Source organism: Salmo salar, chromosome 20, assembly GCF_965601325.2.
Source record: "Salmo salar chromosome 20, fSalSal1, whole genome shotgun sequence".
NCBI lineage: Eukaryota > Metazoa > Chordata > Actinopteri > Salmoniformes > Salmonidae > Salmo > Salmo salar.
In genome coordinates, this window is record NC_138310.1 from 25,055,888 (window position 1) to 25,115,475 (window position 59,588).

Consider the following 59,588-nt stretch of genomic DNA (forward strand, 5'->3'; position numbering starts at 1 on the left):
CATAGAAATATTAATAGATTTAGCAGCAAGGGAACAAGGCATTTTTAACATCCGTGGCCCAGTATATCACATTAAAACCATGTTATAACTACAGTGCCTTGCAAAAGTATTCATTCCCCTTGGCACTTTTCCTATTTTGTTGCATTACAACCTGTAATTTAAATATATTTGTATTTGGGTTTCATGTAATGGACATACACAAAATAGTCCAAATTGGTGAAGTGAAAAAAATGACTTGTTTCAAAAAACTTAAAACGGAAAAGTGGTACGTGCATATGTATTCACCCCCTTTGCTATGAAGCCCCTAAATAAGATCTGGTGAAACCAATTACCTTCAGAAGAAGATTGCACACTATTTAACTAATTATCTAAGTGTCACATGATCTCACACACACTCACCTTTTCTGAAAGGCGAGTCTGCAACACCACTAAGCAAGGGGCAACTCCAAGCAAGCGACAATATGAAGACCAAGGAGCTCTCCAAACAGGTCAGGGACAAAGTTGTGGAGAAGTACAGATCAGGGTTGGGTTATAAAAAAATCTCTAACTTTAAACATCCCACGGAGCACCATTAAATCCATTATAGAAAAATGGAAAGAATATGGCACCACAACAAACCTGCCAAGAGAGGGCCGCCCACCAAAACTCAGACCAGGCAAGGAGGGCATTAATCAGATTGTCAACAAAGAGACCAAAGATAACCCTGAAGGAGCTGCAAAGCTCCACAGTGGAGATTGGAGTATCTGTCCATAGGACTACTTTAAGCTGTATACTCCACAGAGCTGGGCTTTACAGAAGAGTGGCCAGAAAAAAGACATTGCTTAAAGAAAAAAATAAGCCAACACGTTTGGTGTTCGCCAAAAGGCATGTGGGAGACTCCCCAAACATATGGAAGAAGGTACTCTAGTTAGATGAGACTAAAATTGAGCTTTTTGGCCATCAAGGAAAGCACCATGTCTGGCGCAAACCCAACACCTCTCATCACCCCGAGAACGCCATCCCCGCAGTGAAGCATGGTGGTGGCAGCATCATGCTGTGGGGATGTTTTTCCATTGGCAGGAACTGGGAAACTGGTCAGAATTGAAGGAATGTTGGATGGTGCTAAATACAGGGACATTTTTGAGGGAAACCTGTTTGTCTTCCAGAGATTTGAGACTGGGACGGAGGTTCGCCTTCCAGCAGGACAATGACCCTAAGCATACTGCTAAAGCAACCCTTGAGTGGTTTAAGGGGAAACTTTTAAATGTCTTGGAGTGGCCTAGTCAAAGCCCAGACCTCAATCCAATTAAGAATCTGTGGTTTGACTTAAAGATTGCTGTACACCAGCGGAACCCATCCAACTTGAAGGAGCTGGAGCAGTTTTGCCTTGAAGAATGGGCAAAAATCCCAGTGGCTAGATGTGCCAAGCTTATAGATGCATACCCCAAGAGACTTGCAGCTGTAATTGCTGCAAAAGTTGGCTCTACAAAGTATTGACTTTGGTGGGGGTGAATAGTTATGCATGCTCAAGTTCTGTTTTTGTCTTATTTCTTGTTTGTTTCACCAAAAATATTTTGCATCTTCAAAGTGGAAGGTTGGGTAAATGAAATGATACAACCCCCCCAATTTTGTTTTTAATTCCAGGTTGTAAGGCAACAAAATAGGAAAAATGACAAGGGGGTGAATACTTTTGCAAGCCACTGTAAGTAAGTAAAAGCACACAATGCTGCTTAAACGACAGCTATTGTGAGGTGGCAGACAGCTCAGAAATAAGCGTCATGGTCGATTAGGATGGGAGGCAGAAGTGAGTGTTTAGATTACGTAGGCTAGTTTAGATGAGACGACGGTGGAGTATCTACTACACTTCAACAACCCTCAGTCACTGAGAATGTATATTCTCCACATCATAATGTGTACAGTCTTCCACATTCCATGGAGATAAGAACAGAAACAAAAAACAAAACCCAAGCTCCACTTTAACATAACTCCTATATTTTACACATGAATACAATAAAAAGGTTTTCATTGAAAAAAAGAATTAAAAAAGTATTAGAAACATTCACGTGGCACCTTGCCATCTCAGTCTGTTGGGAACAACATGGTCACAGATTTCCCCTTCAGTACAAGCGCTCCAATACTTCTCTATGCTGCACTGCTACGTCCCCTAGCAGATCACTTGTAACTTAAAGAACAATTATGATAACTGTCATAATACTATTAACAATAAACAGAGACAGGATAAGAACAAAACATATACATTAACTCAATGAAGGTCATAAATATATTAGTCACTCAAAAGACAGTGTGTTATCTTCCCTGATGGTGAGAGAACTCTTAGTGCGCAGCATCATGACAGGCTGGTGCAGTAGAGGCCAGTCCATTGTCAAATCATTAGAAACAGAGGACAGTGCCCAGAATGGGCTGTAACAGCAATAAGAACTTAATATGCCAAGCTGAGGCACTGACCGAGGAAGCCAAGTGAAGAATTCCTGACATGAGGGTTGGAGTATTCCAGGTCAAAAAAAATCCTTAAGGGTGCAGAAGACTGTCCATTCTGTTGTCCACAAGTGGGTCTCTGATGATCTCATACTCCATACGTTTGACTTCAAGAACGACTGCGGTCCTCTTGGGTTCCCACTAGCATTTTGCTGTATAACTTTTGTTGCTCCTCTTTGAATGTATCTTTTACTTTCCCTCGCTTTAAACCGCCATCCCTACAAAGCAACATTCACAAATCCATTACACAGTACTCTGTGATGCTCACATAGGGATACAGATGAGCAAAACTAAGCTGGGTTTAACAATGACATAGACCTGATATTATTAGCCTATAACCCATGTTTCACCAAAAATAGCTCAGAAATAAGCTTCATATGTTCACAGATGTTTGCTATGGGTTACTCACCATAGCAAGTCCACCAGCCCTCCTTGCCTGGCGATAGCTGCTTTGACCCGACTGGCAAAATGGACTGCATCCTCTCCTTCCTGTTCAGAAAGGAAGACAAAGATGAAGACCAGATTGACACACAGGGGACTGGGCCACCCGAGCTTCAGACATGTGCTGGAAAGGGTCTCAGTGCACATAATATATGAAGGACCCATCCTATTCCATGGCTACAGCCACTAACGGGCAAAATTGGCATATTGTAGTATAGTATCAAGTAAATTGACAAACTGGGATATCAAATCAAGCACAGTGCACTTCATGGGCCATGCATCAAGAGGACAGAAGAATCTCTAAATATGGAGTGTTCTGATTCTGTGTAACTATGATCTCCAGGTTACAAAGAGACTGGAGAAGATGGCTGCTCCAAATGTCTGCACCAAGTACTAGTTTCCCTTCAAGCAGCAAGTGGAAAATGTATTCAAAGGGCAGGACACCTCTGAGGACCAGTTGGATCCCAGCCCAAGTTCCTTCAACTCTGACATTTAAAGAAAAATGTCCCAATCTTCCCTCCCTCTGCTTTCTACATCAAAATGGGACAGTCGGTCGGTCAATGGCCAGGGCCAAAAAGCTAGCCAACCCCTGCCTCTGAACATGTTGTTTTAGAAGTGGGTGGTAGTACTCGACCCTTTCCTGTTATTCATGAGCGAGGTCTGACCAAGTTCACATCCACACCCGGCTCAAAATACTAAAATCATTATACCAAGTCACACACATTGCTCATCCACAATCCTGGTACAAATGACTTTGTCAAGCTCTGGTTGTGCAAGCAGCATTAATGTACTGTGAAAGACAACCAAACCAACAAGTGCATAAGCCAGCGCGTCTAAAGGAGGCAGCCATACTAGCCTCTCAAAATACTGATTTGAATCATATTTCCTTAAAAACAGGGGTGGAAGCTGAGAGGCCATCAACCTTAAAATGTTCATGAGATGAAGGCTGATTTGAAAAACCACTCAAAGCAGGATTTATTTGCATCACCAAATGCAAACTCTGGGTAGCTTGAGCATAACCTAGGTAAATCATGCCAGGCTAAGGTCAAAGGAAGGTGTGCATCATATGCATCCATTCAATATGACATACTGGTGTATTGAAATGATAGATTGTGCAATGGCACTAATATCAACCAGATAAAACAGCCAACTTCAGGGAGGTTAGCTTGACTACACAAATGTTTTTTTTATTTCACCTTTATTTAGCCAGATAACGTGTTCTCAACTAGCCTCTCATTTACAACTGCGACCTGGCCAAGATAAAGTAAAGCAGTGCGACACAAACAACACAGTTACACATGGAATAAACAAAACAGTCAATAATACAATAGAAAAAGTCTATATAGTGTGTGCAAATGAGGTAGGATGAGGGAGGTAAGGCAATACATAGGCCATAGTGGCGAAATAATTACAATTTAGTAATTAAACACTGGAGTGATGATGTGCAGAAGATGAGTGTGCAAGTAGCGATACTGGGGTGCAAAGGAGCAAAATAAATAAAATAAATAACAGTATGAGGATGAGGTAGTTGGATGGGCTATTTACAGATGAGCTATGTACAGGTGCAGTGATCTGTGAGCTGCTCTGACAGCTGGTGCTTAAAGCTAGTGAGGGAGATATGAGTCTCCAGCTTCAGTGATTTTTGCAATTCGTTCCAGTCATTGGCAGCAGAGAACTGGAAGGAAAGGCGGCCGAAGGAGGAATTGGCTTTGGGGGTAAACAGTGAAATATACCTGCTGGAGCGCGTGCTACGGGTGGGTGCTGCTATGGTGACCAGTGAGCTGAGATAAGGCGGGGCTTTACCTAGCAAAGACTTATAGATGACCTGGAGCCAGTGGGTTTGGCGACGAATATGAAGCGAGGGCCAGCCAAGGACAGCATACAGGTCGCAGTGGTGGGTAGTATATGGGGCTTTGGTGACAAAACGGATGGCACTGTGATAGACTGCATCCACTTTGCTGAGTAGAGTGTTGGAGGCTATTTTGTGAATGACATCGCCAAAGTCAAGGATCGGTAGGATGGTCAGTTTTACGAGGGTATGTTTGGCAGCATGAGTGAAGGCTGCTTTGTTGCAAAATAGGAAGCCGATTCTAGATGTAATTTTGGATTGGAGATGCTTAATGTGTGTCTGGAAGGAGAGTTTACAGTCTAACCAGACATCTAGGTATTTGTAGTTGTCCACATATTCTAAGTCAGAACCGTCCAGAGTAGTGATGCTGGACGGGCAGGCAGGTGTGGGCAGCGATCGGTTGAAGAGCATGCATTTAGTTTTACTTGCATTTAAGAGCAGTTGGAGGCCACGGAAGGAGAGTTGTATGGCATTGAAGCTCGTCTGGAGGTTAGTTAACGCAATGTCCAAAGAAGGGCCAGAGGTATACAGAATGTAGTCGTCTGCGTAGAGGTGGATAAAAGAATCACCAGCAGCAAGAGCGACATCATTGATATATACAGAGAAAAGAGTCGGCCCGAGGATTGAACCCTGTGGCACCCCCATAGACTGCCAGAGGTCCGGACAACAGGCCCTCCGATTTGACACACTGAACTCTGTCTGAGAGGTATTGGTGAACCAGGCGAGGCAGTCATTTGAGAAACCAAGGCTGTTGAGTCTGCCGATAAGAATGTGGTGATTGGCAGAGTCGAAAGCCTTGGCCAGGTCGCTGAATACAGCTGCACAATATTGTCTCTTACCGATGGCGGTTATGATATCGTTTAGGACCTTGAGCGTGGCTGAGGTGCACCCATGACCAGCTCGGAACCAGATTGCATAGCGGAGAAGGTACGGTGGGATTCGAAATGGTCGATGATCTGTTTGTTAACCTCTCTGGGCTAGGTGGGACGAAATCGTCCCACCTACTCAACAGCCAGTGGAATCCCGTGGCGCGTTATTCAAATACCTTAGAAATGCTATTACTTCAATTTCTCAAACATATGACTATTTTACACCATTTTAAAGACAAGACTCTCGTTAATCTAACCACACTGTCCGATTTCAAAAAGGCTTTACAACGAAAGCAAAACATTAGATTATGTCAGCAGAGTACCCAGCCAGAAATAATCAGACACCCATTTTTCAAGGTAGCATATAATGTCACATAAACCCAAACCACAGCTAAATGCAGCACTAACCTTTGATGATCTTAATCAGATGACAATCCTAGGACATTATGTTATACAATACATGCATGTTTTGTTCAATCAAGTTCATATTTATATCAAAAACCAGCTTTTTACATTAGCATGTGACGTTCAGAACTAGCATACCCACCGCAAACTTCCGGTGAATTTACTAAATTACTCACGATAAACGTTCACAAAAAACATGACAATTATTTTAAGAATTATAGATACAGAACTCCTTTATGCAATCGCTATGTCCGATTTTAAAATAGCTTTTCGGTGAAAGCACATTTTGCAATATTCTGAGTAGATAGCCCAGCCATCACGGGCTAGCTATTTAGACACCCACCAAGTTTAGCCCTCACCAAAGTCAGATTTACTATTAGAAAAGTTTGATTACCTTTGCTGTTCTTCGTCAGAATGCACTCCCAGGACTTCTACTTCAATAACAAATGTTGGTTTGGTTCAAAATAATCCATAGTTATGTTCAAATATCCTCTGTTTTGTTCGTGCGTTCAAGACACTATCCGAAGGGTAAAGAAGGGTGACGCGCCCGACGCGTTTCGTGACCAAAAAAATCTAAATATTCCATTACCGTACTTCGAAGCATGTCAAACGCTGTTTAAAATCCATTTTTATGCCATTTTTCTCGTAAAAAAGCGATAATATTCCGACCGGGAAACCGTGTTTACGTTCAAAGAGAGAGAAAACATGGGGTCGCCTCGTGGACGCGCCTCAGTCTCATTGTCCTCTGATAGACCACTTACCAAAGGCGCTAATGTTTTTCAGCCAGGGGCTGCAAAGACATCATTCAGCTTTTTCCCGCCTTCTGAGAGCCTATGGGAGCCGTAGGAAGTGTCACGTTACAGCAGAGATCCTAAGTTTTCAATAAAGAGAGTCAAAAAGCCCAAGAAGTTGTCAGACAGGCCACTTCCTGTAAGGAATCTTCTCAGGTTTTTGCCTGCCATATGAGTTCTGTTATACTCACAGACACCATTCAAACAGTTTTAGAAACTTTTGGGTCTTTTCTATCCAAAGCCAATAATTATATGCATATTCTAGTTTCTGGGCAGTAGTAATAACCAGATTAAATCGGGTACGTTTTTTATCCGGCCGTGCAAATACTGCCCCCTACAGGTTAACCTCTCTAGGGTATGTGGGACGCTAGCGTCCCACCTGGCCAACATCCGGTGAAATTGCAGAGCGCCAAATTCAAAAACAGAAATACTCATAATAAAAATTCATAAAACATACAAGTGTTATACATCGGCTTAAAGATTAACTTCTTGTTAATCCAGCCGCTGGTTCAGATTTCAAAAAGGCTTTACGGCGAAAGCATACCATGAGATTATCTGAGGACAGCGCCCAGCACACAAAAGCATACAAGCATTTTCCAGCCAGGTAGAGGAGTCACAAAAGTCAGAAATAGTGATAAAATTAATCACTTACCTTTGATGATCTTCATATGGTTGCACTCACAAGACTCCCAGTTACACAGTAAATGTTCGTTTTGTTCAATAAAGTCCCTCTTTATGTCCCAAAAACTATTTTGTTGGCGCGTTTTGTTCATTAATCCAATGGCTCCAAGGTGGTCACAGCAGGCAGACGAATACATACTAAAATACCGGTAAAGTTTGCCGAAACATGTCAAACGATGTTTATAATTAACCCTCAGGTTGTTTGTCTTTATAAATCAGTAATATTTCAACCGGACAATAGAAAGGAACCGTTTTCAATAGAAAGGAAAAATAACAAACGGCGCGCTCAGGTCTGCAAAGTTCCTGTCCTCTGACCAAAATGGCTGTTTACTCGTCGTTTTTCAAAATAAAAGCCTGAAACCATGTCTAAAGACTGTTGACATCTAGCGGAAGCCATAGGAACTGCAATCTGATTCCTACCCCATTGGATTCTCTGTAGGCATTGAGTTGAAAAACAGCCACATGAAAATAATTCCACTTCCTGGATGGATTTTTCTCAGGTTTTCTGTTATACTCACAGACATAATTTTTACAGTTTTGGAAACTTTAGAGTATTTTCTATCCAAATCTACCAATTATATGCTTCTGGGCCTGAGTAACAGGCAGTTTACTTTGGGCAAGCTTTTCATCCGGAGGTGAAAATACTGCCCCATACCCAAGAGAGGTTAACTTGGCTTTCGAAGACCTTAGGATAGGGTAGGATAGATATAGGTCTGTAGCAGTTTGGGTCTAGAGTGTCTCCCCCTTTGAAGAGGGGGATGACCGTGGCAGCTTTCCAATCTTTGGGGATCTCAGACGATACGAAAGAGAGGTTGAACAGGCTAGTAATAGGGGTTGCAACAATTTCGGCAGATAATTTTAGAAAGAGAGGGTCCAGATTGTCTAGCCCAGATGATTTGTAGGGGTCCAGATTTTGTAGTTCTTTCAGAACGTCAGCTACCTGGATTTGGGTGAAGGAGAAATGGGGGAGGCTTGGGCAAGTTGCTGTGGGGGGCGCAGGGCTGCTGACCGGGGTAGGGGTAGCCAGGTGGAAAGCATGGCCAGCCGTAGAAAAACGTTTATTGAAATTCTCAAATATGGCGGATTTATCGGTGGTGACAGTGTTTCCTAGCCTCAGTGCAGTGGGCAGCTGGGAGGAGGTGCTCTTATTCTCCATGGACTTTACAGTGTCCCAGAACATTTTGGAGTTTGTGCTACAGGATGCATATTTCTGTTTGAAAAAGCTAGTCTTTGCTTTCCTAACTGCCTGTGTATATTGGTTCCTAACTTCGATGAAAAGTTGCATATCGCGGGGGCTATTCGATGCTAATGCAGTACACCACAGGATGTTTTTGTGCTGGTCAAGGGCAGTCAAGTCTGGAGTGAACCAAGGGCTATATCTACATTTTTTTGAATGGGGCGTGCTTTACAGTATTAATGTTACTGGGGCTAGAGTGTGCTAATCAAATAACATGTTCCTGCCATCATTAAACAACCCACAATGGCCAGTCAAAAACACCACTGAGCTTAGGGTCTTGAATCAATGTCAAAGCAATCCTCAAGCCTTTTAGCAATATTTTCAAGGAGATGGATTTTAAAAAGAAAACAGGTTTTGCCCAGACTAACCTCTTTGGTCATGGGTGGCAGGTACCACACACTGCACACAATGGCCCAGCTGCTCATCATCCTCAGCAGGTAGTTGACCATCCCAAACTGGCTGCTGTTCCAGAAGGCATCTCCAAAGCGGGGGTCGTACTGTTGGGACCGGAGAGACAGGGACATCTGATTAATACTGGGAGACCGGTAAAAACATCACACGCAAGTGCTCGCGACACACTCACCTTGATGGCCACAGGGTAGACTGTGGAGCCAATCTCAAAGCTGCCTTTTTTAAACATCATTACTGAAGTGTTGTTGATGCAGGTGCCTATGGGGAAAAGTCAGTGTTTACAAATGGGGATAGGAAATTATATTAAAGCTAACTTATAGTCACATTTCCACAGTAGAAATGCAGTAATCAACACTAGTGTAACTTATGTTCAAAGCAGTAACTAAGGGAAAGAAAAAAAAAATACTCACCTTCGGGGAAAATGAGAATAGGAAGTTTAGTTGTATCTTCTACATGATCACTCAATCTGAAACACAAGAGGAGTTGTAAGTGTACAGTAGAACTGGGCTATATGGACAAATCTATATCCCGATAAATTAACTGAATTCTCATGATAAATAAATAGAACAATAAGTCTAACAATAATGTGCACTAGTTACTTTTGTATACTTGCTACTACTACTACGCTGAATGTTGTACTTAGCAATTGCCCAAATTAAAGACTTATTTCAAACTTCACATTTCTCTACTATAGGCTACTTATCGTTATCAATAAAATGTCTTCGATGAGTGGTCAGTTTGGTTGGTGTCAAATTTTTGATTTATCGTCCCAGCTCTAGTGTACAGTATATTGATTAAATACAGCTTGACTAGTCTTTACCAATACACAAACACTAAACCCAAAATAGTCGTTAAATCAAAACATGGTCACAGTAAACCGTCAATGGATTTGTCAATTATCCATTTATACGTAACAAAAAAAAACACAACATGCAACTGAGTTACAGTTCATATAAGGAAATCAGTCAATTTAAATAAATTCATTAGGCCCTAAATCTAAAGATTTCACATGACTGGGAAAGAACGCAGCCATTGGTGGGCCTGGGAGTACATAGGCCCACCCACTTGGGAAGCCAGGCCCAGCCAATCGGAATGAGTTTTTCCCCACAAAAGGGTTTTATTACAGACAAATACTCAGTCCGGGTGGCTGGTCTCAGACGAATCCGCTGGGGAAGACGCTAGATGTGGAGTTCCTGGCCTGGTGTGGTTATATGTGATCTGTGGTTGTGAGGCCGGTTGGACGTACTGCCAAATTCTCTAAAATGACATTTGAGGTGGCTTATGGTAGAGAAATAAACATTCAATTCTTTGGCAACAGCTCTGGTGGACATTCCTGCAGTCAGCATGCCAATCGCATGCTCTCTTAAAACTTGAGACATCTGTGGCATTGTGTTGTATGGCAAAACTGAACATTTTAGAGTAGCCTTTTATTGTCCCCAGCACAAGGGGCACCTACCTGTGCAATGATCATGCTGTTTAATCAGATTCTTGATATGCCACACCTGTCAGGTGGATGGATTATCTTGGCAAAGGAGAAATGCTCACTAACAGGGATGTAAATGAATTTGTGCGCAAAATATGAGAGAAATAAGTTTATACATTTTGAACATTTCTGGGATCTTTTATTTCAGCTCATGAAACTAACACTTTACATGTTGCGTTTATTTTTGTTCAGTATAAATTCTTTAGGTCTTTGCTAAGGTACAGCTGAGTTAGCCTGGCTGACATGACTAACGTGGTACACAGCGAGGGAGCGCTGTGCCCCACAGGTCTGCACAGGATTCTTTTTTGTGCGTATATATTTGCTTAGAAATAGAGCGAGCTTTGATTGGTTCTCTCAAACTCTTTTTTAACAAGGGGATACTTTTTTTTGAGTGGGAAGACTGAACCAACCAGTAAATGCACAGCCCCCTTTATTATTGACACATCGTGCTGACAAAAAGCTTCCGAAACTCTAGTCAGGAGGACTGAGTTTGGTACCTACCAGACTCGAGCGGACTGACTTCCAACCCAAAAGTGCAGATGTGCATTACTACCTTTTGGCCACTAGATGTCGGTCTTTGACTTCAGAGCGTTCAAACCAAATGTGTGGACAGGCTTTCACCATAGACTTCTGGATTACGCCCATCAAACCACCATGGATTTGCCCAACCTGGAACAGACACACACACACACACACACACAGGTGTGGTTTAACAAACATCTGATGATATAGGTCAACAATCTCACACCTGCCTCTCTAAAATACAATTTTAATTCTAAATTTTTTGGTAAATTCTCAGTAAGAAAATTTGAGTGCTTGCTTCTAAAATATTTTTGTTATGGTAGTGAGTAGCACACCAGTAACTTTCTAAATTTGACACCAACTCAATGATTGACAGCAGTCATTCAGTGCTGTGGTAGGTAGCATTGTGTCTGACTGCCGTGCTGTTCATCATGGGCCTTACCATTGCATAGCAGCCATCACTGGCCAAGATGATGACATCGATGGGTGAGGTGTGGTTGGCCACACAGATCCCTCCATTCTTGGGCTTGTTTTCACTGGGAGGATAGATAGAGAGGGCAGGATGAGTATCAGGAAACAAGTCATTATCAGGAAATGACCATTCCAGTGTAAACTAGAACCTAAGAAACCAGTGGATGATGGAAAATGGGTTTGAGGGAGAAGCCAGGCTCCCTCTCCCTCACCACTCCCTAATTAACATGAATGTGAGAGGAGACAAATGATGTTGGCATTCAAAGCCTGACCCCCTGAGCATGTTGGACTTGAGTAGGAGGCTACATTCAGGAGATAAATGTTGCTGATCATGTTGTATTGTTACCAAAACAGAGCCCCTCTTACACCACTTCAGTATTTTTGGCCCCAGACTAGGCAGAGGAACATGCTGTAACAGGCCCAGCGCTATATGTAAATTCCCTCAGGGCACATAACCCACACTGAATACACCACATTCTTAGACAGTTTGGCCTATTAGAAACATGTTTATGAGCAGTTATTTTCATACCGATGGATATGTCTGAAAACATTTGCACTAGGGCCAATTTCATGGACAAAGACGAACCTAACCCTCCTGGTCTTGGAAATAATTATTTATTTGAATGAGTAGGCCTACGGTTTAAATACAGTCCCTGACTATGGCAGCTCATGTAAAAAAAAATGTTGTTACTGCAAAACGAAGGCTATATTGACACGTTCATATGACAAGTTCCCTCTCTGACCTAGAGTTGGTGATGAGGACTATTTCTTAATCTGATTGAGACGTCTCTTTTGCAACATTTCCCCTCATTTTCTTTTGCAACTTTTCCCCTTATTTTCTTCTTTAACATGACTCATGTGAATCAGCATTTGGCTAGTAAGTGCTTTGTCAAATAAATGTGACTAGTGGTTTTGTAGAGTGTTGCTCTCCAGCATGTATTAAAATCAACACATAAAGCCAAGGCTTTGGGCACTGTCTGGCATTGCCTCACACCACAGAAACTGAGTGTCAATAAAATCAAATCAGAGGACATTTGAACTGTCGGCAAACTGCCTGCATCATGTCAAAGGGAATGTCCACTTTGTGCTTTTCAAATTTAGCCTAATCAAACACAAACTGTAGCATAAACTGACTGGGGTAGTGTAAAGTCAGGGAAATATAAATAATCTGATTAACTTCCTGTACTACTTCCTGCTGAGCTGTGCCAGCCAGCCTGAACAGTAGGTCTCACCATGGGTCTCTTGACAAGCAGTTCCCCCAGAGCACAGGCTATAACCCTGTGGGTGTTAAACCCATAAGCGTCTAAGCCTTGTCTAAACTGGGGGGGGGTTCTACTAAATTATATGTTATTGTTTTAAGCAGGTCATACCAAGGATCATTCAGCTATTTGTTTTTGAAGACCCCTTGAAAGTATATTTAAAAAAGAAGTCTGTTCTGAAGTGTCTGTCCTATATCTGAAAGATATTTAGAAAAAATATATATTTTCACATGTATTTTGGCACTAAACAGTCTCCATATTCGGAAAGTATGTCCACATTGTTAAGTTATAGCCTTATTCTAAAATTTAAATCTACAAACAATACCCCATAATGACGAAACAAAAACAGGTTTAGAATTTGGCAAATTTTATAAAAATAACAGAAATACATAATTTACTTAAAACCTCTTCAGGATAGGGGGCAGTATTTTCACAGCCGGATGAAAAACGTACCCAAATTAAAACAGCCTGCTTCTCGGGCCCAGAAACTAAGATATGCATACTATTAGTATATTTGGATAGAAAACAATCTGAAGTTTCTAAAACTGTTTGAATGATGTCTGTGAGTATAACAGAACTCATATGGCAGGCAAAAACCTGAGAACAATCCAACCAGGAAGTGAGAAATCTGAGGATTGTAGTTTTTCAAACCATTGTCTATTGAATTTGTAGTCTTTACGGGGTCATGTTGCACTTCCTAAGGCTTACACTAGATGTCGACAGTCTTTAGAACCTTGTTTGAGGATTCTATGGTGAATTTGAAGGGACTAACAGCCCAAGGAAGTAGGTGTCCCATTATAAGACATGGGTACAGTCACTCGCAAGGACTTGGGAGCGAGCCGAGTTCATATTCACTCCTAAAGAGAACGGATAGGTCCGATTGGAATTTTATTGAAGATATATGTTAAAACAACCTAAAGATTGGTTCTATACATCGTTTGACATGTTTCTACAAACTGTAGTATAACTGACTTTTCGTCTGGACTAAGTAAGCACGCGCGTTATGGATTTGGATAGTGAACCTAACGCGTGAACAAAATGGATGTATTTGGACATAAATATGAACTTTATCGAACATTTATTGTGGAGCTGGGGTTCCTGGGAGTGCCTTCTGATGAAGATAATCAAAGGTAAGTGAATATTTATAATGTCATTTCTTAGTTTTATTGATTCCAAGATGGCGGGTTTTTGTTTGCTAGTTGTTGGTATCTTCTGGGCTGTACTCAGATTATTGCAAATTGTGCTTTCGCAGTGAACCTTTTTTTAAATCTGACAAAGCGGTAGCATTTAGGAGAAGTCTATCTATAATTCTGTGCATAACACTTGTATATTGATCAAAGTTTATGATGAGTATTTCTGTAATATGTGTGCTCATTGCTCATTCACCGGAAGGTTTGGAGGGAAAAGATTTCTGAACATTACGCGCCAATGTAAAATTGAGTTTTTGGATATAAATATGAACTTTATCGAGAAAAACATACATGTATTGTGTAACATGAAGTCATATGAGTGCCATCTGATGAAGATCAAAGGTTAGTGAATATTTTAGCTGTACTTTTGGTTTTTGTGATGCATCTAGTTGCTTGGAAAATGGCTGTGTGGTTTTTCTTGTGGCGTTTATGTCCTAACATAATCTAATTGTATGCTTTCTCCGTAAAGCCTTTTTGAAATCGGACAATGTGGCTGGATTAACGAGAGTCTTATCTTTAAAATGGTGTAAAATAGTTGATTTTTTGAGGAAATGGAATTATGAGATTTTAGCTGTTTTGAATTTGGCGCTCTGATTTTCCACTGGCTGTTGTCAAAATCAATCCTGTTAACGGGATCCTATCTCGAAGGGGTCCTCAAAAGGTTAAATATTAGTCCCTTTGCTAGGATTCAAAATTGAGCTCAGGCGCATCCTGTTTCCATTGATCATTCTTGAGATATTTCTACAACTTGATTGGAGTCCCTTGGTGGAGATGGGAGAACCTTCTAAAAGGACAACCATCTCTGCAGCACTTCATCAAATCAGGCCTTTATGGTAGAGTGGCCAGACAGAATGCACTCCTCAGTAAAAGGCACATGACAGCCCACTTGGAGTTTACCAAAAGGAACCTAAACAAGATTTTCTGGTCTGATGAAACCAAGATTTAACTCTGAACTGAATGCCAGGTGTCACGTCTGGAGGAAACCCGGCACCATCCCTACGGTGACGCGTATCATGCTGTGGGGATGTTTTTCAGCGGCAGGAACTGGGAAAGATGAACGGCGCAGAGAGATCCTTAATGGAGTCCTGAGCGCTATGGAGCAGGTTCTCAGACTGGGGTGAAGGTTCACCTTCCAACAGAACAATGACCCAAAGCACACAGCCAAGACAAAGCAGGAGTGGCTTCGAGACAAGTCTCTGAATGTCCTCGAGTGGCCCAGCCAGAGCCCGGACTTGAACCCAATGAAACATCTCTGGAGAGACCTGAAAATAGCTGTGCAGCAAAGCTCTCCATCCAACCTGATAGCTTGAGAGGATCTGCAGAGAAGAATGGGAGAAACTACCCAAATACAGGTGTGTCAAGCTTGCAGGCTGTAATCGCTGCCAAAGGTGCTTCAACAAAGTACTAAGTAAAAGGTCTGAATACTTAGTTTTTTTATATAAATTAGCAAAAATGTCAACCTGTTCTTGTTTTGTCATTATGAGGTATTGTGTGTAGATGAAATAATTATCACCCCACATCAATCAATTTCAGAATAAGGCTGTAACAAAATGTGGAAAAAGTTAAGGGGTCTGAATGCTTTTTGAATGCACTGTACTTCCATTATTTTTTCAGACTGTTCGTGAGTCTTTCCATAGAGGGGTCATAATAGTTTATAGGCCAAACTGTTCGGACGCTCCAGACAATTTTGTGAGAAGACCGATTTTCGGGATGTCTCATGGTCTGACAAACACTGCCCTCTGTCACATTTCACAGCAGATGCGGAAGTGCGACAGATTTTCATGGGGATTTATTTAATTATGCTAAACAGATTTCTGCCGGGTGCGAACATCGACTCTAGGGGTTTTTAATGCCTGAACAATGATGGATTTGCTGATGTTTCTCTGCCGCTAGTGCCTTTAGTGACACCTAGCCTGGTAAAGTCCGTGGCAAGAGTTTGTGCTGGGTTCCTCTCAGGGTAGTCTACCCCAGACCTAGATTAAATGTGATGGCCTTGTTGGAGTCACCAAACAGGCAAAGCATCAATACAGGACTATGATCAAATCCTACTAATCCGGCTCTGACTCTCGTCGGATGTGGCAGGACATGCAAACTATCACGGATTACAAAGGGAAACACAGCCGCGAGCTGCCCAGTGACTCGAGCCTACCAGAAGAGCTAAATGCCTTCTCTGCGCGCTTCGCGGAAAGCAACACTGAACCATGCATGAGAACACCAGCTGTTCCGGATGACTGTGTGATCACGCTTGCCGTAGCGGATGTGAGTAAGACCTTTAAACAGGTATAATTCACAAGGCTGCAAGGCCAGACGGATTACCAGGACACCTACTCAGAGCATGCGCTGACCAGCTGGCAAGTGTCTTCACTGACATTTTCTACTGCTCTCTGACCTAGTCTAATACCAACATGTCCCAAGCAGACAACCATAGTCCCTGTGCCAAAGAACACCAAGGTAACCTGTCTAAATGACTATTGCCCTGGAGCACGCACATCTGTAGCCATGAAATGCTTTGAAAGGCTGGTCATGGCTCACATCAACACCATCATCCTAGCCACCCTGAACCCATTCCAATACCAACCCAACAGATCCACAGATGACACTCTATTGCACTCCATACTGCTCTTTGCCACCTATGTGAGAATGCCATTCTTTGACTACAGCTCAGCATAGTGATGAGCTTGGAGGGCACTAAGCTAAGGACCCTGGGACTAAACACCTCCCTCCACAACTGGATCCTGGACTTCCTGACATGCCGCCCCGAGGTGGTGAGAGTAGGCAACAACAAGTCTGCCACGCTGGACCTCAGGGGTACGTGCCTAGTCCCATTCTGTACTCCGTTCACCCACGATTGTGTGGCCGCACACAAATCCAACACCGTCATTAAATTTGCCGACAACACAGGCCTGATCACCGACGACAATGAGAGCCTATAGGGAGGAGATCAGAGATCTGGCAGTGTGCTGCCAGAACAATGACCTCTCCCTCAACGTCAGCAAGACAAAGGAGCTGATCGTGGACTACAGGAAATGGAGGGCCGAGCATGCACCCATTCACATTGACAGGGGTTATAGCGGAGCGAGTCGAGAGCTTCAAGTTCCTCGGTGCCCACATCACTCAGGATCTATCATGATCCATACACACACCAACATAGTCATGAAGAGGGCACAACAATGCCTCTTCCTCCTCAGGAGGCTGAAAAGATTTGGCATGGGCCCTTAGATCCTCAAAGTTCTACAGCTGCACCATTGAGAGCACCTCGACTGGCTGCATCACCGCTTGGTATGGCAACTGCTTGGCATCCGACCTCGCTACAGAGTGTAGTGCATACAGCCCAGTAAATCACTAGCGCCGAGCTCCCTGCCATCCAGGACCTCTATATCAGGCAGTGTCAGAGGAAGGCCCTAAAAATTGTCAAAGACTCCAGCCACCCAAGTCATAGATGCCACGTAAAATTTTGCACAACACGGGCAACACAGCATTCCTAACCTAGCCCACACAATGTCTGCTGTGTGGATCGAGCAGTCAACAAGTCGAGCAGTCATTTGAAAGAGTAAGAACATTTCAGCGAGACAACTCAAAGGCGAACTCCATTAACGCCAAGATAATGGAATTCATTGCCCTTGACAATCAACTGTTCTCTATTGTGGGTGATGTTGGCTTTCGCCGACTGGTCGAGCACCGGTACACACTACCAAGTGCACTATTTTTCAAATGTTGCCCTACCGGAGTTACACAGTAATAGCGTCACTGCTATTAGCTTCACGACATGCATACTATGGAACGCCGTTTGGGTCTTTGCATGTCAAAAAAGATACAGTAACACTGTCAAAGCTGTACAGAAAAAGTCTGCAAACACCGGTCACGAACGATGTGTTTACAATACCGCGTTGGTAATAAAGCATCATTTGTTCAACCGCAACTTCTGGGGTACCTAGCTAGCACCAATACAACCAGCCTGATAACAATGACCAGTAGAAACTGCAGTCATTTTCATTATTCTTAGCAATGATTTAGGAATCCTTGTGAGTAAGTATTAGCTAGGTTGCCACCTGTTGTTCGCCTATTGAAATTGATCTTCAGTTCATAACAATAAATAGCTAGCCAGCTACTTAACCCTGTTGCCCAATGCTAACGTTATAAGCAGCCAGCTAGTGAGGCTTGACTGGACCATGTGTTGTGAAGCTAGCCACAATAAGGATTAGGCACAATAGTGGAAGTGTTATTTGACACGTATCTTTTTTGACAGGCAAAGACCCTAAACGGCATTCCATAGAAATCCTGGTTGAGAATGAAATGACTGAATGGAACAGCACAGCAAGTAAATGAAAGAAATAGGTTTTGATTATGTTTTACTGGTAATGAGGACATACGTAAATGCCAACAAAATAACTTTTTGGTCAGTGTGGTGTGTGTGTAACCTTTATTTAACTAGGCAAGCCAGTTCTTATTTACAATGACGGCCCGGACAATGCTGGACCAATTGTGCGCCGCCCTATAGGACTCCCAATCACGTCCGGACGTGATACAGCCTGGACTCAAACCAGGGACTATTGTTACGCCTCTTGCACTGAGATGCAGTGCCTTAGACCGCTGCGTCCATGTGTGTGTTAACTATTTGACTGTACTAGAATGCTTAAAAGGCCGCTAAAATGTTTAATATCGATTATCGGTATTGGCTTTTTTTTGGCAAGGAAAATGTTGGATATCGGTATCAGCCAAAAATGTCATATTGGTGCATTACTATCACATACGCTGCTGCGTCGGTTTATTATCTGTCACTTTATTACTAGTTATATGTACATCTACCTAAATTACTTCATACCCCTGCACATCAACTTGATACTGGTACCCTGTGTATTTAGCTGTTACTCATTGTGTATTTATTACTACTTTTATTATTACATAACCACCATTTACACTACTTAACTGCTCTAGAATTTAAACTGATCAATTGATGCCTGCTCTAGTATACAGTCCAGCAGTGTTAATCTGTCAACAGTGGTATATGGTGCATGCCATTCTCATAATGGCATCAACATGCTTTCTATGTGTATGTCTAGTGGTGTTGCTGCTTACCTGTCGTGGTAGGTGATGATGGCAGTGAGCGCTCTGACACAGATACGGTAACACATCAGATGCACCTGCTCACTGAGGAAGTTCTTCATCCTTCAGGAAGAACACAGAAAACAGCTTGGTACCTAACAACATTGGTGTTGCTACTACCGTAATTACTATGTTACTACTCATATAGAAGGAACGTGTTACAATGATGAGAAATCCTTACCTCCCATTTGGAAGAAACCCGATGATGGATGTGAGAACGACAAGAAGACCCACCCCGGTGAAGGCAAGAGTTACCCTGTCAGAGAACACACAGAGCTCCAGTCAAACCCAGCTGAGTACAGCCCATTCAGCCAATTCCAATCATAAGACTTCTGTGCTTGAGCTCATCATGTGTATATCACACAATACATTTTCAAAGTGTCTTTAACAGACAGTTGCGGCAATGCTTTCACTCTCACTAATGCTAGCTGCCAAGTGGACATGGATTACACTGGATACAAAATGGCGTTGCGGTTATCTGACTGAAACTTTCAGAAATAAGAGCCATGTTATCCTACATCAAGTCAGTCTCCACTTTCCCTGGCTGGCATGCAGGCAGACAGAGGCAGCAGGTCTAATCCAGGTGAATCCGCACTACACACAAAGCTGGATAAAGAGGTGCAGATTTAGATTTATCAGACCTCGTTAGCTCCACATCACGTGAGGAAAGGTGTGTGTATGTCAGGAGGTGAACGAGGCTAACAGACTCAGACCACTGACCTAAAGTAGTTCTAGTAGCTCACTGTGGGTTTAACCTTTTCACACGCGAGTTCTATATATCCCTAACGGTCACCCCAGCGTGAGTTGTTTTAGACACGTGATGTCAGAATGCACTCACCGTTTCAAAATGTGATTGTTACGCAACAGGACAGTTAACCCGCGCTGCCTGCTAATTATCTATAGGCTGTTTCAACTTGTCAAATTTCTAGTTCTTTTCTAACACGAGTTTGAATTGAGGTGTGTTCTGCTTCATTAATTCACAGAAGTAGTCAATTTCAATGATGTGAACAACTTATGTTTGAGACTTTACTGAGCCAGACTTCCCTCTTCGAGGAGAGCCCTTCCCCATTTTTCCCACATATCAAGTATTCAGACATTTGTGCAGTCTTGCACGAACTGGAATTTCTTTTGATTGGCGCCCGCATTGTTGTTTTCCTTATAAATAACTTGGGGTATGTGTGCGTTCCAATCAAAATGTGTTATTTTCTGTATACCATGTTGTCGTTTCTACTGTATCATACAGTATTGTATGTAAACTCAGCAAAAAAAATAAACGTTCTCTCACTGTCAACTGAGTTTATTTTCAGCAAACTTAACAAGTGTAAATATTTGTATGAACACAAGATTCAACAACTGAGACAAACTGAACAAGTTTCACAGACATGTGACTAACAGAAGAACTAACAAAAGTAACCATCATTATCTGGTGTGGCCACCAACTGCATTAAGTACTGACTGCAGTGCACCTTCTCCTTATGGTCCACACCAATTTTGCCAGTTCTTGCTGTAAGATGTTACCCCACTCTTCCACCAAGGCACCTGCAAGTTACTGGACATTTCTGTGGGGAATGGCCCTAGACCTCCAATCCAGTGCTCAATGGGATTGAGATCTGGGCTCTTTGCTGGCCATGGCAGAACACTGACATTCCTGTCTTGCAGGAAATCACGCACAGAACGAGCAGTATGGCTGGTGGTATTGTCATGCTGGAGGGTCATGTCAGGATGAGCTTGCAGGAAGGGTACCACGAGGGATTAGGATGTCTTCCCTGTAAACGCACATCGTTGAGATTGCCTGCAATGACAACAAGTTCAGTCCGATGCTGCTGTGACACACCGCCCTAGACCATGACGGACCCTCCACCTCCAAATCAATCCCGCTCCAGAGTACAGGCCTCGGTGTAACGTGCATTCCTTCGACGATAAATGCGAATCTGACCATCACCCCTGGTGAGACAAAACCGTAACTCGTCAGTGAAGAGCACTTTTGCCAGTCCTGTCTGGTCCAGCGACGGTGGGTTTGTGCCCATAGGCGACATTGTTGCAGGTGATGTCTGGTGAGGACCTGCCTTACAACAGGCCTACAAGCCCTCAGTCCAGCCTATTGCGGACAGTCTGAGCACTGATGAAGGGATTTTGCTTTCCTGGTGTAACTCGGGCAGTTGTTGTTGCCATCCTGTACCTGTTCCGCAGGTGTGATGTTCGGATGTACCGATCCTGTGCAGGTGTTGTTACACGTGGTCTGCCACTGCGAGGACGATCAGCTGTCCGTCCTGTCTCCCTGTAGCGCTGTCTTAGGCGTCTCACAGTACGGAGATTGCAATTTATTGCCCTGGCCACATCTGCAGTCCTCATGCCTCCTTGCAGCATGCCTAAGGCATGTTCACGCAGATGAATAGGGACCCTGGGCATCTTTCTTTTGGTGTTGTTCAGAGTCAGTAGAAAGGCCTCTTTAGTGTCCTAAGTTTTCATAACTGTGACCTTAATTGCCTACCGTCTGTAAGCTGTTAGTGTCTTAACGACCGTTCCACAGGTGCATGTTCATCAATTGTTTATAGTTCATTGAATAAGCATGGGAAACAGTGTTTAAACCCTTTACAATGAAGATCTGTGAAGTTATTTGGATTTTTACGAATGATCTTTGAAAGACAGGGTCCTGAAAAAGAGACGTTTCTTTTTTTTGCTGAGAGTTTATGTATGGGGCATAATGTATTTAGTTTTATTCACGTTTTAAAGTACTGGTGACAATGCATTTCGATTATAGCAGAGATTGTAATGAACACCTATGATGTGTGTAAAATACTTTTGTGAAGCTTGTACTGATTATAATGAGCTAATGCTAAGCTATTTGCCAGCTATGTGTGGCGCCATGTTTGTTGACATTATACAATGCATTCTGTGTGTCACATAAACGTCTCAGACCAAAGATGTTATAAAGGTGAAGGAATTGTTCACTCACCTATCTGATAAACTTATGGAATGAATAATTGTAGACGACACACCCCCTTCAACAAGCATACTGCAAACTGACCAAACTCATCTTATCACCCATTGTTGGATTACTTTCAATTTCTATAGTATTTTACTCAATTACTTCGATCAATGTTGCTCACCCATGATGTGATGAATTATAAACAGTAATTGCTATTAGATCATTTATATATTGGGGTTTCTGTCAGCCGAGAGTTCTCTAAATATGACCGCTTGTGTTATGTCAATCTTTCCTCAGTTACCGCTAGGATTAATGTAGCCTACATTTTTTGGTTTGGATGATTGTGTATACTGTTACTACTTCTGTGAATGTCTGAACAAGACATCCAAAAATAAGGAGATAACTTTATAAGAACTGTGTTTGTGCAAAATGTTTGAAAAACCAGTATGGTTAGTTCAAAAACGCTGACTGCTGCGTCAATCGAAACTGAACGTTCTAAATAAGTGTTCTAATCACACCGGTTTGAACAGACGCTGCAGGGACCACTGTAGAATGATCACACCCGTTTGTTGGTACGTGTGAAAAGGTAAATTCAAGTCTGATTGGGGAGGGTCCTACTTGCCCAGCTAAGAATAAATGACTTTACAATCTGAACTCACCACTAGTGTTCTTAAATTAACTACAGTAGAAGTCAGAAGTTTATGTACACCTTAGCCAAATACATTTAAACTCAGTTTCACAATTCCTGACATGTAATCCAAATAAAGATTTCCTGTCTTAGGTCAGTTAGGATCACCACTTTATTTTAAGAATGTGAAATGTCAGAATAATAGTAGAGGATTATTTATTTCAGCTTTTATTTCTCATCACATTCCCAGGTGGGTCAGAAGTTTACATATACTCAATTGGTATTTGGTAGCATTGCTTTTAAAAATTGTGTAAAACTCAGGACAAACTTTTTGGGTAGCCTTCCACAATAAGTTTGGTGAATTTTGGCCCATTCCTCCTGACAGCGCTGGTGTAACTGAGTCAGGTTTGTAGGCCTCCTTGCTCGCACAGGATTTTTCAGTTCAGCCCACACATTTTGTATAGGATTGAGGTCAGGGCTTTGTATTGGCCACTCCAATACCTTGACTTTGTTGTCCTTAAGCCATTTTGCCACAACTTTGGAAGTATGCTTGGGGTCATTGTCCATTTGGAAGACCCATTTGCGACCAAGCTTTAACTTCCTGACTGATGTCTTGAGATGTTGCTTCAATATATCCACATAATTGTCCTCCCTCATGATGCCATCTATTTTAGAAGTGCACCAGTCCCTCCTGCAGCAAAGCACCCCCACAACATGATGCTGCCACCCCCATGCTTCACGGTTCGGATGGTGTTCTTCAGCTTGCAAGCCTCCCCTTTTCCCTCCAAACATAACGATGGTCATTATGGCCAAACAGTTCTATTTTTGTTTCATCAGACCAGAGGACACTTCTCCAAAAAAATACGGTCTTTGTCCCCATGCACAGTCCCAAACCGTAGTCTGGCTTTTTTATGGCAGTTTTGGAGCAGTGGCTTCTTTCTTGCTGAGCGGCCTTTCAGGTTATGTCGATATAGGACTCGTTTTACTGCGGATATAGATACCTTTGTACCCGTTTCCTCCAGCATCTTCACAAGGTCCTTTGCTGTTCTGGGATTGATTTGCACTTTTCGCTCCACAGTACATTCATCTCTACGAGACAGAACAAGTCTCCTTCCTGAGCAGTGTGATGGCTGCATGGTCCCATGGTGTTTATACTTGCGTACTATTGTTTGTACAGATGAACGTGGTACCTTCAGGCGTTTGTAAATTGCTCCCAAGGATGAACCGGACTTGTGGAGGTCTACAATTGTTTTCTGATTTATTTTGATTTTCCCATGATGTCAAGCAAAGAGGCACTGAGTTTGAAGGTGTATGTCAACTTCTGACCCACTGGAATTGTGATACAGTGAATTATAAGTGAAATAATCTGTGTAAACAATTGTTGGGAAAATTACTTGTCATACAAAGTAACCTAACCAACTTGCAAAAACTAGTTTGTTAACAAGAAATTTGTGCAGTGGTTGAAAAACAAGTTTTAATGACTCCAACCTAGGTGTATGTAAACTTCCGACTTCAACTGTATGTATGCATGTATGTACGTATGCATGTATGTAATAATGACAATTACAACAATACTGAATGAACACTAATTTTAACTTAATATAATACATAAATAAAATCTATTTAGTCTCAAATAATGAAACATGCTCAATTTAGTTTAAATAATGCAAAAACAGTGTTGGAGAAGAAAGTAAAAGTGCAATATGTGCCATGTAAAAAAGCTAACGTTTAAGTTCCTTCCTCAGAACATATGATAGCTGGTGGTTTAATATTCCCAGTTAAGAAGTTTTAGGTTGTAGTTATTATAGGACTATTTCTCTCTATACCATTTGTATTTCATATACCTTTGACAAATGGATGTTCTTATAGGCACTATAGTATTGCCAGCCTAATCTCAGGAGTTGATAGGCGTGAAGTCATAAACAGCGCAATACTTGAAGCACAGCAAAGAGCTGCAGGCAAATGCAGGAAAGTGCTGTTTGAATGAATGCTTATGAGCCTGCTGCTGCCTACCACCGCTCAGTCAGACTGCTCTCTCAAATCATAGACTTAATTATGATAACACACAGAAATACGAGCCTTAGGTCATTAATATGGTCAAATCCGGAAACTATCATTTCGAAAACAAAATGTTTATTCTTTCAGTGAAATATGGAACCGTTCCGTATATTATCGAACGGGTGGCAACCCTAAGTCTAAATATTGCTGTTCCATTGCACAACCTTTAATGTTGTCATAATTAGGTAAATTTCTGGCAAATTAATTACGGTCTTTGTTAGGAAGAAATGGTCTTCACACAGTTCGCAACGAGCCAGGCGGCCCAAACTGCTGCATATACCCTGACTCTGCTTGCACTGGAAGAGAGAAGTGACACAATTTCCCTAGTTAATATTGCCTGCTAACACGAATTTACTTGAAATAAATATGCAGGTTTAAAAAATATATACTTGTGTATTGATTTTAAGAAATGCTTGATGTTTATGGTTAGGTACATTGGTGCAACGATGATGCTTTTTTCGCAAATGCGCTTGTTAAATCATCACCCGTTTGGCTTAGTAGGCTGTGGTTCAATGATAAATTAACAGGCACCACATTGAATAAACGCTACGCAGGACAAGCTAGTTAAACTACTAATATTGTCAACCATGTGTAGTTACCATAATCACTTGTTAAGATTGATTGTTTTAAGAATTTTAATGCTAGCTAGCAACTTACCTTGGCTCCTTGCTGCACTCACATAACAGGTGGTCAGCCTGCCACACAGTCTCCTTGTGGATTGCAATGTAATCTGCCATAAATCGGCGTCCAAAAATGCTGATTAGCGATTATGAAAACTTGAAAACTAAATCGTTCGACCTCTAGTATACATGGGTGTCCGAGCTGTGTGCCAGTAGTTTAGACAGCTTGGTGCATTCAACATCTCAATACCTCTCATAAATAAAAATAGTGATGAGGTCAATCTCTCCTCCACTTTCAGCCAGGAGAGATTGACATGCATATTATTAATATTAGCTCTCTGTGTACATCCAAGGGCCAGCCATGCTGCCCTGTTCTGAGCCAATTGTAATTTTCCTAAGTCCTTTTTTGTGGCACCTGACCATATGACTTAACAGTAGTCAAGATGGAATAAAACTAGGGCCTGTAGGACCTGCCTTGTTGATAGTGTTGTTAAGGCAGAGCATCGCTTTATTATAGACAGACTTCTCCCCATCTTAGCTACTACTGCATCAATATGTTTTGACCATGACAGTTTACAAGCTAGGGTTACTCCAAGCAGTTTAGTCATCTCAACTTGCTCAATTTCCACATTATTTATTACAAGATTTAGGGTTTAGTGAGTGTTTTGTTCCAAATACAATGCTGGTAGTTTTAGAAATATTTAGGGCTAACTTAATCCTTGCCACCCACTCTGAAACTAACTGCAGCTTTTTGTTGAGTGTTGCAGTCATTTCAGCCACTGTAGTAGCAGACGTGTAGTGTTGAGTCATCCGCATACATAGACACTCTGGCTTTACTCGAAGTCAGTTGCATGTCACTAGTAAAAATTGAAAAAAGCAAGGGGCCTAAACAGCTACCCTGGGGAATTCCTGATTCTAACTGGATTATATTTGAGAGGCTTCCATTAAAGAACACCCTCAGGTGTTCTGTTAGACAATTAACTCTTTATCCACATTATTCAAAAGATAGGTGTAATGTTGCAGAAGCACGACGGAATGGACCGGAGCGACTCTCCTCCACTTCTCAGAATGGTGCTTGTATACTAAAAAGTTTACATCAAAGGTGAATCAGTCTCGCAAGATAACAATGACTAATTAGTATTCTACATAGGCCTAAACATACTTAACCTGTTAGGACTAGGGGGCAGTATTGACACGGCTGGATAAAAAACGTACCCGATTTAATCTGGTTACTACTCCTGCCCAGTAACTAGAATATGCATATAATTATTGGCTTTGGATAGAAAACACCCTAAAGTTTCTAAAACTGTTTGAATGGTGTCTGTGAGTATAACAGAACTCATATGGCAGGCCAAAACCTGAGAAGATTCCATGCAGGAAGTGGCCTGTCTGACAATTTCTTCCCCTTCTTGATTATCTCTATCCATTACAAAGGATCTCTGCTGTTATGTGACACTTCCTACGGCTCCCATGGGCTCTCAGAAGGCGGCAAAAAGCTGAATCGTGGCTTTGCAGGCTCTGGTTGAAAAAAAGTAGCGCGTTTGGGTAGTGGCTGGTTACAGTACTGTGAGACTCAGGCGCGTGCCCGCGTCGACCGAATGCTTTGTTTTCTTTCCTCTGTTTACCTAAACGCAGATTCCCGGTCGGAATATTATCGCTTTTTTACGAGAAAAATGGCATAAAAATGGATTTTAAACAGCGGTTGACATGCTTCGAAGTACGGTAATGGAATATTTAGAATTTTTTTGTCACGAATTGCGCCATGCTCGTGACCCTTATTTACACTTCGGATAGTGTCTTGAACGCACGAACAAAACGCCGCTATTTGGATATAACGATGGACCAAACCAACATTTGTTATTGAAGTAGCAGTCCTGGGGGTGCATTCTGACGAAGAACATCAAAGGTAATCAAACTTTTGTAATAGTAAATCGGAGTTTGGTCAGGGCTAAACTTGGTGGGTGTCTAAATGGCTAGCCGATCTACTCAGAATATTGCAAAATGTGCTTTCACCGAAAAGCTATTTTAAAATCGGACACCTCGATTACACAAAGGAGTTCTGTATCTATAATTCTTAAAATAATTATGTTTTTTTGTGAACGTTTATCGTGAGTAATTTAGTAAATTCACCGGAGGTTTGCGGGGGGTATGCTAGTTCTGAACGTCACATGCTAATGTAAAAAGCTGGTTTTTGATATAAATATGAACTTGATTGAACAAAACATGCATGTATTGTATAACATAATGTCCTAGGTGTGTCATCTGATGAAGATCATCAAAGGTTAGTGCTGCATTTAGCTGTCTGTGTTTTTGTGACATTATATGCTAGCTTGAAAAATGGGTGTCTGATTATTTCTGGCTGGGTACTCTGCTGACAATCTAATGTTTTGCTTTTGTTGTAAAGCCTTTTTGAAATCGGACAGTGTGGTTAGATTAAGGAGAGTCTTGTCTTTAAAATGGTGTAAAATAGTCATATGTTTGAGAAATTGAAGTAATAGCATTTCTAAGGTATTTGAAAATCGCGCCACCGGATTGCACTGGCTGTTGCGTAGGTGGGACGATTTCATCCCGCCTAGCCCAGAGAGGTTAATATAACAGCATAACATTACTGTTAGAACAAAAAACACCTTTCTTCTGAGATTTTAGGATGATTGTGCTGAATAGTCATGTTTTTCCTTCTCATACGGACATAACTCAACAGCGCACTCGCCACTAAGCTAAATTGGGTTGCACCAACATGGTTTAAATTAATTTAGGATTAGAGCTAATCTTGGTTTCGTAAATCTAGGTTTATAAATTAAATCAGAGATGTGTTGCACCACTTAATTTTAAATCTGGATCATTAAATTTATGATTAGTGTCATGCTACACCAATGAGGTATTTCGTGAGTTGAAACGAAGTAACTAGCCTACTTGACAAATGATGCCACAAAGTTGCTGTTTTTTGATACATTATTTTAATGTTAGAACTACTGCAAATCCATCATGAAAAGGTTCTCATGGGTTGGCTGATTTGAAATTAAATCCGTTATTTGCCAGTACTATACAGAAAACAAATTTGTTAGCTACTGTAGCTAGCTAGTTTATAAACCAAACTAGCTAGCATAAAATATTATTTATTATTGTCATTAGTTAACGTTATTTAGCCATTTATCATTCATCCGCTAGCCACCTGATTATGGCATGTCAAAGAAGTTCACATTTCTCCGCTTATGAAAAAAAATATTGTCAGAGCTGATGGAGGAATTTATTAACATACTGAGGACAAGACAGACAGACAACACGACTGTCAAAAAGAAGGAAGACACCTGGGGCATTTTATGCGACAAATGTAATGGATCGACACAGATTAAAAGCGAAGAGGGACACAAAATCGGATGAAAGCGGGGAATTGATCCCATCACCCAGAAGATATGCGAGATGAATCCCCAGCAGTTTGCCTCTCTCCATAACCCCTATGATGACGACGGAGAACTAGACCTTCAAATATTTAGTAAGCATAAATAACTGGTAAATATCAATGCCTATAATGCACATTTAAACAAATGTTAACATTGTAGTGAAGTAGCATTATCAGGCCGTTATAGCATGTTGCATTACATCATTTGTACCAAGGCTGGGCATATCATAAACTCCAATTCAATTGTTGCACAAAATGGGCACGTAAATAGCCTACTAATAACGAGTTATCATAAAACTAAACAGGATTCAACCGGTCTGTAATTATTCTCTGAGGAACTCGATTTGGTCGCTCCACAGTAGATATGCTTCCATTATCAGTTAAACCACCTCGAGTGGCAGTTCAGAATTAATCTCTAAATGTATATATATATATATATATATATATATTTTTTTTTAATTCATTGAGCAACAGGTTTAAAATTAATCTAGGATTAAAGTGAAAACTACATTTAGATTAGAGGAAGGATTTAATTAGGATTAATTTAAAACTACGTAAAAAAAACAAGATTAATAGACTCAATCTGGGTTAAACCAAGGTTTATGATTTGTTAGGATTGAAACAATACAGGTAGGCTGTAGCTGTTAACATCTGGTTACTTATTGTACATCATTCCAGAAGATCTAAATGCATATTCCCATGAAACTGATTTGGATCAAATTGTTGGCATACAGATGCAGCTTGGACATTTCACTCATAAAACGTGAAGAATTATCATTCACGATTGACAGTGATGATCAAATCTGAAATTAGGGCCCAATTTGGTTGTTGAGGGTAATAGAAATATAATATTTTATTTGAGCAAATATGTGTAGGCATAGGCAGACATGGCATTTCGAGGATGCATCAAATTATATTCAATAGGTTACCTGTCGATACAAACTTGGATTGTGAAATGACGACGACAGTGTACAATTTTCTATGTAATACATCTCAATAGGAAAATATAGAAACCCAATATTCCAGAAATGTCTAATTTCAATGGTAGGTATTTGCGTCATCATTTTAGCTTTCTATAATAAAACAAATGTATTTACAGGGTTACATATTCGTTTCCAGGGAACATGTGCTTCAGTAGTAGCTAGAATACATATAGGCCCAATATATACACAGTACCAGTCAAAAGTTGACACACCTACTCATGCAAGGGTTTTTCTTTACATTTTGTTTTATACTATTTTCAACATTGTAGAATTGTGAAAACATAAACAATGAAATAGCGCATTTTATCCTGTTGCAACCAAAAATGTGTTTAACAAATATTTTGGATTCGTCAAAGTAGCCACCCTTTGCCTTGATGACAGCTTTGCACACTCTTGGCATTCTCTCAACCAGCTTCATGAGGTAGTCACTTGGAATGCTTCTCCAACAGTCTTGAAGGAGTTCCCACATATGCTGGGCACTTGTTGGCTGTTTTTCCTTCACTCTGCGGTCCAACTCATCCCAAACCATCTCAATTGGGTTGAGGCCGGAAGTTTGTGCAGGCCAGGTCACCTGATGCAGCACTCCATCACGCTTTTCTTGGTCAAATAGCCCTTGCACAGCCTGGAGGTGTGTTTTTGGGTCATTGTCCTGTTGAAAAACAAATGATAATCCCAAACCAGATTAGGATGGCGTATCCCTGCAGAATGCCGTGGTAGCCATGCTGGTTAAGTGTGCCTTGAATTCTAAATAAAATCACTGACAGTGTCACCAGCAAAGCACACAATCACACCACTCCATGCTTCACGGTGGGAACCACACATGCGGAAATCACCTGCGTCTCACAAAGACACAGCGGTTGGAACCAAAAATCTCCAATTTGGACTCATCAGACCAAAGGACGGATCTGCACCGGTCTAACGTCCATTGCTCGTGTTTCTTGGCCCAAGCAAGACTCTTCTTCTTATTGGTGTCCTTTAGTAATAGTGGTTTCTTTGCAGCAATTCAACCATGAAGGCCTGATTCATGCGGTCTCCTCTGAACAGTTGATGTTGAGATGTGAAACCCTGTATTAAATGGGCCTGGGGCTAAATTATGAAAGACTGTAGTATCGATAAGCTCCGACGTTATCGGTTCTGCATTCGATACTGGAGAAATAAAGAAAATACATTTCCTATTTATTATTGCCACATAAACGTTATCTTGCACATTCTCACTAACCGTTTCTAATTTGCAAAAAGACATTTGTCTATGATGAATTTTCGCTATTCCCAATCCAGAAGAGATCTCTCTCGCAGAGGCCGTGTCTCTCACACGCTACAACACACACAAGAAAGACCCTGCTCTTAATTAGTGACGATGGCTGAGAGAACTAAACATTCAAAAGTGTGGTTACATTTCAGAGTCGATGCTGACAATGCTCGTTGCCACAAGTGTAACAAGACTTTTGCTTGGAAACACGAGAAATCTGTCCAAACATCTATCGAAAGTGCATCATGTACAGGCAGAGAAATGCAGTTTGACTGCCTAGCTCGTAGTTCATCTCTCGTTGTCCAATCTACGTTAGGTATGTATGCTAGCAGCCTAGAGCCCACACAACTAAATTATGCTAACATGGGTTCATGATCAAAAGTAAACATTAGGCAGCTCATTGTTTAGCTATGGGTGCGTTCATAAATTCAAATCACCCATTTAAAAGATTGAAACTTTTTGGGTCAAGTTGCAGCTACAATGAACTAACCCTCTAATACAGCTGGTCCAAGCCAAAAGACAAGCCCAAAGCCCCTTCACACTGGCAGCTAGTGGGAGTATGACCAAGTTCATAGTGAAAGGCCTACACCCCTTTGCAACAGTGGAGTCCAAGGGCTTTAGGTAACAGTCTGTCAGTATATACTGACTTGTATAAATTTGTAGGATATTGTACAATAAAAGGGTTGCATGTTAATCCCATCACAGTAACACAAAAATTATAATTCAACACATGAACTCTTTTTTTTTTTTTACACTGTAGGGAGATGAGCAAGGCACTCAACCACAAATATACCCGTCCCTCCTGGAGTTACCTCAGTGACACATTCATTCCTACCTGGTATGGTGTAGAAAAGGCCAATGTGATCACTGAGCTGAAGGACGTGCCAAAGCTGGCTATCACGTCAGACGGCAGCACCAGCCTCTGTCAGGACCACTATCTCACTGTTACAGTGCACTACCTAAGCCAGGGCAGCTGTAAAACAGAAGGTCCTCCACACCAGGGCAGTGTAAAACAGAAGGTCCTCCACACCAGAGCAGTGTAAAACAGAAGGTCCTCCACACCAGGGCAGTGTAAAACAGAAGGTCCTCCACACCAGGAGCAGTGTAAAACAGAAGGTCCTCCACACCAGGGCAGTGTAAAACAGAAGGTCCTCCACACCAGAGCAGTGTAAAACAGAAGGTCCTCCACACCAGGGCAGTGTAAAACAGAAGGTCCTCCACACCAGGGCAGTGTAAAACAGAAGGTCCTCCACACCAGAGCAGTGTAAAACAGAAGGTCCTCCACACCAGGGCAGTGTAAAACAGAAGGTCCTCCACACCAGGGCAGTGTACAAATCGCTAACTGGCGAAGTAGTGGCAGAGGAGATCTCAGACATTCTGGAAGAGTTTGAGATGGAGCCGAGCAAGATTGTAGCTGTGACTGTTGATAATGCTGGCAATATGAATGTTGTTATCAAGAGGCTACACATCCTAAAAATGGGATGCTTTGCACACACATTGAATCTGGCAGCACAGAAAATCTACAAAATGACTTCCATTGATAAACGGGCAGCCCAAATCAGAGCAGTGGTCATGTGGTTCAAGAGATCCTCGATGTCCAAAACAGTATTGAAGGAAAAGCAGCAGCTCATTGGTAAGAAGCCAGTTCAATCTATTCAAGTATTATTTTGAAATTCCCACATTTAACAATTTAATTCAATATTCAAGTGTGCGGTAATTAAATGTTTGTTGTTGTTGTTTCAGGCCTTCCGCAACACTTCCTCATCCTTGATGTCAAGACCAGATGGAACTCGCACCATCTAACGAGAGAGATTCATGGAGCAGTATCCAGCAATTCAAGCAGCAGCCTTGTACCCACGACTGCGAAAAGCAATGACCAAGGACAACCTGAAGGAGGAGGACTTCCATAAGGCTGAGGAGTTTGTCCAGCTCATGGGAATCCTCTATACATCCACACTGTGTGTCTCATGTGAAAAGAATGCCACATGGACAGATCATACCCATCCTCCAAAAACTGGAAGAGCACTTCACTGTGAACATGAAGATAGGTTTGTGGCAACCATCAAAGAGAAGGTGTGGGAGAACCTCTCCGAGCACTATCAGGATGAGGATATTCAAGCCTTCCTGCATGAGGCCACAGCAATGGACCCCAGATTTAAAGGGAGGCCGGTGAGTGACGCCACCTGGGACAGGCTGCGGAAGGCAACTGTTGAGGCCAATGTGACAAGAGCAACACCAGGGCTGTCAGAGGAGCCGGAGCAGACAGACAGACAGAGCACCAGCAACAGGAGGAGTCTGAAGGAGAGGAAATGGAGGAGACAGTCCCTCCATTGTACAAAACAAGGAGTGCCTTGGAGGAGCTGTTCTCAGAAGAGGACAGGGAGTTGAGGTTGACGATCCAACAGGACTCCTCGTCCCTCACCCTCAGCAAGCGTGTTGACCTAGAGGTCGAGCTCTACAAAGGCCTGCCTCCCATCCCCATGGCTGAAGATCCTGTGATGTGGTGGTGGGAAAAGAGAGCTACTCTGCCCCCCCTCAAAGACTGCAACAAGCTACCTCTGTGCTCACGCCTCCTCCACCCCTAGCGAGAGGGTATTTTCAACTGCAGGGAACACAATAAGCCAGGAGAGGGCCCGACTTCTGGAGAAAGACCAACATATTTGCCTTCTCTGGCAGAAGAACTGCTAAGAACTATTAGTCCTTTTGCAGCCTACCTGAATGCCCCACCCGTGTTGCTCTACACCACTGTATTTTATTTAGCAGGAAAATAGTTTCATTTGTTTTATATTTCCATCATCACAACATGAGTCTTTAATAGTGATTTGTTCACAACATTACTGTTTCTTTTGCTGTAAATTGCTTCATTTTCTGAAATGTAAAATAAACTGTTAATTCTGTTCTTAATTTGTTTAATTTCTTTCTGTACATTTTAAAAAATAAACGATAAAACACCGTTAAAGTACCGGATCGATAGCAGTATCGGTAAGAGTAGTAATACAGTTAAAATCTTAAGGATACCCATCCCTACTCCCGAGAGCCATCATGGTGCTTGATGGTTTTTGTGACTGGATTTGAAGAAACGTTCAAAGTCCTTGAAATTTTCTGCATGTCTTAAAGTAACGGACTGTCGTTTCTCTTTGCTTATTTGAGTTGTTCTTGCTATAATCTGGACTTGGTCTTTTACCAAATAGGGCTATCTTCTGTATACCACCCCTACCTTGTCACAACACAACTGATTGGCTCAAACACATTAAGGAAAGAAATTCGACAAATTAACTTAACGCACACCTGTTAATTGAAATGCATTCCAGGTGACTGCCTCATGAAGCTGGTTGAGAGAATGCCAAGAGTGTGCAAAGCTGTTGTCAAGGCAGAGGGTGGATACTTTGTAGAATAATATATTTGAGATTCTTCAATGTAGAACTTTTGACTGGTACTGTACATTCACTCAATTCTCTAGAATGTAGAGAAAGGGGCAATTCCAGAAGATGCTATGAAATTAATCTCAAAACAGAGTTCTCTTTTCCCTGTCTTTATAAATCAAGAAATTAAAATCATTGTTCTCTACAATATTGTAACTTTAATATACTTGTACTTGACAGTGTTGATGAAATAAGAAATTTAAATTGCTTTGACCGTTGCTAGTTTAGACTTCCGTCGCTCTTGGTTGTATCTCTTCCATATTTGGCTTTGGGAGGTGCTCTCATGAAGGTCCACTGACCGAAAGCTCAGCCACAATTAAAGAAATTTGCAGAGAATGATTTACTGTTTATCCAGCGTTTGGAGGTGAAACCATTTGGATGCGTTACCAATGGTTGGACCAATCAAAATCAACTTCATACCCTTGTCATTTTCATGTCCAGATCCTTAGCGATCAATCTACATTGAGAGTTTCTAACGCGATTTAAACGGAAAGAATCAAAAATACACAATGAAAACAGGAACACTGTCTTCGGAGGGTGGATATTGAAATTCAGTCTGTTAGCTTTGTAAATAAATATATTTAGTCCTTATTTTGCATTCCGCAGATTTAATTTAGAAAAAGCCCATGTCAATCACAAACCAGCAGCCACTAGTTGATGTTCAAAGTCAGTCCCGTTGTCACGGAGCAGCGCCACAGAGTTGTTAATGCTAAATTCTCAGAGTAAATAGTCTAACTTTTGAACCATATACAGTGCATTTGGAAGTATTCGGACTCCTTGACTTTTTCCACATTGTTAGGTTACAGCCTTATTCTAAAATGAAATTTTTTTAAAATAAAAAATAAATAAAAAACCTCAATAACAAAGCAAAAACGGTTTTAGAAATTTTAGCAAATGTTTACATTTTTTCTTTAAAAGACTGAAATATCACATTTACATAAGTATTCAGACCCTTTACCCAGTACTTTGTTGAAGCACCTTTGGCAGCGATTACAGCCTTGAATCTTCTTGGGTATGATGCTACAAGCTTGGCACACCTGTATTTAGAGAGTTTCTCCCATTCTTCTCTGCAGATCCTCTCAAGCTCTGTCAGGTTGGAAGGGGAGCGTCGCTGCACAGCTATTTTCAGGTCTCTCCAGAGAGGTTTGATCGGGTTCAAGTCCGGGCTCTGGCTGGACCACTTAAGGACATTCAGTGACTTATCCTGAAGCCACTCAAGCGTTGTCTTGGCTGTTTGCTTAGGGTTGTTCTCCTGTTGGAAGGTGAACCGTCACCCCAGTCTGAGGTCCCAGTGCTCTGGAACAGGTTTTCATCAAGGATCTCTGTACTTTGCTCCGTTCATCTTTCCCTTGATCCTGAGTAGTTTCCCAGTTCCTGCCTCTGAAAAAAATCCCCACAGCATGATGCTGCAACCACCATGCTTCACCGTAGGGATGGTCGTAGGGATGGTGAAAGGTTTCCTCCAGACTAGAGGTCGGCCGATTAATCGGATTGGCCGATTTCAAGTTTTCATAACAATCGGAAAATCGGTATTTTTGGATGCCGTTTATTTTTTTTATTTTTTTTTTACACCTTTATTTAACTAGGCAAGTCAGTTAAAAACACATTCTTATTTTCAATGACGGCCTAGGAACGGTGGGTTAACTGCCTTGTTCAGGGGCAGAACGACAGATTTTTACCTTGTCAGCTCGGGGATTCAATCTTGCAACCTTACGATTAACTAGTCCAATGCTCTTACCACCTGCTTTACATTGCACTCCACGAGGAGCCTGCCTGTTACGCGAATGCAGTAAGAAGCCAAGGTAAGTTGCTAGCTAGCATTAAACTTATAAAAAACAATCAATCATAATCACTAGTAAACTACACATGGTTGAAGATATTACTAGTTTATCTAGCCTGTCCTGCGTTGCATATAATCGCTTAGGTACACGTTGCTCTAACGTGTACCTAACCATAAACATCAATGCCTTTCTTAAAATCAATACACAAGTACATATTTTTAAACCTGCATATTTAGTTAATATTGCCTGCTAACATGAATTTCTTTTAAGTAAGGAAAATGTGTCACTTCTCTTGCAACAGAGTCAGGGTATATGCAGCAGTTTGGGCCGCCTGGCTCGTTGCTAACTGTGTGAAGATTATTTTTTCCTAACAAAGACAGCCGACTTCGCCAAACTGGGGATGATTTAACAAAAGCACAATCGTTGCATGACTGTACCTAACCATAAACATCAATGCCTTTCTTAACCCCTGGTCGGGCTCCGTCCCGCATCCAGCGAAAAATCCTATCGCCATTAGCATAATGAAATTTTATATATATTTTTTTCAAATATAGGACTATGTTATGTCGTTTTATAGATACACCTCTCCTGAATCGAACCACGTTGTCCGATTTCAAAAAGGCTTTACAGCAAAAGCAAAACATTAGATTATGTTAGAGGAGTATATCGTAAAAGTAGCCACATAGCCATTTTCCGACCAACCACATGCATCACAAATAACCAAAAAACAGCTAAATGCAGCACTAACCTTTGACAATCTTCATCAGATGACACTCCTAGGACATCATGTTACACAATACATGCATTCTTTTGTTCGATAAAGTTCATATTTATAAATAAAAACAGCATTTTACATCGGCGCGTAACGCTGACTAACTATTTTCCCTCAAATGCATCCGGTGAAACAGCGCTAGAATTTACTAAATTACTATTCGAAAACATTTTTTAAATGTAATATTGTCATTCTAAGATTTATAGATTAGCATCTCTTGAAAGCACCTGCAATGCCAGATTTAAAAATAACTTTACTGGGTAATCACACTTTGCGATAAAAGGGGATGCGATACTCAGAAAAATAGGCTAGCAATACAGGTCAGCGCCATCTTGGAACAATCGCATATCAAATCTAGTCTTGTATACTATTGTCAATAATCCCTTACCTTTGATTATCTTCCTCAGAAAGCACTTCCAGGAATTCCCAGGTCCACAACAAATGTATTTTCGTTCGAAAAAGTTAATCCTTTACGTCCCAATAGCTTGTTCTTGTTAGCGCGTTCTGAAGGCTGCTCCAAAACTTCCGTCGGCTGCGGGACTACTCTTTCAATAAAATACTTTTTTTTTTAATTTAGGTTCGTTCAAATGTTGTATAACAAATCTTTAGGGCCTTTTTCAACCAGAGCTCCAATAAGATTCAAGGGGGACAATTGCATTGTGTTTCAAAACGTTTCGAAAGGGGAGGGTAGCCAGGGGCGCCGGCGTCATAATGGTGATGGCCCTCTCCGTGTGACCACGTTCCACTGCGTCTCATTCATTCAGTTTTCACAGTAGAAGGCTCAAATCACTTTGTAAAGACTGGGGACATCTAGTGGAAGCAATAGGAAGTGCTCAATGAACCATTGCTTACTGTGTGAATTACAGGCAAAGTGGTGAAGTTGAGTCCGCAATTCAGAATTCCACTTCCTGTTCCGATCGGTCTCGGGGTATTGACTGCCATATGAGTTCTGTTATACACAGACACCATTCAAACAGTTTTAGAAACTTTAGGGTGTTTTTTATCCACAAGTATTAATTATATGCATATCCTAGCTTCTGAGTTTGAGTAGGAGGCCGTTTAAAATGGGCACGAATTGTTTAAAAAAAATAATAATAATAATACAAAAAAAATAATCGCTGTAGCACCCCCTATCCTAGGCGAACGACAAGAGGTTAAAATCAATACACAGAAGTATATATTTTTAAACCTGCATATTTAGCTAAAAGAAATCCAGGTTAGCAGGCAATATTAACCAGGTGAAATTGTGTCATTTCTCTTGCGTTCATTGCACGCAGAGTCAGGGTATATGCAACAGTTTTGGCAGCCTGGCTTGTTGCGAACTAATTTGCCAGAATTTTACATAATTATGACATAACATTGAAGGTTGTGCAATGTAACAGGAATATTTAGACTTAGGGATGCCACCCGTTAGATAAAATACGGAACGGTTCCGTATTTCACTGAAAGGAAAAACGTTTTGTTTTTGAGATGATAGTTTCCAGATTCGACCATATTAATGACCAAAGGCTCACATTTCTGTGTGTTGTTATAATTAAGTCTATGATTTGATAGAGCAGTCTGACTGAGCCGTGGTAGGCAGCAGCAGGCTCGTAAGCATTCATTCAAACAGCCCTTTTATGCGTTTTGCCAGCAGCTCTTCGCTGTGCTTCAAGCATTGCGCTGTTTATGACTTCAAGCCTATTAACTCCCAAGATTAGGCTGGTGTAACCGATGTGAAATGGCTAGCTAGTTAGCGGGTGCGCGCTTATAGCGTTTCAAACTTCACTTGCTCTGAGACTTGGAGTAGTTGTTCCCCTTGCTCTGCATGACTCTACTCCAGACATCATGCTTGGCATTCAGGCCAAAGAGTTCAATCTTGGTTTCGTCAGACCAGAGAATCTTGTTTTTCATGGTCAGAGTCCTTTAGGTGCCTTTTGTCAAACTCCAAGCGGGCTGTCATGTGCCTTTTACTGAGGAGCGGCTTCCGTCTAGCCACTCTACCATAAAGGCCTGATCGGTGAAGCGCTGCAGAGATGGGAGAACCTTCCAGAAGGACAACCATCTCCACAGAGGAACTCTGGAGCTTTGTCAGAGTGACCATCGGGTTCTTGGTCACCTCCCTGACCCCCAATTGCTCAGTTTGGCTGGGCAGCCTGCTCTAGGAAGAGTTTGGAACCACCAAGACTTCTTCCATTCAAGAATGATGGAGGCCACTGTTCGTGGGGACCTTCAACGCTGCAGGAAGTTTTTGCTACCCTTCCCCAGATCTGTTTCTCAACATAATCCTGTCTTGGAGCTCTACGGATAATTTCTTGGATCTCATAGTTTGGTTTTTGCTTTGACATGCACTGTCAACTGTGGGACCTTATATAGAGAGGTGTGTGACTTTCCAAATCATGTCCAATCAATTGAATTTACCATAGGTGGACTCCAAATCAAGTTGTAGAAACATCTCAAGGATGATCAATGGAAACAGGATGCACCTGAGCAAAATGTCAAGTCTAATAGCAAAGGGTCTGAATACTTACGTAAATAAGCTGTTTATTTTTTATACATTGCTAAAATTTTGAAAAACGTGTTTTTGGTATTGTGTGTAGATTGATGAGGGGGAAAAAAAACAATTCAATACATTTTAGAATAAGGCTGTAACGTAACAAAATGTGGAAAAATCAAGGGGTCTGAATACTTTCCGAATGTACTGTATAGACACATGGGGTTGGACTATTGTTTTTCCTGACGCAATTACCTATTGAATGGACATTTTTATAAACCTTGAAAGAATTATTCGTTTTATGGGTGAACACCATACAATATAGGTTACTGTATAGCTCAATCGATAAAAATTCTGGTGTTCTTAAGTTCTATGTTGTGTTCCTTACTTTTATTAGTTAGAGCCCTGCCTATGGCCAAATGTTTGTTTGTTTATATGTTCTCAGGAAGAAACATGGAGAAGTGTTTCTGATGTTAGCCTGTCAAACATCTTTATTTCCACATGTCAGAAAACAGAGAGTACTATTATTGAACCAACCAGCGCCCCATCTGATCCCTTGAGCTAACCTTGACCCCGTCTTACCTGAGAGGCAGCAGGAAGCCGTAGCGGATCACCACCCCCAGCCCCCACAGGACCGTCAGCCTCAGGCTGATGTGCTGGAAGTTATAGTTGCTACGGGTCAGCAGGTTCCATGACTCCAGCTCCTCAGCAGAAAACCTCTTGGTCACCTCGTCGTCCATGATGCTCTCCACTCCTCGCCGGCAGAAGTAGAAGATGTCAGACATCTCAAACTCAGAAGCGGAGTCCAGGTCCCGGTTACTGCCGCGGCGCCGGATCTCATTAATCTCCTCCTCCAGGGAGGTGGGCTCCTTGGCAATGATGGCTGCAATGCCCCAGGGAGACATGGGAAATGTTTAACACCTATAAACCAGAAACTCAACAACACAGAACACACTCAAAACACACAGCCTATCACTCACCATTCGAGTAGGGCTTGTACAAGAGATGGTTGTTGTCCTTGGCTCCTCTTTCAATTCTATGCGTGGCCCACTACAAGAAAAGTAGACAGGTCAGGGATTTTTCTGTCATTGAAATCCTTCGGCGGGTCACCTAAGTGTTTTTTTGGGTTGTCTAAGTCCAAACTATAGTTAAAAATATATACAGTACCAGTCAAAAGTCTGGACACATACTCAATCAAGGATCTTTCTTTATTTTTTACATTGTAGAATAATAGTGAAGACATCAAAACTATGAAACAACACATATGGAATCATGCAGTAACCCAAAAAGTGTTGAACAAATCAAAATATTTGAGATTCTTCAAAGTAGTCATCTTTTGCCTTGACAGCTTTGCACACTCCTTGCATTCTCTCAACCAGCTTCACCTGGAATGCTTTTCCAACAGTCTTGAGGGAGTTCCCACAAATGCTGAGCACTTGTTGGCTGCTTCTCCTTCACTCTGAGGTCCAACTCATCCCAAACCCTCTCAATTGGGATGAGGTCAGGTGATTGTGGAGGCCAAGTCAACTGATGCAGCACTCTCCTTCTTGGTCAAATAGCCCTTACACAGCCTGGAGGTGTGTTGGGTCATTGTCCTGTTGAAAAACAAATGATATTGGGACCGTTCACGAACTCTGCATCTCACAAAAACACAGCTGTTGGAACCAAAAATCTCAAATTTGGAAACGTCAGGCCCAAGGTCCATTGTTCGTGTTTCCTGGCCCAAGCAAGTCTCTTCCCCTTATTGGTGTCCTTTAGTAGTAGTGGTTTATTTGCAGCAATTCAACCATGAAGGCCTGATTCATGCGGTCTCCTCTGAACAGTTGATGTTGAGATGTGTCTGTTACTTGAACTCTGAAGCATTTATTTGTGCTGCAATTTGAGGCTGGTAACTAATGAACTTATCCTCTGCAGCAGCGGTAACTCTTGGTCTTCCTTTCCTGAGGTGGTCCTCATGAGAGCCAGTTTCATCATAGTACTTGATGGTTTTTGCAACTGCACTTGAAGAAACAGTCAAAGTTCTTGACATTTTCTGGATTGACTGACCTTCATGTCTTAAAGTAATGATGGACTGTTGTTTCTCTTTGCTTATTTGAGCTGTTCTTGCCATAATATGGACTTGGTATTTTACTAAATAGAGCTCTCTTCTGTATACCAACCCTATTTTGTCACAAAACAACTGATTGGCTCAAACGCGTTAAGGGAAAAAAAAATCCAAATTAACAAGGCACACCTGTTAATTGAAATGCATTCCAGGTGACTACCTCATGAAGCTGATTGAGAGAATGTGAAGAGTGTACAAAGCTGCCATCAAGGCAATGGGTGGCCACTTTGAAGAATCTCAAATATTTTGATTTGTAAGCAACAAAAAAAAAGTGTTAAACTAGGTGATTCCATGTGTGTTATTTCATAGTTTTGATGTCTTCACTATTATTATACAAATGTAGAAAATAGTAAAAATAAAGAAAAACCCTTGAATGAGTAGGTGTGTCAACTTTTGACTGGTACTGTATATAATATTGGAAAAATTAAAATAAAAGCTAGAAAGTCAGGGAGAATTTAAAATTCCAAAAACAATGAATTCAGCAGTATTGATTTTGTTAAGTTTGAGCAAAAGAACAGCATTACCCAAGGCAAAAATGCCTTGAATTTCAGGAAATTAGCTTTAAAAACGGCAACATTCTCTCTGAGCTCCATGACAGAACATGTACAATTGCAGGAAATTACCTTAAATTGCTAAATGTCTCAGCTCCATAGAGAAATGTTTTGAATAGCAGGAAATTAACACATTTCTCTACACCGCCCAAAAAAAATGAAAAAAGCATTTACACAGCAACAATTTCCACACCCCCTGCCATGCCCACATAAGCCCCTTTTTGATCCAGAAAAGATCCTGCAAGTGTTAGCCCGTTACTTCCTAGAGAAACATTCTGCCTCAACCTCATTCAGACAATAATACAATTCTAAATAATAGACTTTCCATTTTTACTTTATTTCACATAAAATGACCAAAACAGCTTCACGCTTTCTTACGGGAATTATGTGGCAGTTTGATAGGTTAGATAATACAATTACAGATAGGCCTACATTGATATGTCCATTATCTTTTATCTACAACACTTGAGTTCATAAAGACATGAAGTAAATTACAGACATGTTATCAACAAGTGCATTTCCAATAGGCCAATATTGCACAACACTGAAACACAGTATAACATAAAGCAGTTAAATCTACTAGGTTGATAAGGTATTTTTCTATTAGTTTGATGTTACTATTCCAGGGCAGCTAACGATTATGAGGGGAGTCTGTCCCCATGGAAGTCATTAGAATGATTTGTTTTCTCTATTTATTTATTAAATGCATTCACATAGTAATTGTCCGTTTTATGTAGGCCTAAAAGAACATGCTCACATAAGCTGTATGAAGTGCAGATGTCCATACTGTATCTGCACACCTAAACAAACACTAAAGTATGAGGCTGGAAATGGAGTGTTGCCCATACCTTAGCAACAACAGGCAGAGCAGGGAGGATAGGAGGAAGTGGGAGGGGGATCGGCTGTTCTCAAACTTTTACTCCAACCTCAGGCACTGAGCTGGGTGCAAGTTCACACAACACATCCCATCTTTATAGGATCCTGATGTTGAGACAGGGCGAAGAGCAGCAGAATTCTGCTGCCAGAACATTCCAATCTGCTCAAGCATCTATCTTACACATACATGACACTCCAATACAGTTATGTGAGCCAAATGGCTAATAGACGTAGCTCAGGGCCCCTAGCTAAAAAAGAAAAATGTATAGACTGTGTTCACATTCTAAAAGGCTTTACTAGGCAACAGGCCTTGACAGCAGTTAAGGTTCACCTGATCAACTTCACAACATTCCTCTGACAGGACAGGAAAACTGGACATTTACAAGACTGACCACTTGTGGACAGGATCACAACAACATAGTAAGAGGCAAAGCATCTTTGCTACTAAGCGGTGCCAGGCCAATGTCAACAACACTACAGGACGAAGGACACAGTTCTCTTTAGAAACTGAAATTGACCATCCCACCTTTTGAAAGGATAACAATGCTCACCGAGGGGAGATTTTACAGTTGTTTGGCCGCAACAAAATACTTACTGACATGACAATACCATGACATGCGAATCATAAGACTAAAGTGCAGCTTATAGGGATACAAATGTGTTTGCTTTGGTTTAAGCTAGTAGATGACGAACATAGCAATCCTGTTGAGTCTGAACTGGAACAGTGCAAATCAAGGCCAGCACATGGCTTAGGACAAAGGGGTGTGGAGGCACAGGATTACATAATACTAACCAAAAAAAAGAGTTGGTGTGTGATACCTCTACACTCACTTCATAGCCTAGACAGTAGGAGTTACGGGGTCCTCTTTGTTCTTTCTCTCCTTCCCATTCTCTAACACTGCAGTTGATGCAATATTGTTGAACAGAAAGTGCTTTGTCACCAATCTTGTATAAAAGCCAGCAGGTGTTCCTTGTGAGACTGACCTTCTCTGCATGAGATCTGGTGTACTAACCATGAAGAGAAAGTTCAGGTTCATACCCTAGATAGCAAGACAATTCCCATAGCCCAGCTCATACATATCAATGTTATGGGGTTACATTCGTGACATAAGTTACCAGCAGCAAAGGACGTGATTTTCATGTTGGAGACTTGACTCATCCAAGCAATACCAAGATCTGTCTTCGCACAAACCAAGAAGGAAAATAATCGGTCATACTACCAATCACCTATCTTTACCCGGAACCCAAACCGGCTGCGCGCGTGCGCCATCATGCATACATTTATTTTGTCCCCCTACACCAAATGCGATCACGAAACGCAGGTTAAAATATCAAAACAAACTCGGAACCAATGACATTAATTTGGGGACAGGTCGAAAAGCATTAAACATTTATAGTAATTTAGCTAGTTAGCTTGCACTTGCTAGCTAATTTGTCCCATTTAGCTAGCTTGCTATTGCTAGCTAATTTGTCCTGGGATATAAACATTGAGTTGTTATTTTACCTGAAATGCACAAGGTCCTCCGCTCCGACAATTAAGCCACACATAAAACGGCCAACCGAATCGTTTCTAGTCGTCTTTCCCTCCAGGCTAAACCAATGAGGAGATGGGAGAAGCAGGACTTGAATCGCGATCTGCGTCAGAAATAGAATGACTTCAATTTTAGCCCTTGGCAACGCAGACGCTTGTTGACGCGTGCGAGCAGTGTGGGTGCAATAATTGAATAACATAGATTCGTAAATGTATTTTGCGACGCGAGCAGTGTGGTCAGCCTGTAAGCTTACTTCTCTCATAAAAATGCTGGTAAACTAGGCTTGGCACTACTGCGAGCTGAGAAACCTCTCATATCTCCAGCCCATATATTTCTGCCACTAGAACTTTCTCTCAAAGGGGTTGACTGGAAACTGCTCACAGGCTTACTGTCAGCACATAAAGCAGAGGATGACAGAGTGAGATAACCTTCTCTGGTTTCATCTCACTAGTGAGAGGTGAACAGACAGCTAGGCTAACTTCCAACAACCATTGAAACTTTTGATTAATATTGAGAGACACTTGATCCCATCAGCAGGCTAAACAAGAAAGTGAATGTTGATAATGTAGGGTCAGAAGCACAGATCCCACAAAGTCATGTTCATACCATAAACATGTAGCCAGATGAAGACTTTTAGTACCCAGGTCTGTACCGCTCTCTCTGGTCTCTCCATAGTTACATAATGAGGGGGAGGCAGGGCCCCTGGCCATCATGTAATCTCCACCCACCAACCACTGAATGCGCGGCTGTCTGGGTACTAGTGATAAAAGGTCACTGTGAAGCCAGAGTTGTGAAGAGTACCACTAACAATTGACTTATAGTCACCAGCCAGCAAAGTTTGTAATGACTCTCTTGGCAGTGACCCATTATATTGTTGAGTCACTGATTAGAGTGGTGCTAACTTCATGCTTGTGTGCTATTGCTATTACACACTCATTATACCCATCTTTTATTACATGTCCTGCTTCAGCCTCTCTGTGACAACAAAGGTGTTTGTCGTGACTTCATGTGAAGCAAATGAAGCAGTGTAAATATGGACCTGAACTGAACTCATGAGTTGATGTCAGAGGTGAGGGATTGAAGGTGGGGAGGTGCACATGACCTACACTAAACTAAATTCCCATTGCTAAATCCCAGTTTGGGTCAGGCGCACTGTCAAAGTGCCACATCACTGCACACAGTGAGTATAATCCATGCACTCCTCTCAAGTCTACGTCAGTAATAAATGTTGTGTGACATATATGCCTACCATCTATTCTTGATCATTCAAATTAATCATGCATGTGCAAATGTCTGATGTGATGTCTTATCTGACCACAAACTGATAACATCTGTGAACCCCTGCAAACAGTCAAGTGGTTCCCACTCACCTCAAAGATCTTCAGTAAGGTTTTCATGTAGAGCCGGCGAATTCCAAAGGACACTCCAAAGATGGCAGGCACGATGATGAAGACGAGCAGTAGGGTGAACCACACAGTGAAGGAGATGCCCAAGAGAATGCACAGCAGATTATCAAAGGGGTTGAAGTCTAAGAATGGACCCATCTTGAGGCTTTAGGGGGCAATGGGGAGATCCTACTACCCAGACTATAAAGGTTACCCAACAGCAGGAAGCGACAGTGCCGCACTTGTCCGTCTTTTAGGACTCAGTCTCAGTTCTCAGCCAGAGCAGTGCCTTCATTAAGACGTCTGAGGGACGAGACTCCTCCTCACACTGGTCAGTGAATCAATGTCTGTAGAGGACAGCATCTTGCTGCTGTCTCCCAGCTTTATAGATATGTTATAGCAACTGGGCCTTCCAGTCTATCAGTTCAGTTGTTTTATTTAGCTTCTTATCATTCAAACTTATTGTGGGGCGTTGGTCTACAATGAATTTGTGTTTAACTCCAAATTTAAATTCCACTACTACCAAACATTTTTTAAGGATCCTGAAAGGGTTTGAGAATATTGTGCATTGAAAGAATCCAAAAGTTGCAACTGTTTAGTTGAGTATCACATGTACCTGAAAGAGATGTAAACAAAAACACAAGGTTAGGCCTAAGCGCTGGTCGACACTAGGAAATTCGGAGATTTCCGACTTGCTAACTCGTTGTAGAAATGTGTGTCCCACTTGGGAAGTATCAGAATCAACCAATATTAAGCTTAACGCAAATAATGTAAATTAAAATTAACTGCGCATGATGGACACGACCACGATGCTAGCGTGGCGTCTCTCTCCTTCAGATTATGATGACTCAAATGTTTGGATGGTCAGGCCAACCAAGTCTGTTCTTCGTAACATTAATTAGCTAACGTTAGTTCTTTGTAGCCAGTTACAAGTTTTTGCAATTACTGATGCCACTATATATATATTTTTTTAAGTTACTATTTCCACTAAACATCACTCCTCGCTCCAGTCACGACATGTTATTATAACATCCGAAGCCGGCTAGTTAGTTATGTAACGTTAGCTGGCTGGCTGATAACATTTTGGTGAGGGGCTTGTTATTGCACAGTATAAGAATCGAGAAAAGTATGTACGTACATTTTCTGACTGTTGCAATAATTTTAACACCATCTCCAGCAGACCAGGAAGGGAGAAATTACACGGATTCTAGCTAATAATGTGTCACGATTCATGCATCCAATCCGTATCACACTTTTAGGCTAGCCAATTAAACTAAACTCCACGAATTACAATGGAGTTGAGCAACTCAACAAATTACGACGGAGTTGAGCAGCCACCGGTGTGGGCGGACTGGATTTCAGCAGCCAAATGGCCTGCATTTACACATTAATTGTGGGCTATTCTTAAATCATAGAGTTGCGTCGGCTATTCTATGGCAAGCTAGCTAGGCTAGTATTATGAGTACTCGGACTAGGTGGAATGCAGCTACGACCAGAAGTGACTTTCTTAGCAGGTTAGAAATTACACATCAGTTTAGAAGTAACATAGCAGTTTAGGATAATTAGGTGAAGGTTAAGAAAGGGGTTATGGTTAGCTAAAATGCTCTTAGTTCTAATCTGCTATACTCTGTCACTATTTACCACACCCCCAAAGTCAAAATTGGCTAGCTATATTGTACAAATTCATTAAACGAAACTTTGCTTGTGTGTCTTAATTTAAGATTATGCATAAGGTTAGCAGTGTGGTTAGGTTAAAAATCACATTATGAAAATTGTAGAAATAGGCGGGGTTTAGACGTGATCACTTTGTGGCTGTGGTAACCATTGACGCTGTACACCATCTATTCACAAACAATATCAAACAGTCGATTTTGTTGCGCTACGTTAGCTTTCTATCACGGAAGATGAGATACAATTTCCTGAAACGTGGGTAGATAGCTACATTAATGTACTCACCTCACATTGTTGTCTCCACCCGTGGCCAACGGACAGCGGCATAGACTTAAGGTGATGAACGATGATGGTGCGCATCAGATGTTCCTGCGAGAATCTCGTCGGTTTTGTGGTCTCGTTTTTCAGCAACAACAAAAACATTCTTCCTCGTCTCTAAACTGATATCTGGTGGTAGGACGTGGAAACACCCGCGCATTACTTAATGCTGAACACAAAATACATGTATATAAAATATTTCACAGTAGGCCCAGTGAGTGCAATCACATATATGATTTAGTTGGGTAAATGCAGTGGTGGAAAAAGTACCCAATTTTCATACTTGAGTAAAAGTAAAAGTCACTCAGTAAAATACTACTTTTGAGTAAAAGTCTAAAACTGCTGGAGACCTGGAGTCAGAGCAAAGTGGAGGAGCTAGTAAAAGTATAAATCATTTCAAATGTGTTATATTAAGCAAACCAGACAACACGATTTTCTTGTTTTAATTTACAGATAGCCAGGGTCACCGTTCAACACTCAGACATAATTTACAAACAAAGCATGTGTTTAGTGAGTCTTCCAGATCAGAGGCAGTAGGGATGACAAAGGATGTTCTCTTGATCAGTGTGTCAATTAGACACATTTCCTGTCCTGCTAAGCATTCAAAATGTAACGAGTAGTTTTGGGTGTCAGGAGTAATGTAAGGAGTAAAAAGTAAATTATTTTCTTTAGGATTGTAGTGGAGTAAAAGTTGTCAGAAATATAAATAGTAAAGTACATATACCCAAAAAAACTACTTAAGTAAAAATACTTAAGTACTTCAAAATACTTATGCAATCCACACTAGACCCTGATAAATCCTCATCTCACATCATGTAAAGTTGAAAAGATATGGATCACAATGAAAATGTTTGAAGCATAACAAGTGACCTATACCTTAGAGCTTCAGTGCTAATATAAGTATATGAATACATTAAGCACACAGGAACTTTTGTTATTTTTATTCATCTTACATCCAGTCATTTAGGTATGCGTTTACATGGAAAATATTACTGCTCCACTTATCCCTCTCAAGCCTAGACCTGATAGTGTGATCTGCTTATAAAACTGGAATGGGACCAGTGGTGTAGTGGAGGGGAAACACAAGTAAATGCAGTTTACGCAGCTTTTTTGTGAGACAGTTTAGCCACCTTTTTTGTGACAGTAAAAAAAAAAAAAAGGATAGAGCGCGTTCATTTTTACAGTGCGACCGGCAATCAGAGTTTACCCACCTATTTTCTTTACCACTACATCACTAAATAGGACATTTGGAATTTGGCACATTCATGTAGGCTAATCATTTTTATGAGAGAATACTGTACCTACCCTTTATTGGAGTCATTTAGCACACATCTCAAACAAGGTAATCTTTCCCCATCACTTTCAGCAGAGAAAAATATATAAAACGTTCTGTAAACAAGCCAGCTTTTCTCACAAACTAGTGGTAGGAAATCTGTGTTACAAGACTTTCTATTTCACATTCTGAAACTATCCAGGGCCAAGTTACAACAATGGACACCTGAAAAAACATGTATAGGTTTTAGGTGCCATGTTTGCTTGTGGTACTACTGTCCTTACACAGCACTGCACGGTCTGTGTTATTCTGTATGTGGTCCCCACTGTACTATAGAAACCCTGGCCTTATGGTGGGTGCTTATATTTGTCCTGTTCGTCCTGTCCTGGTTCGTCATACTCTGTTCTCCAGCAGGGCTTCGAAGTCTGGTGAGCAGACCAATTTGTGTTTGATGTGTCCCAGCACTGACAAGTCACCAGTCCGGCCCTCTCCTGTTCCAACTGACACCAGTTCCTAAGGGGGTGGGGGGAGAGGCAATTATATTGGCACACTTGCACTTTGCTTTAATAATTCCTAATTTGTCTAAAAAAAGTTTAATTTGAAAAAAAAAGGCATCATGAAATCAGCAGTGTCAGGTGTTTTGTGGTCCAATGATCAACCCAGTGTCCAAATATTGAGTCTCCATTGAAGGTTGTGGGTCTTCCAGCATGACAATGACCCCAAACACACATCAAAAAGCACACAGGAATTGTTAAGAGGATATGTTGGACTGTTCTTGAGTGGCCAGCGAAGATTCCAGATCTGAATCACATCCAAAACCTATGGCGAGATCTGAATACAGTAGTTGATGGAGGGCTTCCTTCAAGTATTGAAGAATTAGAGCAGTTTGCTGCTGAAAAGTGGGCCAAATTGTCAGTAGAAAGGTGAAGCAAGCTTATTGATGGCTACGATAAGTATATTTCTGCAGTTATTTTGGCCAAAGGCTGTGCAACCAAGTACTACCTCCGGGGTGGAAATAATTTTGTCCATTCCCTTAGTCTTTATTTTTTTAATTCAAATTGTAAACTTAAGTTTGTGGTGACCAAAAAGTGTTTTTCAATTTCAACTTATTTTAGAATAAGGAATTATTTAAGAAAAGTGCAAAGGAGCCAATATTAATTGACCACAACTGTATGTTTACATACAACTACAGAGAAGTGAAGATTTAAAGGGAAATTCCACCCTTTTTCCAACATTAAATTCATCACCAACATCAACTACATGACTAAAAGCATGCAGACACCTGCTTATTGAACATATCATTCCAAAATCATGGACATTAATATGGAGTTGGTCCCCGCTTTGCGGCTATAACAGCCTCCACTCTTCTGGGAAGAATTTCCACAAGATGTTGGAATATTTCTGCTGGGACTTGCTTCTATTTCAGCCACAAGAGCATTAGTGAGGTCGGGCACTGATGTTGGGCGATTAGGCCTGGCTCGCAGTAAGCGTTCCAATTCATCCCAAATGTGTTCGATGAGATTGAGGTCAGGGCTCTTTGCAGGCCAGTCAAGTTCTTCCACACCGACAAACCATTTCTGTATGGACCTCGCTTTGTGCACAGAGGCATTGTCATGCTGAAACAGGAAAAGGCCTTACCCAAACTGTTGCCACAACATTGTAAGCACATAATCTAGAATGTCATTGTATGCTGTTGCGTTAAAGGGTCCTAGCCCGAACCATGAAAAACAGCCCCAGACCATTATTCCTCCTCCACCAAACTTTACAGTTGCACTATGCATTGGGGCAGGTAGCGTTCTCCTGGCATCCGCCAAACCCAGATTAGTCCGTCGGACTGCCAGATGGTAAAGCTTGATTCATCACTCCAAAGAACGCGTTTCCACTGCTCCAGAGACCAATGGCGGCGAGCTTTACACCCCACCAGCCGACACTTGGCATTACGCAGGGTGATGTTAGGCTTGTGTGTTGCTGCTCTGCCAGTGAAACCCATTTCATGAAGCTCCCGACGAACAGTTCTTGTGCTGACGTTGCTTCCAGAGGCAGTTTGGAACTCGGTAGTGAGTGTTGCAACTGAGGACAGACGTTTTTTTACACACTACGTGTTTCAGCACTCGGCGGTCACATTCTGTGAGCTTGTGTGGCCTACCACTTCGCGGCTGAGCCGTTGCTGCACCTAGACGTTTCCACTTCACAATACCAGCACTTACAGTTGACTGGGGCAGCTCTAGCATGGCAGAAATTTAAAGAACTGACATGTTGGAAAGGTGGCATCCTATGATGGTTTAACATTGAAAGTTACTGAGCTGTTCAGTAAGGCCATTCTACTGCCAATGTTTGTCTATGGAGATTGCATGGCTGTGTGCTCTATTTTATACACCTGTCAGCAACGGGTGTGGCTGAAAAATCCACTATTTTAAGGGGTGTCCACATACTTTTGTATATATAGTGTATGTGAAAACATCAGATTTCTATGTTTTCTAGTAAAACAAATAGAAAAAGATAAGTGTTTCTGGTGACATCATCAGTAGACACTAATTTTAACCAACTATGAGCAGCCAAAGGTTGTGTTCTCTCTGACCTGGAGGAAAGCGCACGAGGTTCCCAGAGCCACATCTAGTGTGACATGCCCCAGTATGAGCTGCACCCGACCAGACTTCCGCACCAACAGTCGTCCCACCAGACCCTCCTGTAGGTCCCTCAAATGGCAACTGTTCTCCTCCTGCTGCTCCTCCTATTCCACAGAGGACAGACACACAAACAAACTGATCGTATACAGAGTACACAGTAGCCTTGCTTTCTGAACCACATATTTAATACACCTGAATACCTACTTGAGATTCAGTTTTCAATAGCATGGACTGTCCATCCTCTGACTGCATCTCTGTCTTCACTGGCCTGACCTCTTGGGTGGGCGGTTGCCCTGGTAGAGAGTCAGGGAGCTGGATGAAGAACAGCTCCTCCACTTTGCTCTGACTCCAGGTCTCCAGCAGTTCAGGTAAAACTTCAGGCTCAGGGAGTGGAGGTCGCCTGAAACTGGGTTCCATCTTCTTGACCTCTGGAGCATCTTCTGGCTCCTGCTTCACTGAAGAGTGAGAGAGGGAGACAAATGGCCTAGACAGTTATAGTAGATTGTTTTGCCATTCTGTTTCATTTGAACTGACATGAAGGTTGGCGATGTAAGAGCTGTGATCATAGTTACCTTTGACTGCATTTGTTCCCTCCATGGCCTCAATGTCCTCCTCAGACTTGTCTGGTTTGAAGGCTATATCAGTGACATCACTTTCCTCCTTGAATCCCCACCCTGACACAGCCAGGGGCAGCTGAACAGGGCAGCTCCTTACATCACTCCTTAGGTGAGGGTCATCCAGGAACTGGTGGAAATTAGTTGTAAATTACTCACAAGTGGACAAGGAACTAGACAATTATTGTACAGACCGACAGTATGATGAGACATAGGTACACAGAGGACTCACATTGTCTCGTTCCAGATTGCGCAAAATTTCTTTGGTCTCTTCCTCTGTCTCCCTCTTCTCCTTCTTAATGTTGATGATGGGTGAGGGACCCACACTTGGTGCATCTCTCTCACCTTCATAGCCGCCTGAATAGAGCACAGGAAGAAAGTTCAAACGTAATGATACATCATTATGGTAATGATACCATATAACAAATGTTATGGAATTCCAGCTGAATGAATGACCCTGATCCTACCTCTTTTCTTCATCATCATCTCTGCAGGCCCTTGCTCAAAGATAGAGTGGGACTGGATGACTTCTGGACGTCCCCGGCCCCGACCACCCCTACCACCTCGCTCACGACCCCGATCATTCTCTCTCTTTTCCCTCCTTTGACCAGCATCAACATTCTGCCTATAGTAGAAGAAAGTAAAACTCTGTTAACAAGATATGGTCCTTTAGTATGTGCTGGAAAACATTTCAGTATCATGCAATCACATATTGTCACAGACAGAACAACTGTACTTACTCTTCTTTAGCTTTTCGGCCAATAATGTTAGGGGTGAAGGTTTTCTGAAATATAAAACATGGAAGTCAAGATGGCCCTAGTTAAATAAATACACAAGTGCTGGTGATAGACCATTAAAAACACTCCATACAATTCACTGAGCCTACCTTCTTCACCCCTCCTAAGGTGAGGTCTTTGGTGCGCATGGAAGGGAAGCGGCCGGTGGAGAGGGTAGCTGGAAGCCGGCGTCCCATCACCAATCCCCTGCCACTCCCTCCAGGCGTTGCTGGAGTGCTAGAGGGGCCACCAGGGTCGCTTGAGCCTGGCTCCGCCATCCTGGACAAAGCAATTAGGGAGAAAATTGTACAGGAAAGCTAAATGGATAACCATCCACACGGCTTCATTCAATAAGTCTTCACAAGAACACCTACAGTATATCTGCATGTAGCCCTTATTATGACTACAATTCCATTGGGTCATTCCACATATCTATATGCTGCCTGAGGTAAATTCCCTGATGTGACACTGCCCGATATCATGTAAAAATGTTCACAGTGTGAAATACCTCACAACATAGCCGGAGGAAGTAGGGGTGCAGAAGCACTCCCTGAAAAATCTGGATTAAAAAAAAAAAAAATACATTTTTACAAAAGTAGTGCACTAGGCCTTTACTAGTCCTGTATTAATAAGATGATACAGCCGCCTGTAGCGCGGGAAAAAAATATGTTAATAAATCGCAGCACCCCGACCCCCAAACTACATCCTGCGGCTATGGCTCACAATCAATGATTAGCTTTTTTTTTTACGCTTGTGATTGGCAGTGCTTGTGAAGTCGCAGCATGATAAAGCTCAGTTTGCAAATTCTCACTGGTCCTTTGCTTGTGCCAGATTCTCTTTTAGCCATTGAGGTATTAAAATAAACGCTCTTTGCACAAGTTTCCACTAGATAACACAGCCAAAAGGTCCAAACTGCCTACAAAATGTGTATTTATTATTTGTGTACCTGTGACATTTACTGCATTGTTAGGAGCTAGTAACATAAGCATTTCACTGCACCTGCTATAACCGCTGCTAAACTGTGTATGCGAGCATATAAAGTTCCAAAAGTTTTCCAAAACCGTATCGCGTGCAAGGATTAGTAACGTTTCTAAACGTTAAAACAGAGCGTCAGGATTGTAGTTCACATGGAGCCAGCTGTGGTCCATACCTTCAGCTGAGAACCCAAGAGGGGGACCCGCTGGCCTTCAAATCAAGTTGTATTTGTCATATGCGCCGTATACAACTGGTGTAAACTTTACTGTGAAATGCTTGCTTATGAGCCCTTCCCAACGATGCAGAGTTTAAAAATAATAATAAAAATAGTAACACACGAGGAATAAAATACACAAGAATTGAGCTATATACAGCGAGTACCAGTACCAGATCAATGTGGAGCTATATACAGGGAGTACCAGATCAATGTGGAGCTATATACAGGGAGTACCAGTACCAGATCAATGTGGAGCTATATACAGGGAGTACCAGATCAATGTGGAGCTATATACAGGGAGTACCAGTACCAGATCAATGTGGAGCTATATACAGGGAGTACCAGATCAGTGTGGAGCTACATACAGGGAGTATCAGTACCAGATCAATGTGCAGAGGTACGAGGTATTTGAGGTAGATATGAACATAAAGGCAGGGTAAATTGACTAGGCATCAGGATAGATAAGAGTAAAATAAAGAACAGAGTAGCAGCAGCTACTGATGAGTAAAAGTGTGAATGTGTGTGCGTAACTTGTATGTTTGTGTTGGTATGTGTGTGCATGCATATTAATGGCACCCATATATATATATACACACACACTACATTGACACTCCCACACACATTCACATTTCCCACACACTAGGTACCATTAATTGACTATTTAGCAGTCTTATGGCTTGGGGGTCGAAGAAGTTTCTAAGCTCGTTGGTCCGAGAGCCGATGCTCCGGTACCGTTTTCCAGACGGTAGCAGAGTGAATAGTCTATGGCTTGGGTAACTAGAGTCATTGGCAATTGTTCAGGCATTCCTCTGACACCACCTGATATAGAGGTCCTGGATGGGAGGGAGCTCGGCCTCAGCGATGTACTGGGTTGTCAGCACCACCCTCTGTAGCGCTTTGCAGTTGAAGGCGGTGCATTTGCCATACCATGCGGTGATACAGTGCTCGACCCGCTCCACAACAGCCCTGTCGATGTGGTTGGCGGAGAGCTCTCCCCTTTCTCCTATAGTCCACGATCAGCTCCTTGGTCTTACTGACGATGAGGGAGAGGTTGTTGTCCTGGTACCACACAACTAACATGCTGAGCCATCGCGCGCATGTTGATTTTGTCCCCCCCACACCAGACGCGTTCAGGATAAGCAGGTTGAAATATCAAAACAAACTCTGAACCACCTATATTAATTTGGGGACTGGTCAAAAAGCATTAAACATTTACAGCAATTTAGCTAGCTTGCTTGCTGTTGCTAGCTAATTTGTCCTGGGATATAAACATTGGGTTGTTATTTTACCTGAAATGCACAAGGTCCTCTACTCCGACAATGAATCCACAGATAAAAGGGTAAAAGTTTGTTTCCTGGTAATCTCTCCTTCTTCAGGCTTCTTCTTTGGACTTTATATGGCAGTTGGCAACTGACTTTATGGTGCATTACCAATACCAACTGGAGCATGGACCTCAGTTCATCTTTCAATCACCCACATAGGTATATGCTCCTAAAAACCAATGAAGAGATGGGAGAAGTGGGACTTGCAGAGCGTTAAGCGTCACAAATAGAACCAAGCTCTATTTTAGCGCCTGGCTACGTAAACGCTCGCGAGCAGTGTGGGTGCAATGACTGAATAACATGTGTATATTTATTTTGCAACGCTCGCCCACGCGACGCGAGCCGGTGTGGTCAGCATGTAAGTCTCTGACATCCTCCCTGTAGGCTGTCTCATTGCCGAAGGTGATCAGGCCTACCACGTCTTGTCGTCAACAAACTTGGTGTTGCAGTCGTGGGTGAACTGGGAGGGGACTAAGCACACACCCTTGAGGGGTCCCCATGTTGAAAGTCCCCCTTGGGTTCTCAATAACACTCCCCAGTAGGAGCAGTCCTCCATAGGAATGAATGGAATTCTACAGTATTTCTATTAAATATTAAGGCCAAACTTAGTTATTTATTTTTTTAAATTGTAGTGGGGACAGTATCATTAGTCATCTCTAAAAATTATACTTTAAGGAAAATGTTATATATTTTCTGTTTAGCTCACATAATGTAATTTAAAAAGTATACATTAAGACAGAGGTGTCTAACTCATTCCACGGAGGGCCGAGTGTCTGCAGTTTTTTTTCCTTTCAATTAAGACCTAGAAAACCTGGTGAAGGGAGTTCTAATTAGTGACCTTAATTCATCAATCAAGTACAAGGGTGGAGCGAAAACCCGCAAACACTCGGCCATCTCATCTGTAGAATTAGTTTGACACATGTACATTATGGTGTCCGCAATAGAATAAACATGCCAAAAACTATAATGGTAGGGGAGTGCCAAGATGGAGGCTTCAACGGAGCGTCATCTATTGTATATATGAATAATTGGATGGAATGCGCATAGCTTTATATTTGTCTTTGATACCACATTCTTAAAGTTTTATAGAGCCTATGCTATTGGTAGTTAGACAACGTTATAGCTACCACAACTGAGAATCAAGAAGTTGTCAACACATGGCAACAATGCACGCGGGTTACATTAGTTAGCAAGGACTAGTTAGCGTTTAGAGATTGTTGTCTTATTACAATTACCTGATTACTTCTATAGATGTTCACCAAACCAAGATTGCGTTTAAATGTACTGTACCCCTTCTATAAGTCAAACCGTGTCAATTTCTTCAGCCAGTGGTCTACTCAAAAAGTCAACATTGACTGCTGTACAGCGCCATGACAGATAGACGTGACGTTGCATCTTGTGTTTTTTTGCGGATCAAACATGCGCAGGATTTCTTCTTCTTCTATGGTATAAAGGTGCTATACAAACAATCGTTTAATGTGCTTGCTGCCTCCTACTGTGCTGGATTGTGCGATCAATCAAATCATGGGTTGCCTAATTCTGTACTACAAAGAAAATACACTGAACAAAAGTATATATGCAATATGCAACAATATCAAAGATTTTACAGTTCAGATAAGGAAATCATTCAATTGAAATAAATTCATTAGGCCCTAATCTATGGATTTCACATGACTGGGAATACAGATATGCAACTGTTGGTCACAGATAACAACAACAACAAAAAAGGTAGGGACGTGGATCAGAAAACCAGTCAGTATCTGGTGTGACCACCATTTGCCTCATGCAGCGCTACACATCTCCTTCGCATAGAGTTGATCATGATGTTGATTGTGGTCTGTGGAATGTTGTCCCACTCCTCTTCAATGGCTATGCAAAGATGCTGGATATTGGCGGGAACTGGAACACGCTGTCGTAAACGTAGATCCAGCGCATCCCAAACATGCTCAATGGGTAACATGACTGGTGAGTATGCAGGCCATGGAAGAACTGGGACATTTTCAGCTTCCAGGAATTGTGTTTGCAACATGGGGCCATGCATTATCATGCTGAAACATGAGGTGATGGCGGCGGATGAATGGCACGACAATGGGCCTCAGGATCTCATCACGATATCTCTGTGCATTCAAATTGCCATCGATAAAATGCAATTGTGTTCATTGTCTGTTGTGTTATGCCAACCCATACCATAACCCCCATGGGGCACTCTGTTCACAATGTTTACATCAGCAAGTGCTCACCCACACGACGCTATACACGCAGTGTGCCATCTGCTCCGGTACAGTTGAAACCGGGATTCATCCATGGAGCGCACACTTCTCCAGCGTGCCAATGGCCATCAAAGGTGAGCATTTCCCGAATGAAGTCGGTTACGACGCCGAACTGCAGTCAGGTCAAGACCCTGGTGAGGATGACGAGCCTGCAGATTATCTTCCCTGAGACAGTTTCTGACAGTTTGTGCAGAAATTATTTGGTTGTGCAAACCAACAGTTTCATTAGCTTTCCAGGTGGCTGGTCTCAGACGATCCCACAGGTGAAGAAACCTGTTGTAGAGGTCTGCTGTTGTGATGCCAGTTGGATGTACAGCCAAATTCTCTGAAATGACATTGGAGGTGGCTTATGGTAGATAAATGAACATTAAATTCTCTGGCAACAGCTCTGGTGGACATTCATGCAGTCAGCATGCCAATTGCACGCTCCCTCAAAACTTGGGACATCTGTGGCATTGTGTTGTGTGACAAAACAATGCATTTTAGAGTGGCCTTGTATTGTCCCCAGCACAAGGTGCACCTGTGTAATGATCATGCTGTTTAATTAGCTTCTTGATATGCCACACCTGTCAGGTGGCTGGATTATCTTGGCAAAGGATAGATGCTCACTAACAGGAATGTAAACAAATGTGTGCACAACATTTGAGAGAAATAAACTTTTTGTACTTATGGAACATTTCTAGGATCTTTTATTTCAGCTCATGAAACATGGGACCAACAATTTACTTTTTTTTTCTTGTGTATAAATAAACAAATCCTTAATAACTTCTAACAAACCTTCCCCCTCCACAAAACCCTCCCAACCTCATGAAACATTCTCTATCATGCTGAGACTCATCCTTAGGATTATTCAGCATTTCAAAAATCATGTCAACCATGACATCTGTTACCCTAATAACGCCTTTGACGTATCTACAAACATCTTTAACCTGGCATTTCTGCTTTCCACAATCCAAGTTGTGTTGATAACCTTTCCAATGAAAGCTATTAAGTCCATTTTATTTACAGCCAGTGTCCTTTGACACAGCACAAATATGGGAGCAAGATTTCTGAACAGGCCTTAGTAGAAGCATCAGTTCTGACAGAAGGTCCATTTACTACGAGAGCAGCCATGGTAGCTCCATTGTCCACCTAGTAGTTCCCCCAATCTGTCTTACAGCCTCTGCATATGAGACATCATGATAGTTTCTATATCTCTGGGCCTCTCTCTGCACCTGGCATCCACCAAATGTAAATCAAAACTAGTAGTTGAATTGACCTCTGTACCCAGTGGGTTGGCACATTTTTTTCCCTCAACTTAGCATAAGCTCCAGGGACATGGCTTTTGATCTTCTTCCCATTGAGTTTCCATTTGAAGAATCTTCCCTTGTTGAGCATGACTAACACAACATATTAGCAGTCTACCATTTCCAATGAACCGGGCTAGTTTTACATCACCTCTCTTTTTTTACGTAATTTGTTAATCGGATAGTGTGTAGATGCGGCCCTGTGGTGACATCAAACACCATCACAACTTTCCACTCTAATACATACATCATTACTCGTTCCCTACCATCACTCTCTTCACGCTCTCTG

The 59,588-nt window shown here is 41.8% G+C and overlaps 2 protein-coding genes across 8 annotated transcripts; both read right to left on the minus strand.

Annotated features, from left to right (window-relative positions):
* Positions 1-1,949: 1,949 nt before the first annotated feature.
* plcf (1-acyl-sn-glycerol-3-phosphate acyltransferase zeta) lies at positions 1,950-48,034 on the minus strand. 4 transcript variants are annotated; one of them, XM_014160041.2, is made up of 13 exons: positions 47,907-48,034; positions 45,936-46,566; positions 40,483-40,552; positions 40,085-40,385; positions 19,369-19,443; positions 19,161-19,250; positions 11,607-11,700; positions 11,196-11,311; positions 9,570-9,625; positions 9,332-9,417; positions 9,117-9,245; positions 2,885-2,964; positions 1,950-2,693 (listed from the first exon to the last, which is right to left on the minus strand). In XM_014160041.2, the coding sequence occupies exons 2-13, from the start codon at positions 46,107-46,109 to the stop codon at positions 2,585-2,587; spliced, it is 1,380 nt and encodes a 459-aa protein (XP_014015516.1). In that variant the 5' UTR covers positions 46,110-46,566; positions 47,907-48,034; the 3' UTR covers positions 1,950-2,584.
* Positions 48,035-48,865: 831 nt separating this feature from the next.
* rpc4 (DNA-directed RNA polymerase III subunit RPC4) lies at positions 48,866-57,162 on the minus strand. 4 transcript variants are annotated; one of them, XM_014160043.3, is made up of 10 exons: positions 56,979-57,155; positions 55,711-55,912; positions 53,340-53,508; positions 53,194-53,237; positions 52,921-53,078; positions 52,686-52,810; positions 52,412-52,583; positions 52,044-52,294; positions 51,791-51,943; positions 48,866-49,725 (listed from the first exon to the last, which is right to left on the minus strand). In XM_014160043.3, exons 3-10 carry the CDS (start codon positions 53,505-53,507, stop codon positions 49,606-49,608), a joined length of 1,191 nt encoding a protein of 396 aa, XP_014015518.1. In that variant the 5' UTR covers position 53,508; positions 55,711-55,912; positions 56,979-57,155; the 3' UTR covers positions 48,866-49,605.
* Positions 57,163-59,588: the final 2,426 nt, after the last annotated feature.

Coding starts and splice junctions, on each gene's coding strand:
- rpc4 (XM_014160044.3), bottom strand. CDS start 53,507: ATGGCGGAGCCAGGCTCAAGCGACCCTGGTGGCCCCTCTAGCACTCCA. Junction 53,238..53,339: donor CCTTAGGAGGGGTGAAGAAG/GTAGGCTCAGTG, acceptor TTTATATTTCAG/AAAACCTTCACCCCTAACAT. Junction 52,584..52,685: donor GCAATCTGGAACGAGACAAT/GTGAGTCCTCTG, acceptor AATTTCCACCAG/TTCCTGGATGACCCTCACCT.
- plcf (XM_014160041.2), bottom strand. CDS start 46,109: ATGGGTCCATTCTTAGACTTCAACCCCTTTGATAATCTGCTGTGCATT. Junction 9,246..9,331: donor TCTACCCTGTGGCCATCAAG/GTGAGTGTGTCG, acceptor CGGTCCCAACAG/TACGACCCCCGCTTTGGAGA. Junction 2,965..9,116: donor TGCCACCCATGACCAAAGAG/GTTAGTCTGGGC, acceptor CTTTCTGAACAG/GAAGGAGAGGATGCAGTCCA.